This window comes from Chenopodium quinoa, unplaced genomic scaffold (genome assembly GCF_001683475.1).
Source record: "Chenopodium quinoa cultivar QQ74 unplaced genomic scaffold, ASM168347v1, whole genome shotgun sequence".
In the NCBI taxonomy this organism is placed as follows: Eukaryota; Viridiplantae; Streptophyta; class Magnoliopsida; order Caryophyllales; family Amaranthaceae; genus Chenopodium; species Chenopodium quinoa.
Window position 1 is genome coordinate 4,487,762 of NW_018742815.1, and position 72,089 is coordinate 4,559,850.

A 72,089-nucleotide genomic window follows, 5' to 3' on the forward strand; every position below is an offset into this window, starting at 1 on the left:
CCGATCGTTGCGAGCGTCTAGCACGATCGGGCGATGCTGCGGAGAAGGAATGCGAAGAAAAAGGCGGGCCCGATCGGGCGGCCCTTCGCCCGATCGGGCGCGCGTTTTTTATAGGACCTGATTAGTTTAGTTTTAATTTTTGTTTTAGAAAACGTTTAAGTACGATTTTGTACGGAATTTTAGATTACCTTCTTTCTTAGACTTTCTCTCTCTACTTAGAATATTTTCTCTCTCTTATATTCTCTCTCAACTTTTGTTCTTAATTACTTCCATTAATCCAGTTTTCTTTTGGTAACAATTTCTTCCCTTTTAATTTCAGCTATTTTACTTGCTTCTTTGATTATGCTTTTATTTAATTATTTGATTAGTTTAGTTATGATGATGTGTGAGTAGTTTCATTCTAGGGTTTATGGGGATCCATAATTAATATGAAGGGGTAATTTATTATTATTGATCATTGATATTGCATGATAATTTCTTATTGAATTGTTTTAATTCTTTGCAATTAGATTATGAATCAGGCAGATGTAATTTGATTGTGAATGTTTAGCAATATTGAATTGATGAATCGAGCAGATGTTAATTAAATATTAAAGGTTATTTTCAATAGGAACTTAGATCTAGTAAATTGCGAGAGCCTGTTAGATCTATGTTGATTAATAAATTGCGAGAGCCTGTTAATCATGTTATTTGTGCATTGTTAATTATTAATTACTTCGTTTTATCCCGGAATATTAATTATTGGTGAACCTGTGACCTTAGGCTTCCTTATTATTGTTTCTTTTCTCCCTAAACTTATTCTTCGTAGTATAGAATTTATTCCCAAAAATATTGGTTACTTAGATAATTTAGATTATAATAAATAATTAGGAGTAAAAATACTTGTTTCCCTGTGGAGTTCGACCCTACTTCCCTATCTACATTAGTTAGAGGATTTAGGTATTACTTTTGATTAGGGGATACGACTTTACCCTGTCATATACCCATCATCGCATAAAACTCGGTCGTACGAGGAGTAACCTCTCCTCCAGCTCCAGCTCCAGCACTAGCTCCAGTCTCCGCGGGAGGAAGAAATCTCAACACAGGACCCGTCCACCCAAGATCAACCTGAGGCTGAGGCTGCGGAGGCTGTTGCGATGACGAGCCGACCTCGTACATCCCACCACATCTAAGAGCCGAGGTAGCCTCTCCCTGGCCTACCGGCGCACCATGTGCACCCTCAGAGGAAAAGCCTGAGCCCTCTACCGCCTCGGTACGAGCAGCCTCAGAACGACTGCCCCTACCTCCCGAACCAGTGCGGCGACGTCTCGAGCTAGACCTCGCCGGGTCTTTCCGTGCCTCAGGTCTCGTGCGGGTACGAGAAGGAATAGGCTGACCCTGCAAAAGAAATTAAAATCAGAAACAGGCAAAATAGAAGCGGTAATGCAAAGCATATGAAGGGAAGACTACCTCCTGAACGGCGTCGTCTCGACGGAAGGTAGCCACGTTCCTCATTCGGACAAGCTGGCTCCGGAAGGCATCTATGCATCGTGCCATCGCCGAAACCATCTCGCGTGAGAACTGTCAAAGAAATAAGTCAGTAAACATGCATAACATGTATGGACAAAAAATTACAAATAAACAAGTTTACCCGAGTCTGGTTGCGAGGAACCGACCGCTCCACGAAGCGCTCGTCCTCAGGAGCCGGAAGAATCATCTCCTTAATCGGCCCATATGTCCCCTAATAATGGATAGACGTACGGGGTGGCACGAACTCAGCAGCATCGTCCTGACAAGGCAAAACAAAATCAGTGAAGCATCACTTGGGGGCTACTTAACAAAAGATAAAAGCTGAAAAATCGTACCGCCACATCCTCAGCAGGTACAGGAACTGGAGCTAACAACGGCAGTAGCTCCTCCCCATAGTGTCGCCCCTGGATCGTGTAAGATCACCAAGGGGTACCAGCTCCCTCTGACATGCTCACCAACCTCGTGGCGTTAAACATGTGACGTGGTGGAGGAATAGGAACGAAAAAAGTATCGGAGGAATGCTGAATAGCAACCCTCTCCCCAAGATATGTAATCACTCCATAGATCCCTAAGAAATAGCGACGCTCAGTAGAATACTGTGCGGCTAACCCAAGGACTGCCAGGTCGACCCACGGTCGGTACAGCACCTCAGGCTCCTGCAAAGAGCGTCAGTCAGGCAAGAATCTATCTAAGGCATCACAAAATGTCAAATAAGAAAATAATCATACTGAGATGATCCAATCTCGGACATAGGCAGTGGACATCCCCACACGGCGGCTGCCCCACGAAGCACTAACTGGAAACCAGCGCGGCGACGGTCTCGCCGGCGCAGTTGAGGGGAAGTACTCGTAGAACCAGATCTACAAGAAACTAAAGTTATCAATAAATGCTAACTAAAATATAGAGCTAAACTTCATAGAGAATAAGGTTTACCTCTATGACCCTCCAAAATCCGGACAAAGCAACATTTGACCCAAAGGATCGATGTCGACACGAGTCCCGCAACGCTCGAATGAAATCAGCATAGGCCAAGCTGGCCCAGTCATAAGTCCCGATCCGGTGTAGATCGCGGACGGCAGGAAGGTAGTAAAGCATCGCCCTACTACTCTTGTTAGGGGAGAACGTCAAAATAAGTGCACAGATGCGCACCTGCTGCTCTTGGGTAGTCGCACCATCATCGAAAGCCGCTGCTAGAGTCGAGCGGCAAATCCCCTTAGCACTGAACTGAGTCGACTCTACCTCAGCTCGAGCCCGAATAGCAATCGAACCCAACAGCTCCTCAACCTCAGGGGAAAGGACGTCGATCCCACTGTCAAACGACAGTGGCACGGAGCTAAACTCCAGTCCTATGATGAGACTGAAGTCGGTAGGAGTGACCATCATCTCACCCCAGGGAAAGTGGAAAGTGTTGGTGGTGTCCCAAAAGAACTCCACCAGAGCACAAACTACATGGTGACCCCCGCTAGAGGCAACCATCGCCTCGGAGGTCTCTAATGGCGCAGTATGACCGCAAGACTCCCATAGAAGTCTCGTCTGATCGTCTCTGGCGATGTACATCTTGTATAGAACGCCCAAGCCATCGCAGCCAGAACCATGACAGCACGTTGTAGACACCCATTTGTGTCTCCCCAAAACCAAAACCAGTGATGAGTACCTTTCACGTCGAATCATAATCGAATGAAGCGAAAGTGTGGAAAGTCTAGTGTTGTGGATAGTTTTAATTTCTTTTCTTTTCTCTCTGTTTTTGAAAACTTATTTTAAGAAAACAGCCAATCTGGTTTGGTTGGTCCATGATATGGGTCCAATAGTAGTGTAGTTGGATGGGGATTGACAAGTGTTTTCCAACGATATATTATAAGCCCAATTCCAATGAATATTGAGGAAGTTATGGCCAATTTACTAAACTGGGCTCAGTTTGAGCCTTATATGCGGCCCAATGATCTAGGGGAGGGCCTAATATAATTTATCATTCCTAATGCAATTAGGAATGGTTTTAGTCTTCTCGAAAGTTCTTTTCATTCCTAATTCAATTAGCATTGATAAATTGACTTTCGTTGACTTTTCAGAGTTTTAATTAAAATCAAAAAGCATTTTCGAGGAAAAGATACGATTTTATCCACCAGTACGGCAAATTTAACTGATTTTCGAAAACGCGTCAAAAACAGGACTAGCGCCTGGCACTAGGCCTGGTGCTTGGCGCCAGCTATTGGCGCCTAGCGCCAGCTATTTGCGCCTGGTGCCAGCTATTGGCGCCTGGCGCTAGTGTTGGCGCCTGGCGCCAATTAGCTAGTTCTAGCACCAGCTCTGTCTTAGGTGCACCAGCTCTGTTTCAGTTGCGTCAGGACTCTGTTTTGTAAATTTATCTTTTTGGCTGATTTCTTTATAAATAACGCATTAAAAACTCCGTTTTCATTCACCATTTCTCATCAACAACCATCTTTTCAATTATATTCACCTACAATCAGTTTTCAATTCTTATTCTCTTCTAATTCATTCATTCATTCATCATCTCTCTTTCTCTTTTCTAAAACTCGCTTTTCAAATACAAAATTCCGCATTCGGAAGTTCTAGAAACACCTAGCCAAATTCGAAGTTGCCTTCGCCCTAGACGTGAAAGGTTTAATTTATGAGGGTTTGGTCCCAAATCTCTATTTCAATTATTTAATTTAATTGTTTATTTATTATTTTCCTTGAAGTTACTAACGTGTGTATTTTGTTATTAGAAAGAGGTACGAGGCATCAAGGTAAGTACTTTAATGATTTTTATTAATGTTATGATGTAGAAATCATGTTTATATTGTTATTATGATATTCCTAGTATCATGTCTAGGGTAGATTTAATATTAAATATGATTGTTACGATGCTTCCTATGTTCTTCCTAATATTTATGATTATTAGTATCATGTTATGGTTAAAGATTTGATTTTTGTGGCTTAGTAACATGCTAGGGTTTGTTATTAATCTTGTTAGTATCATGCCTAGGATCTAGCTATTATTATTATGCTTTAACATGAATATTATTATAATTATTATTATGATTATTATAGTTATTATTTATTGTTATTGCTTGATCACGCCTTTTATGCATGTTTAAAGGGAATTTGGTACTTGTGATCACGCTTAATAAGATAATTAATAATCTTGTTAGGGTTAATTTGATTATAATTAAAGTGATCGCCAATAATAGTTTATTTGTGCATTAATATTCAACCAACATAAATTAAACAGGTTTAGGTTAATCTTATTGATTGCATGTTAATTAAAAAGCACACATGAATACGATCAGAATAAAGTAGAGGCCTATTATTAGGGCAGGTTCAATCTCTTTTAGGTTGGATTTGTACCTTCATCCCCGAACCCTTATTTGGTTCAAGACCTTATGGAGTTGACGATCTCTTGGATAGTTAAGGGGTGTAACCTTCACCCTGTGAATGGTTTACAAGTTCCTTAAAAAACTTGTTGGCGACTCTTTTGCTCTATCTTCTTTCCTTTTGGACGCCATCGTACTTTAGTGTATGATCACAGTGGGGTTCAAGCTAGGGGGTTAACGCTTGAAATATTCCCTACAGTTTTTGGCGACTCCACTGGGGAGGATTTCTATTTTAATTCCTGAATTTGTTTCGGCAATGATTTAGAATGAGTGGATGAGACTCGAAACGTTCTAAGTATTTCATGTGCGTAATTTTGATTAACATTATTGTCATATGCATAAAAAAAGATCTCATTTGAAAGACCATCCGTAATGAGTTAAAAACATAGGATTTTACACGTAGGAAATTTGAGAAATGTCTTTCACAACTAGGACCGAAATAACACCACGCGAAACGGAAAAATTTTATTGAGCACAGAAAGCTGCGGAGGCATGTGGGAAGTAGCGCCTATGACCAGAGCATTGGCGCCAGGCATTTAACTGTAGCGCCAGACGCCAGCATTGGCGCCATGCGCTACAGCTAAATCCTGGCGCCAGTCTCTGTTTGCTGGCGCCGATTTCCCCCAATACCGAGCCAGAAATATGCGTTCTAATTTCGACCGGTTTTTCGTATTGTTTGCTCGATCCTACTTCCTGATTGAATTTTTTCTCACTTTTTTGAAACCCATATGTGTTCTACATATGGACATAACCCTCTGGGAATTCATGCTCCATCTACCTGATTGAACGCTCTGTGCAACAAAGGGTACATCCGAGAATGTTGAATTCACCAAACCATGGAAGCGAGTTTTTTTCTAAAGCTCGCGGTGTCCCATCCACTCGCGCCAACCCTTCACGGTTAGGCTTCCGCGCGGTGCATCCGGACAATTAACCATGGACCCTCTATTGACTAAACCGTATCCCGAACTTTAGAGAACTAGAGCCATGGTTAGGTTGGAACTCATTGCATCATATTGTGCCTACTTAACTAATTGTGCATTATTTGTTGTGCATATATTCTATGTTTCTCTTAACCGTTTGTTGACTTGTGTTGAAATTAAATAAATTAATGACTCAAAGAACTTTGCCTAATTAATTAATTAATTAATTAATTTAAGTAAATAAAGTCTAATATTTAAATCGGAATTGACCTAGTACGACTTTAGGCATACCCCAATTGATTAATAACACCGAAAACAGTCCTAGACTAAAGCTCCAATATTGGCGCCAAAGTCTGAGCTGTAGCGCCACAAAGTGGAGTGTGGCGCCTGGCAACAGCTCTGTCGTTTGGCGGCAATCTACACAGTGTGACGCCAGTTCTGTCGTTTGGCTGACACTTCGGATTATTGGTCGAGTCATCACCTAGTGTCTAATTATACTAATTAATTCGGTTAATTTTTACTATCAATAACACCTTGGCGAGTCATTAAATGAGTCTAGTCACTTAGTCTAGCCACATGGTCATAACACGAGTCTTAACATGTCACCTACACTCACTAGTCTTAGTACACACTTTGAGTATATGTCACCATGACCATGTCTTAGGTTCACGCATGAGTCAGTCCTTTCCGTCATTTGAGTTGGGGGGTACCTTCTATTCCTAATTCTCCATATCCCTCCATCTACATCTAAATATTCTTCACATTCTATTCCAATCTTTCTTCATTTCCTCCATCCATTGCATGTTGAATAAAGTTTGAGTCAAATAATTAACTATGAATACCCCCAAATTCCTTTTCCACATTACTTGGTCGAGGAGAGAAGGGTGATTAATCAAGGAAAACCTCTTTATTCAAGTATCACTTTTTGATAAACCGATTCGACAAAAGAGGAAGGCTAAGAAGATAATGGCAACTCAAGAAGAAGTCAATGAGCTTAAGAACCAATTGGTTACCGTAACTGAGACACTTAAGCTACTCACACTCAAGATCGATGATCCCGTGAAGCAACAAAAAATGAACCTCATGCAAGAAAGTTTGAGCAAGCTATCTAGCGACTATAAATTTCAGGGCATGAGTTCACAAGGGGTCTCGCTGGACAAGGAACTTCTTCCGCATAAGTTCAACGCCACTGACATCCCAAAATTCAAGGCAACAGATAAACCTTACTTTCATTTAAGAGCCTTCGAAACCATAATGAACATTAAGGGTATCGATAAGAAGGTTTTCCCCTCTCTATTCTCACTATCTCTTGAGACCGTTTGCTAACAATGGTTCTTCTCCCTTGACAAGGAGAAAACCTCTGCCTGGGAATCGATAGTAAACGCTTTCATTGATAGGTACAAATGCAATATTCAAGTTGAAACCGATCATAGACAACTTGAGATGCTAAGACAAAAAGAGAATGAAGGTTTTACTTCTTTCTTTAATAAGTGGAGGGAAACTTCCGCTAAGATGATTGAGGTCCCCACCGAAAAGGAGTCTGTGAGGATGTTTATCAAGAATCTCCAAGAGAAGTATTCGAAGCATTTAAAATATCAACACAATTTGAATACTTTCAAGGCCGTTTATGACATCGGAATTGAAATCGAAGATGACCTCGCAAAGCAAAAAGCTACTAACAATAGTAACCACGGTGGCTGGAAAGGAAAGAAGAACAACAATCCTTCTTCTTCCGAAAACGCCCACTCTAGTAACAATGTTAGTACCTTTGATCTCAGTGAAGTTTTAGCCTTGGATAACCAAGGATCTAAAAAGCAACTAATGAAAGACTTCACCCCCATTGGGATGAGCTACGACACTGCCTTCGATCGACTCCATGCCAAAGGACTCATTACTCCCATTGGACCTATTCAAGATCCCGCACCTGAAAAGAGATTGCCTAGTTGGAATCCAGACGAACACTGCAAGTACCATCAAGGTAGGGGTCATACTACTGAGAGCTGTTGGAAGCTAAAGGAGGCTATCCAACATTTGATTGATAATAACAAGCTTCTCATGCCTCCGATTAACAAGAAGAACGAGTGATGATAAAGGAAACAACACAAGACAAGAGGCGAGCTTCAACGACAAGATTTCGTGACCTCTTTTTCCTATTCCTTTTTTATTTTTTCCTTTCCCCAATAAGTCTAGCATATGCACCTTTTTATTCTCCTTAGATTTATTTTGTAGGATCATTATATATTTTCTTTTAATAAAATGAGCATTTATTTCCTTATATATGATCATTTCATTATTTTGTATTAAAAAAAAAAATCCATGTCGAATTAAGCACAAGGTATACCAATGATTTGAGGCACCTCTTGTAGCCACATCATGTCACATTTCACCCTTCAATTATACATCCTTTCTTCATAAACCATTTTGAGCCTCGTCTAACGATAGACCCTTCTTTCTTCAACCTACATCTACCTAACCTTGGGATGGGATAATGTGCAACTTATGCAATTTTCAATTTCAAAAAAAAAAGAGCTTGAGTAATTTCAAAAGATTAAAATAGCAAAAAATAAATAAAAGTGTACAAAAGGGCAAGTGTTCCAATGTCTTTGATATGAAAATATCTTCGATAAGAACACGTCTCAGATTGCGTCTCTTATCGAGTGATCGGTACCGTGCCAGAGAAACATGAATGCCAAGTGAGTAATAGACCGCATGATCGGGATTGGCCACACTTACAAATAAAATAAATGCTAAAGCAAAAGATAAAAGAGAGCTAAAAAAGAGTAAAACCTCAAGCAAAAAAATATAAATATTCAAAAGCAAGATTGCACACCTTGGGGGCTTATCTAGAGTCTAGAGCCTTTATCCTCTTCTTCTATAAACTTTAGCCTAACCACGTCACGACTAGGGGTGTACACCGGTCCAAAACCGGACCGGACCTGGACCAGACCTGTTTGGACCGGGGACCTGAATTGGGTAATTATGAGGACCGGGGACCGGACCTGAATTAACAGGTCTGGTTCCGGGCCAGACCTGAAAAATCAGGTCCGGTCCAGGTTTTGACCTGAATGGACCTGTTTTGTGTTTTTTTCGTTTTTTTTTTTAATAAAAAAACCTATTGGACCTGCATATGGACCTGCATATGGACCTGTTTTGTGATTTTTAGACCTGTTGCATAATTTAATAATTACATACAAACCAAAATTATCAATCACAAAACTAAATAAAGTCTATAAAGTCCCGATTCTCAAACACCAAAAATACAATTGAATCCACCGAAAATACAAATAAGTCCACGAAAACTCATAACATTACATAAATTCTCTTAAGTCTCAACTCTCAAAGTCTCAAGTACTAGAAATACATAAATTCTCCAACGAGTTGTTTTCCCTTTGATCGCGTGATTCACACTAATGAGTCCATGAAAACAACTTCATCGTCTACATCGTTAGATTCACCACGTTGCACCTCTAAATAAAATACAATATAGAATATATTAATGATTGATAACAATGAAATAATAAATTTGGTGTAACAAAATTTCAAGTACATAAAATTATTACTACCTTTCTCTATTTCCTCTAACTCTTTCAAATTTTCTTCCACATCAACAATTGGCACTTCCTTAGCTCTAAGCCAATCTTGTGTGCAAAGTAGCGCTTGAACCATCTTCAATACAAAAATATTACACAAATTTGGCTTAAACAGAGATTCAAAGGCTGTGAATCTGTGATAGTGTGATCAATTCTAAAACCTGAACCCTAAACTCAAAAAAACCCCAAAAAAAAGAACATAAATTCGAAGACAAACCATACTTGTTATCAATTCTAAACCCTAAACCCTAAACTCAAAAAAACCAAAAAAAAAACATAAATTCGAAAAAAATTCGAAAATAAACCATACTTCTTATCAATTCTAACCCCTAAACCCTAAAACCGTAAACCCTAAACTCAAGAAAACCAAAAAAAAAAAACCATAAATTCGAAACAAATGAACTAAAAAAAAGAAATTCAACATGCAAACATCAAACAATCATTATAAGCAATTGAAACATGAATAAACATATAAATTCTAACACTTAATTCATTATTTTGAATACAAAATACCCAAACATAATTAGATAATTTAGATTTACATTAAAAAAAATAACTTACCGGAGAAATGGAGAATCGCGCGGCAGCTGTCTCATGCGGTGGGCGCCTGGGCTTCGCCTGAGAGAGTGAGGAAGGCAGGGAGGTGTCACTGTCGGCGGTGGGCGTTGGGCTGACTGGCTGAGAGATAGTGAGAGTGTGGGAGAGGGGGAGACATCCAGGGAGTTTGGAGATTTGGAGTCTTGGAGATAGCGTTAGGGACTTAGGGTTAGAAATGAAAGAGAACAGAATCGTCAGTTCGTCACTCAAGCAAAGCAGCAAGCAGCGTTAATTTGATTTTTGATTTATTTTTATTTTTATTTTATTTTTTTAAAAATACAATTTTTCCGGGTTTCAGGTCCGGACCTGAAAACCCCGGGTTTAGACCGGGTCCGGACCGGAACCGGGAACCTTGATTTTTAAGGACCGGAACCGGACCTGAATCAACAGGTCTGGGTCAGGTCCGGTCCGGATCAGGTCGGTTCAGGTCCGGTTTCAGGTCCGGTCCAGTTTTTGTACACCCCTAGTCACGACCCTTAAAAAGACCTTTTTGAGGTATACACATACTTGTGCGAGGTTCGGCTAGAGCTACGTTCGGACTGATTCCTAACGGATACGTAGGCAACTTCACATCGAGGTGCGGCCGTAATAAACATGCATTCATATTCACATTCACACACTCACATCATGATCATATCAAGGGATCTCCTGTGCTCATCCCTATCCATTTAGAGCTAGACTTGGGGGCTTGATCCCTACATCATTAGCTTATCTAGCCTAAGAGTCACCACCATTTGACTCTTTTCAATATATTTTCCCACACACTTAGCTCTTGCGGCCTAACTTTAGTATCATTTTCACACACCGCAAAGATACATGACCAAATATACTTCCCTTAGGAACCCTTTGTCATGGAATCTTAACACAACGTTGAAGCATGCTCATCACTCATAATTGTCATTTCATCGAAGTATGAAGTGCTTAGCCTCCGTGCCTAAGTTACCCAAATACTTTCATTATGGAGTCAACAATTGAGATAGCCTAGGATGAGTTAATCCTTGCACCTTGAGAGATAGTATCAAATGACATTTGACTAAGCTCATTCAACATGCACCTTCAAACTTTGATTCTTTTTTCGCGTCTTTCTTTTTCGGGAGAAAGTTGGTACCCTCCACAAAAATGACGGAAAATTTTTGCTTTTTTGCATTTTCGAGTCGCACAGTCAATATAATTCACACACGGGTCATGAGTCACACGTGTCATTTCACTTCGAGTCGAGTCAGCCTCGAGTCAGTCGATCACAGCGAGTCAATTTTATGCCTTGAGTCGTGTCAAGTCAATGAGTCAAGCAATGTTAAACCTTAGGTCAACCCTAAGATAATTTAAAGCCTTAGGTCAACCCTAAGATGATTGAAGAAATTGGCAAAGTTCTATAGTCAAAAATAAATACAGCTGCAGCAGAATAGGGAAGACCCTATCACGGCGTTCGGCGACATAGTCAATTCCTGGCGCTAGAGATATCTCAGCAATGATAGAGCTCTTAGCCTCTCAGAAAGGTGATTTCGACCTTATACAACAATTTCGGGTTCCTTGGTACGCCAGTTACCCCCTATAAGAAATTTGACATGATTGAGTAGCCATTGATTACAACCGCAAATAAGTGATCGACCTGACAGAAGATCGTCTCACTTAGCTTAAAGCGCCTAAGAATTGGCTCATCACGGAGACACCGACATACTGGTTTTAGCGGAAGCAAAGTTCAAGCGAGCTTTAGAGATCGACAAGTGTTGGTCTTCGGAAATTTTTCTTCAGAATATTATCGCAACAGCTGAGGATGACTTCAAGTAAAGTTATTTTCGACGGCATTCGCTAAGATTGTGGAGGTTGTCACCAAGATTTGAGAAGATAGCACGAGATAGGCGGTCTTCGACGGCATTCGCTAAGATTGTGGAGGTTGTCACCAAGATTTGAGAAGATAGCACGAGATGGGCAGTCTTCAACGGCATTCGCTAAGATTGTGGAGGTTGTCACCCAAGATTTGAGAAGATAGCAAGAGATGGGCGGTCTTCGACGGCGTTCGCTAAGATTGTGGAGGTTGTAACCAAGATATGAGAAGAGCGGTTCATGATGAGGCGGTCTTCGACGACCTTTTGCTATGATTGGAAAGGTTGTCACTATGATTCAAGAAAAGGCTCAAGATGTAGCAACATTGATCAACGGCGTTCCCTAGATTGCAGAAGATCGTCAAAACAAACAGCAAGATGGTGTTCCCTAGATTGTGGAGAGTTGTCACAAACAACTGAGGAGTTTGTTTCAAGAGAAGCAATCTTCGATAGTATTCCCTTGGACGCGGAATATTATCAATGCGGATCAGGATTGTTTTAAGAAAAGCAATCTTCGATAGTATTCCTTGGATGTGGAATATTATCAATGCGGATGAGGATTGTTTCGAGAGAAATAATCTTCGATGGTATTCCCTTGGACGTGGAATACTATCATAGCGGAGGAGGATCGTTTCAGGAGAAGCAATCTTCTAATTTGGAAGCAGTTACGGGCGTAGCAGTTTTCAAGCGGGATGGCATTCTCTAGCTTGCAGGAGGTCATCAAAACAATCGGTTACTTTCAGAGGCGTGTGCTCGACATTGCAAGATACGCGTTTCTTAACTCTTTTATCTGTTTAACTAACACTAGTTTGCAGGTATCGGCGTTACAAGAGTGATTTAGGATCGCAGAACGTTCTGAGTCATTCTCCGTCCCTATCGATACTTTGACTTTTGTTTTCGAAACTTGCGTTTCTCCAAACTCAGTCAAAGTGGGGGCTTCTGTAGACACCCATTTGTGTCTCCCCAAAAACAAACCCAGTGATGAGTACCTTTCGCGTCGAATCATAATCGAATGAAGCGAAAGTGTGGAAAGTCTAGTGTTGCGGATAGTTTTAATTTCTTTTCTTTTCTCTCTGTTTTTGAAAACTTATTTTAAGAAAACAGTCAATCCAGTTTGGTTGGTCCATGATATGGGTCCAATAGTAGTGTAGTTGGATGGGGCTTGACAAGAGCTTTCCAACGATATATTATAAGCCCAATTCCGATGAATATTGGGGAAGTTATGGTCAATTTACTAAACTGGGCTCTGTTTGAGCCTTATATGCGGCCCAATGATCTAGGGGAGGGCCTAATATAATTTATCATTCCTAATGCAATTAGGAATGGTTTTAGTCTACTAGATTCTTCTAGAAAGTTCTTTTCATTCCTAATTCAATTAGCATTGATAAATTAACTTTCGTTGACTTTTTAGAGTTTTAATTAAAATCAAAAAGCATTTTCGAGGAAAAGATACGATTTTATCCTCCCGTACGGCAAATTTATCTGATTTTCGAAAACGCGTCAAAAACAAGACTAGCGCCTGACGCCAGGCATTGGCGCCTGGCGGTTGGCGCCAGCTATTGGCGCCTGGCGCCAATTAGCTAGTTCTAGCGCCAGCTCTGTTTTAGGTGCGCCAGCTCTATTTCAGTTGCGCCAGTACTCTGTTTTGTAAATTTATCTTTTTGGCTGATTTCTCTATAAATAACGTATTAAAAACTCCATTTTCTTTCATCAATTCTCATCAACAACCAGCTTTTCAATTATATTCATCTACAATCAGTTTTCAATTCTCATTCTCTTCTAATTCATTCATTTATCATCTCTCTTTCTCTTTTCTAAAACTTGCTTTTCAAATACAAAATTCCGCATTCGCAAGATCTAGAAACACCTAGCCAAATTCGAAGTTGCCTTCGCCCTAGACGTGAAAGGTTTAATTTCTGAGGGTTTGGTCCCAAATCTCTATTTTAATTATTTAATTTAATTGTTTATTTATTATTTTCCTTGAAGTTACTAACGTGTGTATTTTGTTATTAGAAAGAGGTACGAGGCATCAAGGTAAGTACTTTAATGATTTGTATTAATGTTATGATCTAGAAATCATGTTTATATTGTTATTATGATATTCCTAGTATCATGTCTAGGGTAGATTTAATATTAAATATGATTGTTACGATGCTTCCTATGTTCTTCCTAATATTTATGATTGTTAGTATCATGTTATGGTTAGAGATTTGATTTTTGTGGCTTAGTAACATGCTAGGGTTTGTTATTAATCTTGTTAGTATCATGCCTAGGATCTAGCTATTATTATTATGCTTTAACATGAATATTATTATAATTATTATTATGATTATTATAGTTATTATTAATTGTTATGATTATGATTTTATGATTATAATATTTATTATAATTGTTATTGTGATGATCATTATTAATATTTATTATAATTGTTATTGTGATTATTATGATTGTTTTAATTATAATTTATTTTTATTGTGATTATAATTTTATGATGATGATTATTTATTATGTTGCTTGATACATTATATTTTATTTATTGCTTGATCACGCCTTTTATGCATGTTTAAAGGGAATTTGGTACTTGTGATCACGCTTAATAAGATAATTAATAATCTTGTTAGGGTTAATTTGATTATAATTAAAGTGATCGCCAATAATAGTTTATTTGTGCATTAATATTCAACCAACATAGATTAAACAGGTTTAGGTTAATCCTATTGATTGCATGTTAATTAAAAAGCACACATGAATACGATCAGAATAAAGTAGAGGCCTATTATTAGGGCAGGTTCAATCTCTTTTAGGTTGGATTTGTACCTTCATCCCCGAACCCTTATTTGGTTCAAGACCTTATGGAGTTGACGATCTCTTGGATAGTTAAGGGGTGTAACCTTCACCCTGTGAACGGTTTACAAGTTCCTTAAAAAACTTGTTGGCGACTCTTTTGCTCTATCTTCTTTCCTTTTGGACGCCACCGTACTTTAGTGTATGATCACAGTGGGGTTCAAGCTAGGGGGTTAGCGCTTGAAATATTCCCTACACGCGTCCTCCCAACAATGATGCCCCGTCTCACCCTCTCAGAAATGTGGTGGACGGGGGAAAAGTACAAAGTCCGCTCATCCCACTCAGGATCTCGACCAAGCGAAGTAGACGGCTCGGCATCGTCCTCTACGGCCTCGTGCTCCCGTCGAACGTCTCGGGACCGTGAACCGGAACCTCGTTGTCTAGTCATGCTACATTGTGCAGAATTATAATAAATTAAGGTTCTATAGTATCTATGGTTCACCTAGCTGCATGATACTATGTTCGCAAAAAACAGAGTACGTAGTACTAAAACAGAGCGCAAATTCAGATTGAGCATAACGGCATTTTTCAAGAAATCAAACAATTTCTTGCAATACTATGGTGGTTATTGTGACAAATTGGACAAGAATTGCTAGCAAAAACATCAAGAACAAGCCACATTGTATTCCCGACCTTAAGAGGTTCAACAATGGCAATTTGCTCATTTCTTCACCAAATTGATCAAACAAGTCTCAAATTACTCCCAAGGAAATATATAAACATAATCAAGCAATTTCATGGCATAAAATTTGACAAACAAAGAGAATTATGAATTCTAAATTTCGAATTTTTAAGAAATTCGGGAATAAACACATGCAAAATTCATTAAAGTCGGTGTCAGTTTGAAGAAAACTTATATAGATCGGGAAAATGGATGGAATAAGCTTTGATTTGCAACAAATTTGAGCGAATTTGGTTGAGAAACGAGCAAGAACGATTCAAGTGAAGTTCTGGAAATTTTCGAGCAAGAAACGCGACGAGCAGCAGCGGAAATGAAGAAGAAAAGGGTATTTAACGAAAACCCGACTCTAGCGCCAAGCGTCAGACTTTGGCGTCAGCAGATAGGCTTTAGCGCTTGGCGCTAGCTCCGGCGTCTGGCGCTACAGCCAGTTATGTGGCGCTGATGTCATTTCGGCGGCGCCAGAACATTCAGCCACTCAGTACGGCTGTTCTAACCTTATGCAATATGTTTTGGGTTCCTTGGTACACCATTTAGCCCCTCTAAGCAATTTGACGCGATTTTAAGTAATCGGCTTGATTACATAAAGTGATCGACCTGATGAAAGATCGTCTCACTTAGCTTAAAGCCCCTAAGCATTGGCTCATTGTAAAAGGCACCGACATACTGGTTCATTCGCAAAAGGCACCGACATATTGGTTCACTCATTCAGCAAAGGGCACCGACATACAGGTTCAAAGCAGTAAAAGCGCCGACGTACAGGCGTAGTGGAAGCAAAGTTCAAGCGAGCTTTTTAAAGATCGACAAGCGGAGATCTTCGGTATTTTCTTTTGGAAAATTATCGTAATAAATGAGGATAGCTTCAAGCGAGGATATCTTCGGCAGCATTCCCTAGATTGTGGAGAGTTGTCACAAACAACTGAAGGTGATTTCAAGCGAAGTTGTCTTCGATCATGTTCCCTAAGATGTGGAAGATGGTCACAAAGCGGAAGAGGATCGTTTCAAGCAAAGCAATCTTCGATATTGGAGACAGCTACAAGCGTAGTAGTTTTCAAGCGGGATGACCTTCTCATTGGCAGGAGGTCATCAAAACAATAAAGCGGCAGCAAATTGGTTACTTTCAGATATGTGTGCTCGACGGTGCAAGATACGCGTTTCTTAACTCTTTTATATGTTTAACTAACGCTAGTTTGCAGGTATCGGCGTTGTAAGAATGATTTAGGATCGCAGAACGTTCTGAATCATTCTCCGTCCCTATCGCTACTTTGACTTTTGTTTTCGAAACTTGTGTTTCTCCAAACTCAGTCAAAGTGGGGGCTTCTGTAGACACCCATTTGTGTCTCCCCAAAACCAAACCCAGTGATGAGTACCTTTCACGTCAAATCGTAATCGAATGAAGTGAAAGTGTGGAAAGTTTAGTGTTGTGGATAGCTTTAATTTCTTTTCTCTTCTCTCTGTATTTTGAAAACCTATTTTTAAAGAAAATAGCCATACCATTTTGGTTGATCCATGATATAGGTCCAATAGTAGTGTAGTTGAATGGGGTTTGAAAAGAGGTTTCCAATGATATATTATAAGCCCAATTCCGATGAATATTGAGGAAGTTATGGCCAAATTACTGAACTGGGCCTAGTTTGAGCCTTATATGCGGCCCAATGATCTAGAGGAGGGCCTAATATGGATTTATCATTCCTAATGCAATTAGGAATGGTTTTAGTCTTCTAGATTCTTCTAGAAGGTTCTTTTCATTCCTAATTTAATTAGCATTGATAAATTGACTTTTGTTGACTTTTTAGAGTTTTTATCGGAATAAAAGAACGTTTTTGAGGAAAATACGATTTTATCCTCCTGTACGGAAATTTCTATCTGATTTTAAGAAAACGCGTCAAAAACTTAGTCAGCGCCAAACGCCAGCAGTAGCGCCTGGCGCTAGCGTTAGCACCTGGCGCTAACGCCAGCGTTTGGCGCTAACCTGGTTTTGCGCGTCAGAACTCTGTTTTCGATTTTCTATCTTTTTGGCTGATTTTCTCTATAAATAGCTTCCTAAAAACTCCGTTTTGATTCACCAATTCAACTCTCATCAAGATTTTCTTGATTACTCTCTCTCTCTCTCTCTCTCTCTCTCTTTTCTAAACTAGCCTTTTCACAAATATAAAAATTCCGCACTCATTAGATTTAGAAACACCTAGCCAAATTCGAATTTGCCTTCGCCCTAGACGTGAAAGGTTTTAATTTTCTGAGGGTTTGGTCCCAAATCTCTCTTTCAATTATTTAATTTAATTGTTTTGATTATTATTTTCCTTGAAGTTACTAACGCGTGTATTTTGTTATTAGAAAGAGGTACGAGGCATCCAAGTAAGTACCTTATTGGTTTAATTGATATTATTATATAGAAATCATGCTTAAGTTGTTATTATAATATTCCTAATATCATGTCTAGGGTAACTTTAATATTAAGTATGATTGTTATGATGCTTCCTATTTTCTTTCCTAATATTTATGATTGTTAGTATCATGTTAGGGTTAAAGCTTTGATTTTTATTGCTTAGTGACATGCTAGGGTTTGTTATTAATCTTGTTAGTATCATGCCTAGGATCTTGCTATTCTTATGCTTTAACATGATTATTTTAATTATGATTATAATTTTATAATGATGATTTATTATTATTATTATTTATTATGATTATTATTATGTTGCTTGATTATATTTATTGTTATTGCTTGGTCACACCTTTTATGCATGTTTAAAGGGAATTGGTACTTGTAATCACGCTTAATAAGATAATTAATAATCTTATTTAGGGTTAATACACTACGTGAAAAAACGAATTTGGCACCGGTTCAAACCCGGCCTAAGGCACCAGTTTGAACCGGTGCCAATGTGGGGGGTGCCAAAAAGGGGTTTAAAAAGGCACCGGTTCAAACCGGTGCCAAAAAGTACCAAAAATTTTTATTTAACGGTTTTTGGCAACGGTTAACCGGTGCCAAAAGTGCCAACATATTAATTTTTTTTTTTTTTACTTAAAAATTAAATCTGTATTAATATTAATATAACAAATCTGTTCATTATAATATCAATATATATAATCAAAAAAAATTACAGTATAATCAAATCTTAATAATAACCAAAAGTGCCAAAATATTAATATAATCAAATCTGTTCATTTTATATATATAATCAAAAAAAATTACAGTATAGATCAAAATAAATTACAACAGCTAAATCAAAATAAAAAAATTACAACATATAAATAAAAAAAATACAATATAAATAAAAAAAAAAAGAAGAAAATCAGTTGATTCTTCGATTTAAGATTAATATACTTGCATGTTGATTCTTCAATTTAAGAACTAAATCCATATACCTGCACCAATTAAAACTAACATGAATCAACTCAAAAACCCAGAAAATCGAAAAAAAGAAAAGAATAACCCAGAAAATGAAAATGAAAATGAGTTCAATAAAGAAAATGAAAATGAAAATCAGTTCAAAAAAGAAAATGAATCGGAAAAAATAAAAAAATAAAAACCCAGAAAATCCAAAAAAAAAAAAAATCATTTCAAAAATCCAAAAAAAAACCCAGAAAATCGGAAAAAAAAAAAAAAGAAAGAAAGAAAGAAAGAAAGATAGAAAATCAGTTCGAAAACCCAGAACATCAATTACAACCCAGAAAATAAAACCCAGAAAATCAATTAAAACCCAGAACATCAATTAAAACCCAGAAAGTAAAAAAAAAAATCGACAAAAAAACCCAGAAATTAAAAAAAAATTCGAATTAAAATAAGTTTAAAAATTGATTAACCAAACTAGAAAATCAAAAATCACTTTAAAAAAAAATAAATTTAAATTGATTAAAATAAAAAATAAATCGATTAAAATAAAAGAAAATTCGAAAATCAGTTAACAACCCAGAAAATGAAAAAAAAAACGAATTGCGTTGGTGGTGGCGGCTTTGCGGTTGTTGTTGCATGTTGTTGTTGTTGCGGTGGTGTTGTTATTGTTGTTGTTGCCGTGGAGTTCGAAGAGAAAGAGAGAGATTAAGGGAGAGCAGAGGAGAGATCGAGAAGGTGTTGTTGCGGTGGTGTTCGAAGAGAAAGAGAAGAGATTAAGGGAGAGCAGAAGAGAGATCGAGAAGGGAGAGCAGAGGAGATAGAAGGGAGAGGAGAGAGTAAAGAGGCGGAGTGAGAGGAGAGATAAGGAGATCAGTTTTTTAGGGTTATAAAATGAGAGGAGGCGGCCGATTTTTTTTTAAATAATTAAAGGTCTGGTTCACAAAGGCACCGGTTCAAACCGGTGGCCTTTATGATTTTGGCACCGATTTGAAGTGAACCGGTGCCTTTTACTCTGGTTTAGCTTCCCACCAATTTTGTAGTCCATTTTTGGCACCGGTTTGGACTGAATCGGTGCCAATTAGGGGGTGCTTTTTTGATATTTTCTACTAGTGATATGATTATAATTCAAGTGATCGCCAATAATAGTTTTATTTGTGCATTAATATTCAACCAACATAGATAAACAGGTTTAGGATAAACCTATTGATTGCATGTTAGTCAGGAAGCGCACATGAATACGATCAGAATAAAGTAGAGGCCTATTATTAGGGCAGGTTCAATCTTTTAGGTTGGATTTGTACCTTCATCCCTGAACCCTGTTTGATTCAAGACCTTATGGAGTTGACGATCTCTTGGATCGTTAAGGGGTGTAACCTTCACCTCGTGAACGGTTTACAAGTTCTTAAAACTTGTTGGCGACTCTTTTGCTCTATCTTCTTTCCCTTTGGACGCCACCGTACTTTAGTGTATGATCACAGTGGGGTTCGAGCTAGGGGTAACGCTTGAAATATTCCCTATAGAGATTAAATCAGGCTACTACTTTGGATATTCCTTCTTCCTCAACTTCTCAAATTCCTAGAATTTGGTTTCCACCTTAGAAAGGCTACTTCAAGCTAAACACTGACGGTTCTTGGATGTGTATGGAAAATGCTGGAGGGGGGGTGTCATTAGGTGTGACAAAGGCATTTGGATCACATGATTTGCAATGAAGTTCAATGCCATGACAGCCGCTTCTGCTGAACTTTTGGCCGTATGGGAGGGCTTGCTCTCAGCTTGGGAAAAGAAGATTCGATACCTGGAACTAGAGATTGATGCTGACAGTTTGACCAAGATGTTGAAGGACCCTAAGTCTTTTGAGGATGGGGATTTGGGAAACATAATTCTTGATGTTGCTTCCTTCTTACAGAGGGACTGGAATGTTGTTGTTTTTCATGTTAGCAGGTCTGTTAATTATGTTGCAGACAGGTTAGCTATGATGGGAAGAACGAAGTTCAAGACTGGTGAGAAGGTTCCCTTCTCTCATCCTCCTCATGAAGTGTACCAGACCTATGCCATGGAAATTCCAGAATTGCAGGCTCCCTAGTTATGATGTGCATCTCGTCAATAGTCCTCCTTATCTTTTGAACTATCTTTTATTCTGCTCTTGTTTATGTTATTATCTTTTGTAGAGGGATAAGCTTAGATGACTTTGAGTGGTTTCTATTGCCCTCTTACTATCCCCATTTTGGTCTGATGAAATCATCAGATTTATCATCATTTTTTTTAAACGAGATTTATCATCATATAATATAATGATTTTTCCCTTTTGCGTTAAAAAAACTTATGTAATGCATGATTTTATTGTATTTTATTTGAAAAAAATTTAATGTGTGAGTTTAAAATTCCATTTTTTGTGTTGTAATTTTTTTTTTTTTCAACAAGTGTTTTCAATCTTTAAGGGACCATTTTCAAAATTCATGAAGGCAATGTGTCTTTAATAAGTAATCTATTCAAAAAAGGGTAATTCATATTAAAACGACAAATTTAACAGCTAATTAGATAACTTAATTATACATGTAAATAAATTGAATTCGAATCCTTAATAGTCTCTCTATTCTTGGATATATTTCATGATATTATTTTGTGGACATTTCCTTAAATGTTTATTTCATTTCTTAATATGCCAATTGTTTCTCTCTAGTATGCCAATTGTTTCTCTCTACTTTTTCCCCAAACATCGGGATCCATAAGTCCATAACTGTTGTTAGCTATTTTGCTCTGAACATTGGAAGGCGAATGAGTACAGACCTAAAAGTAGTTTATTGTTGTAAAGGAAGCCTATAGAACATGATACTTCTCATACAATGGTTAGGTTACTCCTCGTGACTATGCAACTCTGTCATGTAATGTAACATAAAATTGTTGTTGCCTGGTTAATTGATGAATAATTGATTGCGTCACATAAAATACATAATAGACAAAAGAGCACATGTTAAAGATCAAATTTGATCACAAACATTAAAAAAAAAAAAAAAAAAAAAAAAAGCACTAAAATTAAAACGTGTCAATTAAATTAATCTAAAACAAAGAAAGTACTGTAATTTGCCTTTGTAATTTAGAAATGACAACTTTCAAACGGTCTAATCCAAAACTTGGACCAACCAACCTGCCTCAATTTCCAAACATAAATGTCAACCAATTCAATACTCGTAGCGTAATACCACAGCCACATTCCAACATCCCCTGTTTTCTCACTTCGACGAATTTAAATAATGCATCATCGGTCCACCCTCGCACACGGATAGTCCACCTTACACACAGCTGTGCTTCCTTTTCCCCCATATTTTAACTATTTCTCATACTCCATAATTCTATTTCCGTATGAACTTGTGAGTACTCTGTTATCTGTATTTTGTACTGTATATACGAGCGTTACGTCCGCAATTAAATTACATTTTTAATCAAAATAAACTTGGTCTAACGGAAAAGTTTGGTTAGGGGTTCAATTCTTACTAAAAAAACACTTCAAGTTGTCATAACCTAATACAATCGATCCTAAAAGTATTCGATTTCAATTTTAATTTGCATGGACACAATAATATTGTAAACTCAAATTTGAAATAGACTTTATCCGGCCCGACCTCATCAAATCTAAACCGAACATTCATATTAACACTACTATAGCTCTAATATTACTCCCTCCGTCCCTAAATTACATTCTTGATTCTAGTATTTATTCCTCACATTGTTCTCCTCTATAAATACTAGAAACAGGAATGTAATTTAGGGACAGAGGTAGTATCTTTCATTACAAAAAAAAAGCTCTAATATTATCCTTAAGCATTAATAAATTTCCAAAATACAAAATCATGCATTAATCACCAAAACATTTTTTTTACATTTAGAGCTTAATAAAAGCTGTCATCATCAGGTTTTAAAAAACAAAAAGGTTTTTTTAAGCTATACCCCTGAGGTATTCGATTTTCTAAGGTGTACCCATGCTTTTTCAAGTTTCTAACTTGTGCCCTTCAACTCCTTATCAATACTAAAATGTACCCTTATTAGTTGTTTAAAAGTTATTTGAGAGTGTGATTTCGTGGCTTCAATTTTCATTATTAGGGTTGCGGTGACTAAGATTTCTTTCTCCTACCATTTCCTTACCTTTTATCATATTTCTATTAAATTTATAGTTAACTTTAGGTGACGTAGAAGTCTCAAGGAGGATACCATTCATTAATGGTAGTGAGTTGAGGGGCACAACTTAAAAATTTTAAAAAACATAGATACACCTTAGAAACTCGAATAACTTAGGGGTATAGCTTAGAAAAAAAAAAAAAAAAAAAAAAAAAAAAAAAAAAAAAAAAAAAAAAAAAAACTGTCATCATCAATTTTTCAAATATTTTAATCCAATCATATTCCACACGCCAATCCTTACCTTCTTAACATACCTTTCCAACTTCCCCCCTTTGACTAAACACTCTCCTAACCTCTGACCATTGACTTTTTGACTCCACCTCCTTATAAAACCCCTCCTTTCTTCCTCTTTCTCTCTCCTCAACAACCCACCATCTTTCTCTCTCCTTTCTCTGCAACTCACATTTTCTCTCTCCTCCATGAAAATGGCGAGACCTCAATCCGAGCTTTGCATCAGCATCCCAACCTACTTCCGCTGCCCAATCTCTCTCGAACTCATGAAATCCCCTGTTTCTCTCTCTACTGGCGTCACCTACGATCGCACCAGCATCCAAACATGGCTCGATGGCGGCAACACCACTTGTCCTGCTACGATGCAATCTCTCTCCTCGCCTTCCTTCGTCCCTAACCTTACGCTTCATCGTCTGATTCATCTTTGGTCGGTCTCTCACTCTCTCTCTCCTCGGATTCATCTCTCGGCGATTCTGAAGGAGGTGGAGTATGCGCGTGATGTTACTCTCTCGTTGAAGAAGATTCTCGAACGAGTGGCGAATTCTGAGGAGGATTGTAGAGTTTTGGAGAGGTATTTGGATTTGATTGTGAAATTGATTGTGAAATCTGATGAGAAAATCGAGAATCTGGAGTTGATCTTCATGATTTTGAGTTTTTGTGATGGCCAGAAGATTAACAACAAATTGATGATGAATTCTGGTTGTTTTGATAAATTCGTTGTTGTTTTGCGAAATGGAAGCGTCGAATCGAAGATCGCAGTCGCTAAAATTGTGTCGAAAATCGCCATTGATAAGAAAACAATAACCTCGTTGATCGAAACGCGGAGTTTGATTGTTGAGCTTTACAATTTGATCAAATGTGATTCAGATTCTTCAATTGAAGCTGGATTAATGGCGCTAATCGCAATCGCAACCACAAAAGCGTCGAAAATGGAGGTGGTAAGGTTAGGGGTGGTGCGTAGAGTATCCGAGATCATCTGCGACGCAGGGAGAAATGAAACCATGGTTATTCAAAAATCATTGGAGATGCTAGAGGTGATTGCCACGTGTACGGAGGGAAGAGCGGCGATCATTGAGGCGGAGAAATGTGTGGTGGAGATCGTTCGGAGGTTGATGAAGGTGTCGGCGAAGGCGACCGAGCACGGTGTCGCGGTGTTGTGGAGTGTCTGCTATCTATTTAGGGATGAGAAGGTGAAGGAAATATTGGGGAAGAACAATGGTTTAGGGAAGTGTTTGGTGTTGCTTCAAAGTGATGTTTCACCAATTGTTAAGCAAATGTGTGGTGATTTGGTGAAGATTTTGAGGGTTAATTACAAGTCTTGTTTGGGTGGTTATGATACCAAAACCACTCATATTATGCCATATTAAATGTTGTAATGAAGATTTTAGGCAAGCAAAAGAATGAAAAAAGTTGGAAGAAATGCAAATTTAAGTTAGAATTTGGGGGTAGGTTAGGGTGGAGTTAGATAGGGTTAAAGATTTCATTGTTAGTTCAATGGAAAAACTTGTAAATTTGATACAAAATTGACCAATACATCATACGTGAAAATACTTGGATTAAAGAAATTTATGTCTACAGGCAACAAGTTATGTTTCTTGACAATATATATTGTGTAATTTGAAGTAGTGTTATCCGGTAAAAATGTTGTCTAGTTCTTGATAGAAGTAATTTGTTGAAAACATTTTGTGTACGGGAAGTAATAAAGGTATTTGTTAGAAAACCAATTCAATGTTAGCTTAACGTATGGTTGTAAACAAAATAAATAAATACAATTGATATTCCATCTCCAAAATAAATAAATAAAATTGATATTTCATCTGCTTCAATTGACAGATAATGTGGCTTTAGAATCAATGGAGAACTCGTTTTCATTGCTTCATCAAGACTCAAGTTTAATTGCATTTTTCGGTTACAAAAACTTCCTACTATGGTGAAATTGTTTAGGAGCTCTTTGACACGCTAGTGCTTTTTTTTTTTTTTTTTTTTAATTATAAACGGGTTGAATAGGACTCTAATCAAATTTGGAGGATCATAAATCTTGATTAGAGTCCAACTCAAAGTCTTTAATTCAACTTATTTTAGAAATGTTTTACTTAATTTAATTAAAATCGTACCAAATCAAACCATACCAAAGAATTTATTTTCAATTTCCATTAGTAAATACCTTTAACTGCATATTAATAATAATAACAGTGTGAATATTATATATTTGTGAAGTACAAGTTGTAAACTTGTGATGAATGTTACAATACTCAGTTGATAGTAATTTTTCTTATATTTAAGGTAAGATAAAATCAAATCAAATCGAACCTTAATAAAATCAAATCAAAACATCTTATTTGGTTTATTGAAAAACATTTAATAATGGAATTAAGGAAAAGTTTTTGTTAATTTTGAAATTTATGTTAGCTAACGCCTAACGTATACGAAATACTTAATGATTGCATCTGTCACAGTTGGAAGTAATGCGTCTTTAAAGAGAATGGGAAACTTGTTTCAAGCGGCTTAGCTTTAAGAATAATGAGGAACTCGTTTTAAATTAACGCGGCTTTAGAAAGAATGGGGAAATTATTTTCATTGCTTCATCAAAACTCAAGTTGAATTGCAATTTTTAACTTGTCTTATTATATTTATACTATATCAAATCTTTTTATTTTTATTTATTAATTAGAAATATCTTTAATTTACGTGCGATTTCATAAAATAATTATGAAAATTACATTTTTGGAGGATACAATTTAAGAAAAATTTCTTTCATTATTGTAATGCGGTTAAAGTTATCTCACCACACATCTACGTCATATCAAACTTTAACTAGACTTATTTTTAATAAACTTAAATCAAAACATGAAGAGGACAAGTTCTCAAATTCCTCCATTATCTCACATAATAACTAGAGTTGTTTAAAATAAAATGGGCCGAATTAGGCCAAGAGAGCCAATACATTCTTCAAGTCGGAAAAAATTGATTATAAGGTCTGAACCTTTTACAACATGTCTTTGATCACAATTGGTTTTTAGTTGAATGTAAACCTTTGAAATTCACTCAGCTAATATTTCTAACTTTTCATAAAAGCTACTTTCATCACTAAAAGCTACCCTAATCACTACTTTGCCAAATACTTATATTTTTTTGTTAAGTAGTTATTTGACCAAGTCAAACCACTAAAAACTACCTAAAAGCTACTCAAACGCTAGTGCCGAACACGCCCTAAATTATATCATAGCTATTTAAAATTTGACTTATATCAAAAAGAAGTCGTAATCATTATCCTTTACTCTTTTTTTTTATTCCATATTATTATACGGGAAAAAAGTCATCAAAAGTACAAAATAAAATTTTAAACGGGTCTAAATCGGTAAAATCCCATTCCAATATTCTCGTTATTAGTCCATTTTTGAATTTTAAATCTACCTATTTCGCTATAGAGTTTTCAAATAGATTATGAGCATCTTATCTTCTTGGGAACGAATATTGTCTCACTCCCACAAAACCACTAGGTCCACTACCAATATTGTGCTTGTGCAAGATACTCGCACTAAGTAGCATCACCAATTCACCATTAGTCATACAAACAACGCAATGGATGTACAATATTTATTATGGCCGAGAGTTTATCATATATATTTGATAAATTATTGTCATATCCTTAACATCCAGGACACATTCTCTGCCAAAGTCAAAAGATTCACCCCTAATGCTTCATGATCCAAGATCTTTCTTTCCAAAATTCCATATTCTTCAAAGATTCATATTCATTCGTTCTTCAATGATTGACGTATTTTGTCTAGGGAGTTGATACAATTCGAATAATTGGTCAATGTGAGGCTTTCTATACTTAAAGTGCTTCTCGTTAAATTTGTCATCTTTTAACTTCTATCGTTCATATAGCGGATACCATAGCAATTTGTAACCTCTCATAAGCCAATACAATTAGATGTAAGAAAATAGTTAGAAAATTAGAATGTGGAGAATAGGGTAAAGAAATTCACACCCTCAAGTTGCCCCTAGTTGGGGATTGATTCGACACCCCCATGATATTTATTTGTGAAACACAATCCTTAGTTCCTTACCATTAAATCAAGTACTTTGAATTACTTTTTGAAAGAAAAATATATCTTGCCAAATATCGAAATCTTTTAAAAGTCAATCAAAATCAAATAAGTGAGCAAGTACTAATTGCCTTGTGAAAAGTGAACCATTGTTCTAATAATTTGATGCATTTATTTGAATTTAAGGATCCCTAATCACACAGTTAAACAATGGAATGTTCACAAAATTGAAACTCTAATCTTAATAGAGTTAATTACATAGGTTTTGGTCTACTCCTTGAATGTCAAACACCAAGTATAAATCCTTTTAAAATTAAGTGAAAACACTGTATATAGGTTTAATTCATATCAAAACACTCCCTTATCATGAGTAACACAAGGGTTAATGATCCCTAACCTTAGGAATAGTTTTAGAATATCCATTGATTTTATTAACGAGTAACGTACCTAAAAATATTTTCACCTTATATGTTATGAGTATTAACAAATCTAAAATTTTAGTTCCAATATGCACTGATTCGGGCCTACATATATACTTTTTTTTTTTTTTGTTAAGGGCCACTAAGTATATTATAGAGTATAATAAGAATATCTATTAGGTTACTTCGGGGCTTTACAGTTTATCGGTACATCTTAGGATACTTTTAAGTTATAATAGAGTAATAAACATCTTCTCATCAATACCAAAATTTGAAACTACAGCAGAAAAATCATAATAACTTGTAAAAAGCCAAATAATATTTAAAACAACAATATAAGGGAGCATAATCTAAACAAAATGTAATTTTTAAAATAGACTGTTTTCCTATAAATTAACAGAATATAGCCATACAATATAGCTCGACAAGGCTAGCCTAGAAGCATAAGAACACTAACGAGCCCTCACATTTCCTCGTGATTCTTCAAGACCTCACAGTACCAATCTCAGTGATCAAAGATATCACGGCCAGGCGAAAACTCACTAAACCAACCTCTAATAGCTCATCAAAGATTCCCTGAGTAGCACAAATTTGTGTAACTGCCACAATACGAAACGGTACCAGAAGAATTTGGAACAACACCCACAAAATCAATAATTGTCCCGTGTAGCTTTTAGTCAACTAGAAGACCTTGGTGTTCCTCACTCTATATTCAGTATCCTGCCAAAGAATTCTAGATGTGCAAAGCAACTATACTCTAAAAAAAGGGTACATCACCTTTGTCTTCATCTTCTAGAAGACGAAATATAAAGACAACCAAAAAACAACCTCCAAATAAACAATTCAGTAAACACACACAACACCCCCCCCCCAATTTGAACAAAATCATTCACAATAAAGTAGGAACACTCGCAGCCACAATAACAAAAACATCATGTTTTTAGCATGGGAGCATTAGCCTACAAATCAAATTTCAACTTTTTCTATTATTCATTAGCCAAATCACCAAAGAGTTCCTAACTAGATGTGACAATCAAAAAGGATTTTTCCCTCCAAAACTCTATTCAATACACCCGACCCAGATAATCCAATTTCAACTATTTTACAATTCGTTTTCCAGATCACCAAAGAACACTTGCTTATATAGATCTAATTCATAAAACTCGAGTCTCAGGGAGTAATTGCAGGAATATGTAATGCAACAAGAACCACACAATTACATGAAGTAACTAACTAACTACGGACTAAAGTTATTTAGAATAGGGAATGAGCTCACCATAATCAAGAAGCCCAATAAAAGATTTTGGACATCAACTTTGCATCACTATTTAGAGTTGGCATCAACAACATATCCATAAAATTGTACTAAAATGAAATTAGAGTTTCATAAATTCAGCATGATGATTTATGTATAACACAAAACCTAATAACAGATTTTTCATGAAAAACTTAACGTTGTGCATCACCTTGAGATAAGGGTAATTCATGTTCTTTATGCACCAAGCTACAGAAAGGTAAAAAAAATGGCACATAGGTGGACAGGCACAGAAGGCACACACACACACACACAGGTAGACAGGCACAGAAGGACACACACACACACAGAGTGAGAGAGAGAGAGAGAAAGCAGCTTAGCAGTATCCCAACAAAACAGCACAGAAAAGAACTCAGGAAGATGAAAATAAAAAAGCCATTAGACATACCATTCCACTCTAGCATGTGCCTATACTCTATATGACCAAAGATATCATATTATTCGACCACGCTAAAACAGCATTCATCACTTCTGCCTGAATTGATTAATTGAATTCTCAGCAGGAACAGGACAAGTAGCTCACTCCCCTAAAAACAAGAGTGTAGAACGATTCCCATGGCCATTCGTAATTCTCACTATCATATCCTTGAGCCTAATAGGAACTTAAAGTAGGGAAAAGGACCAACTTTCAAGAACTACCCCACTGGTCAGGACCTTGTTAACAAACAGGCATGCATGATAACAAGCGTATACACATGATCAAAAAAGAGCCAATCTCTGTAAATTGATCAACCTATAAGATCACGGATCTAGAAATGACCAGAGTTTCCATTCGTCTAGCAGATTACAAAAGGAACACCCTGCCTCACTGCACCCTCATATTCATCTTGCTGATGAATTCCAAAGAGCTTACAGGACCACAAATAAGGACAACATTAGCAACAATGGAACCCAACCATGTACCCAAAAACGACCACAAAAGGCAAATACAGCCTGCCAAAAGCACAAAACAATTAATGCCATAATAACATTGAAATTTGAACAAGCATCGAATTAGGATAAGAAATTACCCAGCTCAATCCTTTTCCAAAATTTGTTTTAAAATTGCATTAGGCAGGGGGGGGAGAGCAAAGGATAATGCCACAAGAACAAAAGAGCTTGCACCCTTCCAGTTACACGTTCACAGATCATAGCAACCAAAATGGATATATACTCAGGAACAAGGCGCTCACAACCCAGTCATATGTCCCATTAACCCACACCAAAACCAAACAGCAGCGAAGAAAGAGCAATGCACGTGCATGTAAACAGCCAGGTATAGCAGCGAAAACAAGATTCATATATCTAAAGAGCCAAATCAGAAGTCTCCACTAAGCAAGCATAAGATCGCATCATAACATCACTGAGCTCCTGAAACAGAAAATTTTCCCACACTGGGACAAATGGCTTTCCTGATGTAGATACAGAAAATAGTTCAACTCTAATTACGCATTCCAAGTCTGAAACCACATAAGATGTCTTCCATTAAGTACAACACAGTAAAAAGCTCCTTCTCTTCATGAAGATAATCTTGTAGAACAGACATCCTCTGCACAGCTGGAATCAAAATGATAATTGGGTAAGAATAGGATAGTAGTAAATGACAAGCCACAAGCAGAAAGACTGTTACATACCTATCGTCCTTTCAAAGCATTAGCGGTAGCCACCAGATCCTGCACGGTCATATGGGCCAGAACGGTCACGGCTGTACCTATCACTTCCATATCCTGCTCCACGACTACCAGAATCTCTGTAACGTCCACCACCACCTCCACCACCACCTCCACCACCACCTCCGCCGCTGTAGCGATCCCCACCTCGGTCAGGTCCATAGCTGCCACCACCTTTTCTTTCTCCTCTCCCACCATATCTGCCACCACCCCTACCACCATCATCAGATGGACATTCACGAGCAAAATGTCCGGGCTTACCACATTTAAAACAGTCACCACCACCACCAGATCCCCTTGAACCTCCGCCAAACCCACGGGGGCGTTCACGATCACGGTCACGATCGCGATCACGACCACCACGATCGCGGTCACGGTCATAGTCCCCATCTCGGTCCCTAGAAGAGGCTTGCGTAGGTTGAGCCCTTTCTACAGTTATGGGACGTCCATCTAAATCCACGCCATTCATTTCCTCAATAGCTTCCTCCATAGCTCTCTTGTCATCAAAAGAAACAAAACCAAATCCACGAGATCGTCCAGAAAATTTGTCTAAAACAACCTGTATTAAAAGTAGAAGCCGCTGGTCAGGATTTGATGAAACCAAGAAAAAGAACCTAAAATCAATCAAAAAGAACCTAAGAAAACTAAAATTAATAGAGCTACTGCAAATCAAAAGATACAAACACAGTTCTACAAATAAGAATTCACATTTTATAAAACACTATTGAAACTAACTCGATTCACCACTATACAACACTACACAATCACTGATTGATCAACACAATTCCATCAGTAATATTAAAATTGAAGCCAATATGAAGCTATAATTTGCAAATTTTCTTAAGAAAATAGTTACTATTAAGTCTACCAGCAATATGCAAAATTACAGTTAAAATACCAAAATAGCGCATAGGAAGACCATTTCATACTGCATAGCCAGGGTCCATCCAACATTCAGGCAATGAACCCATACACACAATGAACCCATACACAAGAAAGATAACAAATAATTCTACCCTTTTACAACCACTTACACATACCCAAAAAATAAATAAATAAATAAATAAATATAAAAAAAAATAAAATTAGTTATAGAAATGTAGAAAATAAACGTAGATCACTACAGATTCAATATAGACAGCACCAAAAATTTATCATAACCCAATATTTTATCATGTTGATCAGATTTGCACAGCCCTAATATTTTATCATGTTGATCAGATTTGCACGGCCCTTATTATTTTTATATATTACCTCCGTTTCTTATTATGTGCAACAAAAGGGTATTATTTGTGAGATATAAAATATTCCTTTGTTGCACATAATAAGAAACGGAGGTAGTATATATATATCAACATGACCTATTTCACACCACAAAGTAAATAAACTTGGTAAATAACTAAATACCACAAGGATCATACTAACATGAATGCATTAATCAATCTAGGATCTTATTAAAAAAAAACTATAACAAATGCCCAACAAAGGAATTAAAAATCTTACTTTCGCTTCAAGCAGACGACCATATTTTTCAAATGCATCTCTCAAACCTCTGTCAGTTGTAGACCAAGAAAGGCTTCCAACGAAACAGCGAAATTCATCCACGTCTCCCATGATTTTATCTACAGAATACAAATTAGGTGAACAACATTTCCATCAAAAATCTTCCAATTGAAAAAAAAGGCATCAAAAGAAGAGCAGTATTGAGGTCATGAGGTGTATATAAAATCCAAAGAAGTACACATTGTATCAAAAAATTAGAATCATGCACAAGAAGCAGATAAGTATTCAGATTATGCTTATAACCAACGCCTATCAGGACAACCATATTTTTCAAATGCATCGCAATTTTTCAGTCTTTGTAAGAAGATGGGTAAAAGTGAACCCCACATGAATTGAAACACTTATAATAAACCATCTAATAGCCCACCCTAACCCATTTCCAACCCTGCCACCTCCCTCTGCCACTGCAAAAAGCCACCACTACCACTAAATCACATCAAAATGAAAGAAACCAATCTATATGCAATTCAAAATTAATGGACAATAATCCAAATCTAAGGGAAAAAAATGGAGTGATAGACATCCAACCACCACCACACAAACAACACATCTTCCTCCACTCCTCAACCCCAACACCGCCTCCACAACCACCATCTTGCAGCCATCAATACCATCATCCATCCTGTCCCATCAACAGCATTCTTTTCTCCTTCACATCTTCCTTTTGTAACTTATTACAGAACACAATTTTCAACACACATATCTTAATAACTATTTTTAGAAGCTCAGTACTCTCAGTCTCTCAGCCTATCTCTCCACTCCCAAAAACCAATCTCTTTTATTTCAACTATCGAGTCATTGAGATCAACAATTGACCAATACTTTAAAGCAAGCTAAGGATCTGAAATACACTCCAACAAATGTGCAAGCAGTAAGTCTGCTTAAAAAAAATGGATACTCTCCCCTTCTGCCTTCGACAAGGGATTCAAATAACTACTCACATTAACCTCTAACAAGTGTATGTGTCCTCTGCGATAAATTGATATCGTAGTTTACCCCCCCCCCCTAATATGTCCAGTTAATAAGATCTAACGCAAGGCCAACCGACTTCGATTACGAGCCACGAACCCCAAAAAACTAATACTCTAACCCCTCACAAGCACCGAATATTGATTACGAACCCCAAATTCCAATACTCTAACCTCTCGCAGGCACCAAAGATTAACGCTGCCACAAAATCAAATCACATAAACAGCATCAATCTGCTTGTCTATCCAGCACAATGATATCATATTCATGAATCACAGAACTCTCAATCGAAAAGGCATGAAGTTCAACAAAATCAATGAAGAAATAAAATTAGGTTTTCAAATCAAATTTATTCAAACAAAAATAACACACAATTAAGAAATTCATGCTATTGATTAAAAAACATATTGTTCAGAACAGAATTAAGCAATTAATCAACAAAAAGGTAGAAATTTATCACAGATCTGACCTCAAAACAATGAAATTAAATCAAACAAAGAAGAGGAAATCAATCGATAAATTATGATGAGAATTCAGATCTAATTATGAAGCACCGACAAATATAATAGAGAGATTGCGTAATAGAGAGGAGAGAGAAAGGAGAACCTTGAGTGGTGAGTTTACGATAAACCCTAATTGGCCAGAGTCGAACAGCAAAACTCAGGATGAATGTTTTTAGGCTTCTGAGAAGGCCATATAAATATCTACTAGGTGTTGAGTCAATGCGTGGCGTTTAGGGATGACGTGGCTGAAATGCTAGATATTTTAGGTCCGATTCGGGTTAAATTTTGGGTCGATTTCAGACTGTTTACTTTATAGGTGATCATTGGGCGAGTCAAGGCCGAGCCGATGCTAAAAAATCAGCCCACTTCTCGGCCGGACCGGGTTGGGCCAAGCTTCGAGTTGGATATGTTATGCCCAAACCCACCCAAAATAGTTGGGTCGTGTGGGCTTTCGGGCCATACAAATTCTTCTATGGTCCCTATTCCATTTAAAATAGCTAGACCCCTATTAAAACACAACCTTATATAAATGAAACACAACTTTATTCTCTTCTTCTTCCCACCATCTTTACAAAATGTTGTTTTTTTTTTTTTTTACATAAACTCTCTCTCTCCCCCTCTTTCTTTCTTTCTCTTTTTTTTTTTTTATCTAATCTCTTTTTATTTCTTTATTAAATTTACTTCATTTTTTTTTTTCAAATTCTTATTTTCTCTCTCCTCTGTCCTTTGAATTTTTTTTCCATTAAATTTCTGCATTTAACGTGATGAAACAATTTTAAATTCCCAAAGATATCAATCCAGGTTTGTTATTATGAACTCATGGTGATCAATATTAATTTATTTTTTGATTTTGAGATGAATTTGTGGATGAAATGATTGTTTTAATATCAATTGAATTTGAGAAAGCTAATTTGATTGATTTCAATTCGTAATCAATTACCTGATTATTTTTACTGTTCTCATTAATTTGTATGTATTTTTTTTATTTTGAGATGAATTTGTAGATGAAATCATTGTTCTAATATCAATTGAATTTGTTGAAGTTAGTTCAATCGATCAATTCGTATCTATTATGATCGATTACTTGATAATTTTGAACATTTAGTAAATAAAATCTGAACAACTGCAAATTTTGAACATTTAAAAAAAATCTGAACATCTAAATTTTTGAACATTTAGTGAAGATATCTGAATAATCGCAATGTACTACGCCTATACTTTTGAACATTCGGTAAAAAGATCTGAACAATTGCAAATTTTGAACATTTAGTAAAAAGATCTGAACAATCACAATGACCACGCGTATACTTTTGAACATTTTGTAAAAAAATCTGGACAATTGCAAAATTTGAACATTAAGTAAAAAAATCTTAACCTCGAAAATTTTGAACATTTAGTAAAAATATCTGAACAATGTCAATGTATGTCTATACTTTTAAACATTTTATAAAAAAAATCTGAACAATTGCAAATTTTGAACATTTTGCACAAAAATCCGAACACTGAACCACATCCATACTTTTGAACATTTGGTAATAAAATCTGAACAATCGCCTGTGGTCCAGCTATCCTAGATGGACCAGGGTGCACAATAGAATTATTGTTTCGGGCCAAGCCAAAAAAAATCAACCAAAAATGCATAAAACACATTCCCAAACTCGTCTAAAAAAAAATTCTAAATTAATAATAAAAAAAAAACAGTCTAAATTGTAAATTTTGCCCAAAAACTTGTTAGGCAGTCGATCGGACAAACTTTGATCAGGTCTAGTTAACTTGTTTAGTTTTGATTTTCGATGTGGTTATGGTTTTTCTCATCATGTTCGGCTCGGATAAGATATCAATTTATTTGATAACTCTAACTGAATATGAACTGAAGGTGATATATTAATTGAAATTGTTAAGGTAGCGCATGGAATTAAGCTTTACTTAGGTTTTTTTTTTCGAGTACTTTAAATTTGCTAGGCGGTGAATTACCATTTATTAGTTTCAGCATTTTTATTTCATTTCCTCCCTCCATTCCCAAAACTTCGACCATTTTGGCCTAATTTTGGTCCCAAAATGATTGACCCATTTGCATTAAAATACCCACCGATTTACAACACTATTTGTGCAAAATTAGCTTCCCCATATAAATTTTTGTTTTTTCATGTTTTTTAACACTTTATCTCTCTATTTTTTTACAAATTCAATGTAAATTTATCTTTCCAATATGTTTTTATTTCTTTTGTTAAGTTCTTAATAATTGCGAAATCAACCCAAAAGGGTCGAAGTTTTGGAAACGGAGGGAATACTAGCTTATCAATTTTAGCTAGCTTATTAGTTTGAGTTTTGGTAAGGTTTCATCAAATGAAACCCAACTTCCATTTCATGTGCTCTTTGTTGACTTTAAAAAAAAAAAAAAAAAAAAAAACAACCGTGGTAACCACAAACTTTTATTTTTTCTAAGTGGTAAAATCTAAAACTTTTGATTATCAATAGCAATCACAAATTAATTTTACTAAGCAATTGGTAACATTCGTGACAATAAACACATCATTTTTATTATTAAATTTTTGGGTATCACCAGTAAACCCAAAAAAAATATTAAAAAAAAATTGTCTCTCTAGAATTAGTTCGTTAATCATTGTCAGTTTCTTTTCCCATAGAGTTGTACTTCTTAGTTAAGTTTCTTAATTTCCACGAATTTTCACCATAAGGGATGGAGGGAGTATTAGTTATGGGGCTTGTTCGACACTAGATTTTGAGTAGCTTTTAGTGGTTTGACTTATTCAAACCACTACATAGAAAAAATTATGAGTGTTTGTGAATGTAGTGGTGGGGGTAGAGTTTAGTGGTTGAAGTAGTTTTTGTGAAAAGTTAACCTAATTAACTTTTGTGAAAAGCTAGGTAGCTGTTGAATTTTCTTCTACTTTTTTTAGAATTTTATAGTTAACTGCTAGTTTACCAAACACTCATACTGAATTATTTATTTTCACAGCTAACAGTTAGTTGACTGCTAATAGCTACACATACAGCTAACAGCCACCATCACAGCTAACAGCTACCTCTACAGCTACATTTTGCCGAACACGCACATGATAAACACATTATAATATACACTTCTTGTAGATTGATTTTAAAAGAGATATTAGCAAGGTTTGTCCACGAGATTAGGGGTGAGCAAAAATTCCGGGTACCTGGAATTGGAACCGGCGGGTCCGGAACCGGAATTGGACCCGGGGGTTCCAATTTCAGGTAATAAATTAAGGACCCGGTTATAACCAATTCCAATTCTAATTCTCAACTTTTTGGAACCGGAACTAGTTGGGTACCCGGTTACCTAATATATGCTAAACGAAATATATTTTAAATAATAAAAATATGTTAAATGTATTTAATTTGTAAATTAAAAAGGAAAAATGGAAACTAAAAATCCAACCTTTGAGCGGTTTGACAATAAAAATCCAACATTTCATTAATCTCAAAAAAATCCAACCTTTACACCCCACCTTCATCTAAAGATCCATTACCTATTGATGCCTGATTTTTGGTGGAAGTAGAAATGAAGTCTTGAGATGCATTAGCAAATGCATCTTCAATAGAACGTGGGTATGGGGAAAACGGAGTAGGACCCAATTGTCAGTGTAAAGTGATGTAGCCTAAAAAAAAAGGAAAAGGTTGTATAAGGGTATATGGTATAATACAACATTGTAATACTAAATTTCTTTTTACTTTTTGTTATTTTTGACCCTTGAATTAGTTGTTTGACTCCAATGTCTTCATTTTGTTTTTTACTTTTGACAGTCAACCCAAATTTCATGGTTTACCATTTTTACTCCATTTTTTGTTTCTTGAGGAGGTAAGTTCAGAGAGGGCGGGCAAGACTTCATGATTGAAAATGGCAAGGAAGATGCTAGTGATGGAGGATCCGATCTTAACAAACCGTACGGAGGACTGTGATGAGCTCTTCGGTGGTGGTAGCGGCCGCATTTTTGGTGACGATGTCGACAACAACGCTACCATTGAAGACCAAGTGGAGAACGATAAAGGCGAGGAAGATGAATTGGAGTTTGCTTTAGACGCATTGCTAAAGGAGGTAATTGTTAACACATTAATTCGTAGCTTAGCTTAGCGTTTACTGAAAATTTATGAAAACCTAAATTATAACAACATAATTAAAATAAGAGGAATAAATTAAGGGACTTTCTTTATAGGCTTTAATCAAAAAATAAGAGTAACAGGGGAGTGAGTGAGGAGCTATTTTGAACAGGGGAGTGAGTGAGGAGCTATTTTGAAGCACGAATAAATGACAATTGTGTATATAGAATTAATTGTAGCTAAATTAATTGTAGCTTTCTCAACCCAACTAGGACATACGAGTGTTGTCAAGTGTTGGCAGATACTTATATTAGTAGAACAAACTCCATTCTCTAATATTTAACATTCATGTTGAAAGGAAAGGCTTGCATTGAATACAAAACAATGACAGTAATATTTTAATATATTAACACAAGATAGAATTGAATTATTTATTACTCTGAAAAAAGAAATTAATAAGTAGAACCTGTAATTGTTCCATATATTTGATTTATATTGGATGCAATGCTTGTTTAAAGTGTGTTATTGTTTTAAGTATGTAGCATACCAATTTTTGCAGCAGGGATTATTTATTTATTGAACAGTTTTTCTGTTAAAAGTAGAATTATACTATACTTGGTGTTAATGTATAGATTATTGATTTAGTGGAATAGGTAAATGTTGGAGAAGAGTCCTACAAGACTCCTACGAAAGGGAAGAGTACGGTGGCCATTAGTTTTGAGATCGAGGAGTTTGCAAATGTAGAGGTTTCTCTCCCCCCTCCTAAAGTTGGAATGGTTTTTGATAGTTGGAAAAAAATAGATGAATACTTTCGGAATTACGGGAAGCAAGAAGGTTTTGGGGTTGTTCGATCTAGTGGAACCTTTGTAGGAAAAGGTGTTAATGCGAAGGAGAAGAAGAGTGTCACATGGACATGTGAGTGTTTTGGTATGCCCGGTAGGAAGAGCAAGAAAACCGGTCCCGCCTTTGTCTCGGATTCACAAATAGGTGAGGAACTTTGTGTTAAAAGGAAGAGTAAAAAAGTTCAATTCCCGGTGAAATTATATGCAAAGGTGAATGAGGGTGGTGATTGGTTAATTGATAAAGCCGAGCTAGAGCATAAAGGTCACGCACCTACACCGGGGAAGTCCAAGAACATCACCAAGTTTAGGAAGAAGTTCTTGACGGACAACCCGCATATACTTCGACAAGTGTTTAATGATCGGAAGGCGGGTGTTCTGGTTGCAAAGATATACAATTGTATGGCCCGCCAACGAAATGGGAGGGAAGATATGCAATTCACCCAAAAAGATTTGCATGATGAAGTAGCGAAGCAAAGGAGAATTATTTTTGAAGAAGGAGATGCGAAGGCAATGTTTGCCTACTTGAAGAGGATGACGGATGACAACGAGAATTTTGTTTTACACTCATCGTGTCGATGAGTTGGGTAGGCTCCAAGATGTGTTATTGGTTGATGCTAGGAGCCGGGCCGCGTATGAAGAGTTTGGAGATGTTGTATGTTTTGATTCGACGTACTTGACCAACGAATATAAGCTTCCCTTTTGTAATTTCGTGGGTGTGAATCATCACGGGCAAACCATTTTGTTTGGGTGCGCTTTAGTTTCCCGCGAGACCGCGGAAACATTTGAGTGGGTGTTCTCTAATTGGTTGCGGTGTATGGGTGAAAAGCAACCAATTAGTATTCTAACGGATCAAGATCCGGCAATGAAGAAAGCTTTGAAGTTGACTATGAAAGGAACCACTCATCGATGGTGCATTTGGCACATAACCTCAAAATTTGGTAAGAAACTTGGGAAGCATTCTGATTATGCCCAACTTCATGATGATCTTGAGAATGTAATATATGATAGCCTTGATGTTGAAGAGTTTGAGGCTAATTGGCCCCAAGTTATCAAGAAACATGGTGTTGAAGAAGATGAATGGCTACAAGGTAAGTGTCGAAACACAATATTTTTCTGTCCATTCTATGGTGTGTATGCGTCAAATATGGTCCTTTATGCATAATTATGTTATACTTGCATGTAAGTCCTTTAAATAAAAAAGGTACAAAAATTCTGGTCAGTTTCTTTGTATTTTTAGGTCAGGGTATGGTTCAGCACTTGCCCTTTAATCTGTAGTGGTGCATTTGCTTATAGTTATTCACTCAAAAGTTATGAATGATATATATTTTTGTTGTTAGGGCTGTATAATGAACGTCATATGTGGGTTCCCGCTTTTGTGAAGCATTTGTTTTGGGCTGGGATGAAAACAACTCAACGGGTTGAGAGTATTCACAGGTTTTTCGATGGTTATTTAAGTATGCATACTTTATTGTCCGAGTTTGTTGAGAGGTATTGTGATGCTTTGGAGGTTAGATGCACTAGTGAGAAAAGGGCGGATGACAACAATGACAGGTTTTTGCGTCAAACATACTCTGATTTTCCGGCTGAGTTGATATTTCAAAAGATATACACGGATGCCAAATTTAAGGAGGTTCAACGTGAATGCAATCGTACTATGTATGTGAGTGAGATTCATAGGACACATGTGTCAGACAATGTAACGGAGCATTTTGTGGAGGATCGAGTTTGGTATAAGCCAAAAAAATCCAACAAAGAAATACCGTCAAAGAGAAAAAGAGAGTATAAGCTTGTGTTTGACAGGTCAACGAAGGAAGTATCTTGTGAATGCCGACATTTTGAATGTCATGGGATTATTTGCCGCCATATCATTAGGGTGTTCGAGAGGAACAACTTCTATGAAATACCAGACAAGTACATTCTTCGGAGGTGGAGGAAAGACGTGATACGAAAACACAGTCGGGTTAAGGTATGCTACCATGACCCGGATAAAACTGAAGAAGTGTATAGGTACGACAAAATGATGGTGCGGTTTGGTCCTTTGTGTTCGAAAGCATCGGCTATTTAGAAACTACTCTTGTGATGCAAGCTATGCAATTAATTGAAATGCAAGTAGAGGAAAAGATAGCCATGCTTGCAAAGAAGAAGAAAGGTGAAGGTGTCTTGGGAACACCTTCTTCTGTGTGTGCTGAAAAGCAAGCAACCCCCTCCACTCAAAGACATGGCAGTTGCGAAGGAGGTGAAGATGTTCCTGCTGTTCATGTGAGAGATCCTCCTATACCAAAGAGGCCTGCACATAGGACCACGGATTCTAGGTACAAGTCGTGCCTTGAGAAACCAAAGAAAGCAAAGACAACAAAGGACAATCAGGGGAAGAACAAGAACAAGAACAAGAACGGTTCTCAATCCCAAGTTACACCACCTCCACCAGTCCAGGTAAATATTTATTTATTTGGTTACCTAGAATGGTTAATTATGTATGTAAATTTCAGTTTATATTATATGGATTAATGCAGTAGGGGTCTTACTTGGTTTGTATAATGTCTTTATTTTACCTAATTTCCTTTTACAACTAACAGGGTGTTCCTCCGCAAAATATGCAACATATGGTTCCTGAAAATGAAAATCAGTTCAAAAAAGAAAATGAATCGGAAAAAAAATAAAATAAAAACCCAGAAAATCGAAAAAAAAAAATCAGTTCAAAAATCCAAAAAAAAACCCAGAAAAACGGAAAAAAAAAAATCAGTTCAAAAACCAAGAACATCAATTACAACCCAGAAAATCAAATAAAACCCATAACATCAATTAAAACCCAGAAAATAAAATAAAAAATCGACAAAAAAACCCAGAAATTAAAAAAAATTCGAATTAAAATAAGTTTAAAATTTGATTAACCAAACTAGAAAATCGAAAATCACTTTAAAAAAACAAATTTAAATCGATTAAAATAAAAAAAAAATCGATTAAAATAAAAGAAAATTCGAAAAATCAGTTAACAATCCAGAAAATAAAAAAAAATCTAATTAAAATCAAGAAATTATACCCTAACCTTGCTCATGCATGTGTTCGTGGTGGATTAAACAAATTTTTTTTTAAAGAAACCCATAAAAAATTTCGAAGACACTCATCAAATCAATTAAACCCAAAATCAACTTCGAACAAACCCAAATCAACTTGATGTTACGGTGGTGGCGGTGGCTTTGCGGTGTTGTTGTTGCATGTTGTTGTTGTTGCGGTGGTGTTCGAAGAGAAAGAGAAGAGATTAAGGGAGAGCAGAGGAGAGATCGAGAAGGGAGAGCAGAGGAGAGAGAAAGGAGTGAAGAGGCGGAGTGAGAGGAGAGTTAAGGAGATCGGTTTTTTAGGGTTATAAAATGAGAGGAGGCGGCCGGTTTTTTTTTAAAATAATTAAAGGTCCGGTTCACAAAGGCACCGGTTCAAACCGGTGGCCTTTATGATTTTGGCATCGGTTTGAAGTGAACTGGTGCCTTTTACTCTGGTTTAGCTTCCCACCAATTTTGTAGGCCATTTTTGGCACCGGTTTGGACTGAACCGGTGCCAATTAGGGGGTGCCTTTTTGATATTTTCTACTAGTGGTATCATGTTAGGGTTAAAGATTTGATTTTTATTGCTTAGTGACATGCTAGAGTTTGTTATTAATCTTGTTAGTATCATGCCTAGGATCTTGCTATTATTATTATGCTTTAACATGATCTATGATTATTTTTATAATTGCTTTGATTATGATTATAATTTTATTATTGTTATAATTATTATTATTATGATCAACATGATTATTATTATGATTAGTATGATTGTTATTATGATGATTATTCTTAATTATATTTGTGATGATTATAATTATTATATTGATAATTTATTATGTTGCTTGATATTTATTGTTATTGCTTAATCACACCTTTTATGCATGTTTAAAGGGAATTAGTACTTGTAATCATGCTTAATAAGATAATTAATAATCTTGTTTAGGGTTAATTTGATTATAATTCAAGTGATTGCCAATAATAGATTCGTTTGTGCATTATATTCAACCAACATAGATAAACAGGTTTAGGAATAATCCTATTGATTGCATGTTAGTCGAAAAGCGCACATGAATACGATCAGAATAAAGTAGAGGCCTATTATTAGGGCAGGTTCAATCTCTTTTAGGTTGGATTTTTACCTTCATCCTCGAACCCTTATTTGGTTCTAGACCTTATGGAGTTGACGATCTCCTAGATCGTTAAGGGGTGTAACCTTCACCTCGTGGACGGTTTACAAGTTCCTAAAACTTGTTGGCGACTCTTTTGCTCTATCTTCCTTCCCTTTGGACGCCACCGTACTTTAGTTTATGATCACAGTGGGGTTCGAGCTAGGGGTTAACGCTTGAAATTTATTCCCTACAATGAACAGTCACGAGAAACTGGAAGAAGGTTACTCTACGCAGCGTCCTCCTATGTTCAATGGGAAGTTCTATACCTATTGGAAGAACAGGATGGAAATTTTTATCAAAGCTGACAACTACCAAGTTTGGAGAGTTATTGAAGTTGGTGATTTCGAAATACCCAAAACCGTTGGTGAAAATGAGAAAATACCTATTGATGAGGAGGTCAAGAAAGTTCTAAGGAGCCTCCCTCAAGATGAAAGATGGAGAGCCAAGGTGACTGCCTTACAAGAAACTAAGGACTTCACGAAATTTAACATTGAGCAACTTGCTGGTTCCCTCATAATTCATGAGTTGCACTTAGGAACAAGCAATAGTGAAGGGAACAAAGGAAAAGGCTTAGCTCTCAAAGCTGGTGATCAAGAAGAATCTGAGGTGGATGAAGAAGAGGCGGCTATGTTGGTGAGAAGGTTTAAAAGAATGTTCAATCAAAATAATAGAACAAGGAACTTCACCAAAAAGTCCTCTAACTCAAAAGCTGATTCTGGATGTTACAAATGTGGATCCCTAGATCACTTCATTCGTGAATGCCCTTTGTGGGAAACTGAGAAAGGAAAAGGGAGGCTAAGGAACAAAATAAGAGCAACAAAACTCCTTACACCAAAGCAAACATTAGAAAGGCTATGATTGCTGCTTGGGGAGATTCCGAGAGTGATGATGAGGAGGAACAACCTAAAGAAGAAACAACCAATCTATGTCTAATGTCCAAACGTGATGAAAAGGCTTACAATGAAGAACTGGCTAAAGAGGTACGTGTTGATCCCAATCACCTTAGGACTCTTCCTAAAGAAGTACTTATTGATTTCATTTTAGAAATGGAAGATGACAGGATAATTGATTATAAAAAGCTGAATGAATGTGAAAAAGCTCTTAAAGTCTACAAGGAACACATTACCTGGATCGAGAACCAGTGTACTGATGCTCAAGGCAGGTTCTTTGATCTTTTTGACAAGAATCCTCTTCTAAAAGAAATGAATGAAAAACTCAAGTATGAAAATATTATGGTTAATGTAGAACTAACTCAATACAAGCTTGCCAGTACTGACTTTAAATTGTCAAGTTCCTCTTCTGAATCATTTCCTAAATTTAATTAAGATTTTGAAAAATTAAAACACAATCTTGATGAGTTAATAATTGAAAAGGCAAATTTAGAAAAGGAGCTTGCAATCAGAAAAGAAAGAAGCACTGGTCAGCTTGGTATACCTAAATGGATTGAGAATGCTCAAACCAAAAGAACTGAAGGACTGGAATACATTCGATCTAAGCATAAAGGTAAAAAGAAATATGTTGATTTACCTAGCTATAAAGTGTGTTCCTTTTGTGGGAAAACAGGTCACTTAGTGGATACTTGTTATAAGAAGGAACAATCTGTTAGTAAGAATGTTAAGCAAGTTTGGGTTAGAAAATCTGATATTGCTTCAACGTCCAAGGAACCCAAGGAAACCTGGGTTCCTACAACTAATCAATGAGTTCTTTTGCAGGTCCTAGTGAGGGGGAACAACACGTGGTACCTCGACAGCGGTTGTTTAAAGCATATGACAGGAGACAAATCAAAATTCCTCTCACTTGAGACCTATTCTAGAGGAACTGTGACCTTTGGAGACAACAAGAAAGGATAAGTTATTGCAAAAGGAAAAGTAGGAAGGTCAACTTCCCATTCAATTGAAAATGTACTTTTGGTCGAGGGTTTGATGCACAATTTGCTGAGCATATCACAATTTTGTGACAAAGGAAACTCCGTAAGTTTTACTTCTGATTCATGCAACATCATTAATGACAAAACAGGAAGGGTTGTTCTTGAAGGAACTAGAAAAGGGAACACATATATTGTGGATCTCAATTCTATCCCAAGGAACAACCTAACATGCACGAGTGACATTAATGATGATCCTTTATTATGGAATAAGCGTTTTGGACATGCTAGTTTCTCACTCATGGATAAACTTAGAGCGAGGAACTTGGTCATAGGGCTTCCCTCAGTCAAGTTCCTCATACAACGTATTTGTGATGCATGTGTGAGAGGAAAGCAAGTCAGGTCATCTTTTAAAAGTAAAAACTTGGTGAGCACCACAAATCCATTGGAACTCATTCACATAGATTTGTGTGGTCCTATGCGTGTTCAAAGTAGAAGTGGAAAGAAATATGTTCTAGTTATTATTGATGATTTTTCTAGATTTACCTGGATGATTTTTCTGTCTAGCAAGGATGAAAACTTCGATGAATTTGTGTCATTCGCCAAGAAAGTGCAGAAAACTAGTGGAAATCAAATTATCCACATTCGGTCAGATCATGGAACTGAGTTCGAAAATTCAAGATTTGATGAGTTCTGCAAAGAGAATGGCATGGATCATAACTTCTCAGCCCTAAAAACTCCTCAACAAAATGTAGGGCTGGAAAAAGCTGACCCGACCCGAACCCAACCTGAAAATAACGGGTTAGGGTTGAGATTTTCGACCCGAAAACTTAAATGGGTCAACACGAACCCGGCTTGAAAATTAAATGGGTTAGGTTAAGGTTGAAATTTTCAACCCGAAAACGACCCACTTAACCCGAAATTATATTTTCGACATGATAACCCAAACTAATACGGAGTATACGTTAAAACCAAAAAAAAAAAATTAAAAAAAGCTTAACAAAACCTGAAAAACGAAATAAGTGAATCAAAGCCCAAGCCCAAAGCAAGCCACCTTATAAAACTAAACCCTAAACTCCTATTGTGAATTTGTGATACCTTACATATTGCAACCGTTTCTCTCTCATCCTCATTTCTAATTTCTCAAACATACTCAATTCCTTAGATCTTCATCAAATTCCTCAAGTCATCAGTTCTTCAGCTCCTCCACCGCTCCACGAGTCTAAGAGTGACGAGTATATAGCATACACATTCCTCTATTCCTCTCCTTCAAAGCTTCAGATCCTCAGTTCCTCACATGTTCATCAATTTTTTTTTGTTGATTTCGAATTCTAATTTGTATTTCAGTGTAGACTTTATTTTGGACTTTTGGTATGTTGTATGTAATTGTTAATTAGGCTAGTTTCTTTATTTTTATGGCTTTATTATTTCGTTGTTTTGCCGTAGAATATCAGTTTGAATTTATTAGGTGGGATTAAAATATCAATTTGTTTCCCAAACAAAAAATCATGTCGAACTAGATTACTTTTGGGTTGATTTCAAGTAATTTTCAGGTCAAAACCTGATTTAAAAAAAAAAAACAGGTTACTTTCGGGTTGACCCGAACCCGTAAATATCAGGTTCAGGTTGAGGTTCTCAACCCGAAAAGTTAAATGGATCAGGTTCGGGTTGGGGGTCTGCTGACCCGAAATCAGCTGACCCGAACACGAACCCGACCCGACCTGATCCGTTTTCCAGCCCTAACAAAATGGAGTTGTGGAAAGGAAGAACAGGACCCTAGAAGACATGGCAAGAACAATGCTCATAGCTAGTGGACTACCAAGGAACTTCTGGGCTGAAGCTATCAATACTGCATGCTATATTATAAATCGAGTTATGATGAGACCAATCATCAATAAAACACTATATGAACTGTTTAAGGGCAGAAAACCCAATATTTCTCACTTTAGAGCTTTTGGATGCAGGTGCTTTGTTCATAATAATGGTAAAAGGAACATTGGATTTGATGAAAGAAGTGATGAAGCTGTGTTCCTTGGCTATGCATCAAATAGCAAGGCTTACAGAGTTTACAATAAAAATACTATGTGTGTCGAAGAAAGCATTCATGTGATATTTGATGAATCTAATATGTTTATGAATGTGCAGGAACAAGACTTTAATGATTATGAAATTGGAATGGTTAGAGACATGGAGGATGATGAAGAGGAAACTAGTCATCCCAAGGAAAAACAAATTGAACCTGAACAAGATCATCAAGAAAATGATGAAGTTCCTCCACCTGAAATTCAGGAGGAACAACGTCATGAAGAAACAGGCAACAAAGAGGAACCAGAGGAAGAAGAAGTGCCTCAAATAGGAGTTCCTGCCAGAGAGTTTCATCCAAAGCCCTTCAAATATCAAGGCTCTCATCCTACTAACCTCATCATAAGTGACATTAGTATAGGAACTCAAACCATATCACAAATGAGGAAATTTTGTGCCTTCCAAGCCTTTCTATCCACGATTGAGCCAAGAAATCATGAAGAAGCTCTCAAAGATGCTGACTGGATAATTGCCATGCAAGATGAACTCAATGAATTAAAAAGGAACAGGGTCTGGCATCTAGAAGAGAAACCCAAGAACAAAAAGGTAATAGGGCTCAAATGGGTTTTCAAAAACAAGCTGGTTGAGTATGGAACTATTTTAAGGAACAAGGCCAGACTTGTTGTGAAAGGCTATAATCAGCAAGAAGGTATTGATTTTGGAGAAACTTTTGCTCCTGTTTCTAGATTAGAATCTATTAGAATGTTAATTGCTTTTGCTTCATTTATGGGTTTTAAGGTATACCAAATGGATGTTAAATGTGCTTTCTTAAAGAAAATGTTTTTGTGGAACAGCCACCTGGTTTTGAAAACCCCCAATTTCCTAATCATGTCTTTAAACTTGATAAAGCTCTTTATGGGCTGAAGCAGGCACCTAGAGGAACTGGCACAAGATTGGATGAAGATCTACGAGGAACTAGTGTAGATCAAACCAAGTATAGAGGTATGATCGGATCCCTTCTCTATTTAACTGCTAGTAGACCTGACATTGCTTTCAGTGTTGGTTCGTGTGCTAGGTTTCAATCAAATCCTAAAGAATCTCATCTTACAGCAGTTAAAAGGATTCTACGATACCTCAAAGGAACTGACAATCTCTGTCTCTTCTATCCTAGAAGTGATACTTTTGATTTAAAAGGTTTTGCAGATGCTGATTATGTAGGAGATTTGGAGAACAGGAAAAGTACTTCCGGAATAGTCCAGTTCCTCGGACCATGTCTAGTTTCTTGGGGCTCCAAGAAACAAAATACAGTGGCCCTATCAACTGTTGAAGCTGAATATGTGGCTATTGCAGCTTGTTGTTCCCAAGTTCTTTGGATAAAACAACAATTAAGAGATTATGGTATGAAATATAATTGTATTCCTATGTATTGTGATAATACAAGTGCCATATGCATTTCAAAAGATCCAGTTCATCATTCTCGTGTGAAGCATATTCACATAAGGCATCATTTTCTTAAGGATAATGTTGAAAAAGGCTTAATTAAATTGGATTTTTGTGATACTGAAAATCAAATTGCTGACATTCTTACTAAGCCTTTGAGCAGGGATAAATTTGAAAAGATGCACATGGAACTTGGTATGATACAATTGAGTTAAGAAGACCTCAAGTTCCCCCCAAAGGTATAAGTTAATTATGTATGCAATGTATGTCTTACACAATCTGAATATGTGAAAACATAGTCCTGAGCATTAGAATGTATGGCATTGCATATGGGATTGTGGCTGTATGTGAAGAAATAAAATTTCATTAGGCATATCCGTGTTATAACAAACTATGTTGATTTGTTCCTAGTTCCTCCGAAATAATCTATAAGATTTTGCTCTATCTCTTTCTGAATTAATTAACTAGCCAGTTAATTGATTTTATCTATTTAAAATCTTATCTTTTATTTTTTATTTTGAATTATTCTACAATGTTTATCTTTTAAATTTCAAATTCATTCCTCAAAATTGTTGATTAAATACCCGTGACTCTTTGCATTCAATTCTAAGTTTCTGATCAAGCATAGTTTCTAGACTTTTCCTTGTCAAATCACTCTTAGTAAAAATTAAATCTGACCAAGTGAGAAGTATTTGTGTCATCCTTCATCAATCGACACCTACCCCATTCAATTAACCTTCTACACCATTCCACCGACCTAATTCACCTCTCTAAATTCCACCACTATATAATGAAACCAAACCCTAACCACTGTTCCTCACCACCTCACTCCGTAAAATACACACTCATCTTTAGTGACACCTCTCTAATTCCCATGGAAATCTCACCCAAAATTCAAACCTCACCTCAAAAGGAATCACCCATGGACATAGAGAATGAAACCTCAGTCAAAGCCGCTGTTGAAAAACCCCAAAATAAACCCCTGGCTCGCAGTGATTCGAAAAAGAGAAAGATCGAGGTTGAAGAAGAATTGGACTATGAGGAACTTGGTGAACCAATTCAGGGGGAAAAATTGAAGTCAACTGCTGTCAAAAGGCTTGAAGCAGCTCTAAACGATTCATTCCTGGGTTTTGTATAAACCTAAAGTGGTGTGAGTCGAGTAAGTACTCTGAACTTCTTGATATTCTTGAAGCACAAAATTGGATTAAGCCATTTAGTGAATGTTATGAAAATGCGATTTCTCATGCTCCTCTAAAGGAATTTTGTGCGAATTTTAAGAATGTGAATGGTGTGTGCACTAGCAAAGTTAAAAACAAAAATACTAGTTTTGATGCCGATGATTTGTGTGTTGTGTTTGGAACTCCTAATCAAGGGTTTGATGAGTATTTTAAAGGAGAAACTGAATTGAGTGTTGATGGTGTACCTATTGAAAAAATTGTGGAATCAATTGGGGGTAAAGCTTCCAAAGTTCGAACCAACCATAATCTGTTTTCACCTGTTCAAAAGTTGCTATTTATTTTTGTTCACCTAGCTATCATCCCAAGAACCCAGCATAGACATGAGGCTAATCACATTGATGTTGTGCTTATGTATTGCCTTGAAAATAAAATTCAGATAAATTTTCCATCTTTGATGATCCAGCACCTCACCCACTGTCTTGCCAATCATTTGAAGGTTGGGTATGCAAATTTGATTATTACTCTTCTTGAATGTTGTGGAATCTCCATGACAAACTATGAATTCCTTAAGCTTAAAACTAACCATTATGTCCAACCCAAAACTCTTAAAGCCCAAAACCTAACTGTTGTTGAAGGAACTACTCAATTCCTTTTCAAATCCCTTTCTAAGCCTAAAAAGGATGAGAGTAGTTTGAAGAAAAAGGAAGATGAAGAGTTGGATAAGTGGTTGGAGGAAGAGGACAGTGAGGGAGAAGGAGAACAGAAAAAGAAAGAGGTGATTGTGATGTCAAACAAAAAGGGTACTCAAAGCTCTGGGAAGAGAAAGAGATCTAGGTTGGCAAATAGGCCAAAAGGGAAAGACAATGCTTAGTCTGCTGCAGTTGTTGATCTGAGTGAGGAGAGAAATAGTGCACCAGGGGATCAAGGGATACTTGAAGAGAAATCTGGTTCTCAGGGGGAACAAGGCATACTTCAAACCTTTGTTGAAAAATCATTTCCTACAGGTTCAGGTTTTGCAGCCTTCAGCACAGTGAGTTCCACCTTGGAACTTAAAGCTCTCAAGTAGACAGTGCAAAAGCTAGTTGATGTCCAACCAGGTCTGGTTCAGAGGATTGAAGCTCTTGAAAAGGTAGTGTCAGACTTGGTGAAAGCTTCCACAAAGCTCACCTCAACAATGCAACATAGCACATCAACTCTCTCACAGGGGCAGGCTGATCTTTTGAAGAAACTGGAGGACTTGGTCATTGAAGAGGTGCCAATGAATGATGCTGAAGAAGAGACCTAGTCCTCCGCCCCTAAAGCTTGATATCTTTATTTCTGTCTTTGCTCTAAAACTTTCTATCTTTGAACTTGGTCCGGATTGAACTTGTTTTATTTTGCTTCTTTTAGTCTGTAAACAATTAAACAGGGTATTTTCTTTTGTTTTGATGTTCTAGAGGAACATCAGTTTGTTTATATGGATGTTGCTTGCTTGCTTTATGACTATTTGCATACTATTTCTGCCTATATGTGCTTTGTTCTATGCTTTGGACACAAACCATTATAATGGTGCTATGTTTGGATATATATGTGCATTAATTTTGATGAAAGCCAAAAGGGGGAAAAGAACAGGCAAACTCAATTGTTGACAAGCTCTCCATCTATCTTAATGTTGAGGTATATCATCCATCTTAATGTTGAGGTATATCTGTTCCTTGTAATTTCTTGTTCTGTAGATATTTCTTGTTATCTCTAGTTCGTTTTTTTGTTCTGTTTTCTCTTGATTGTTACTTCTTTATTTTACTAAGTTTGCTTAGGTTTGTCATTCATCAAAAAGGGCGAATATTGTTGACCTTATGTTTTGATGATGACTCAAGGAACCCAAGCAAACCTATATAAGTTTAACTTTTGTTTTTAGCTTTGATTTATGACAGGTTATGCTATGGAATTCTTGAGTGAGAAGGGAGCATGGAACAAGATCTAATTCAGCTATGGAAGGATAATGAAGTCAATTAAGTTGTGTTCCTTTAGTGAGGAACTGAAGCTCCAGAGTTGAAGCTTCAAAGGCAAGTTCCTTTAGTGAGGAACTGAAGCTTCAGAGTCGAAGCTTCTCAGAGTTTCAAGGAGTCTAATGTATTTTATCTTTATCTTAGGCTTCTTGTATTAATGTTAAGTACGATGATAATTTAGGATTCAAGTGGATTTAATTTTATTTGATAAAGATTTTATTTTCTATATTTTAACTAAATTAATTTCGAATATATCTTTTATGTTAAAATATCTTTTTGAAAAAGGTTTTCTGTTTTAATTTTTATCTTATTCTTTGGAAAATCTGTTTTGGAAAAATTCTCTTTAAACGTGTGTTTTAATTTGTCAAATTAAGTTGAGATAATTTAGGAAGCAGTAAAACCACTTCCTAGTATTTCGATTTACTTGCTGCCCAATATTCCACTCCTTACACTTCCTAGTTTTAAGGGAGTTGTGGTTAAGTGGTGATTGTGGCAATGATTATTTCAACTGCCTACATCTTCTATAAATAGCCTCGGTTTTCAGTTGGAAACTTACACTTGAACATTACAGTCTTTTAGTTTTCAAAAGAGTCATAATCCACTTGAGTCCTTGAGTGTCTTTGTACTTAGCAATTTAGAGGTTAACCTTGAGTTGTATTGGGCTAGAGTTTGGGGAAACTCTAAGAGTGTTTTATTGCTTTGAGTGAAGCAAGGAGAAAGAGAGAGTTAGAGAGATCGACTGATTGAGGGATCAGTTGAAGAGAGCTTAAGTTTGTGGAGGAACTTGAGTTTAGAGTCTTAATTTGTAATAGGCTGTTTGCCCTATTATTTTTAAGATTTGAGTTTAAAATCCCTTGTGGTCGTGGTTTTTCTTCTCGATTAGGGCCAAGAAGTTTTCCACGTAAAATCTCTCTTTGCACTTTTAGTTTTTATTCGAGTTCCTTAATAAATTCCACAAAAATTACCCTAATTCCTCTACAATACAATTCACCCCCCTTCTTGTATTGTTCATTTTTTCACCCCCCTCTTGTATTGTTCATTTGAGTCAACATTAAATATTAATTATAATCATTAAATTTTTAAAGTTAAATATTAATTATAACTATTATACTTCGTATTAATTATAATAATAATTATTAAAATATTATTTAATTATTATTTTTAAAAATTAATAATTAGTATTATCTTTAAATATTAGTTATTATCTTAATATTAATTTTTATTATAAAAATAAATTATTTTTATTATAATAAATATTATTAGTTATAAGTATTATTATTACTATTAGTATAATTATTATTATTATTATTAAATATTAATTATTAATAATATTATTAATATTAATTATTAATAATTAATTATTATTATTCTTATTATTAAATATTAATAATTAATTATTATTATTTTTATTTTTATTAAATATCAATAATTAATTATTTTTATTATTATTATTATTAATTATTAATTATTATTATTATTAAATATTAATTATTTATTATTATTATTAAATATTAATTATTATTATAATAATTCAATATTAAGTATTAATTTTAAGTAGAGCAGAGCAGAGGTGGGTAGAGCAGAGCAGAGCAGATTGAAGCAGAGTAGAGCAAAGCAAATTTCAGCAAAGCAGAGCAGAGCTATGCAGATTTCATCAGAGCAGAGCAGCTCTAAAGAACCGGACCTTATTCATCTTATTGTATTTGAGAAATGGACAAACTTTACGATCCCACATAATTACTATTACTAAGCTTTTTTTTTTTTTTTTTAACTTTTAAATAAACAAAAAAACACATAAACGAGCTTTAACTTTAACTTTACTATTACTAAACTTTTTTTTTTTTAACTTTACTATTACTAAACTTTTTTTTTTTTTTTTTTTAACTTTTTTTTAAAAAAAAAAACACATAAACGAGCTTTAACTTTTAAGAGAAAGAAAAGTTTCTCATAAAAGAGGAACAGTTACAAAAAAAAAATACTCCGTAAATTTTACAAAGCACACATTAAATAAACAAAGATTAAGACTTTTAATTCACCGATAAAATTCAATGATACCGGCTAGAATTTTAGGGAGAGGAAAGTGCATGCCTCTTATTTATTTAACTTGGAGTACAGTAGTTGATAACTTGATATCACGTAGTATACACTTGGTATATATATTTACTTCATTCATGCAAATTAGAATCGAATTTTTTTGCAACTAGGCAAAGTTGATTCTTCTTGTGTGTGACTAGACCAGGTAGCACATTGTTGTCAATATCTTCCCTGTTTAAACCAGTAGGTAATTCCCAATCAAAAGAGTATAACAAATTGGCAAGTGCAACTTCAAGGTTGGCTAAACCAAAAGCAGAGGCAGGGCACATTCTTCTTCCACCCCCAAAAGGAATCATTGACATACTTTCACTCCCTATCATATTCATTGAACTCCCCAAAAACCTCTCCGGCATAAATTTCTCCGAGTCCTTTCAATACTTTGGGTCTCTGCCAATAGCCCACGCGTTTATAACAATAAGATTTTTGGGTAAGATATCATATCCTTTTAAGTTACTTTTTCTTACTGTTTCACGAGGTATTAATAATGGCGCTGGTGGGTGCAACCTAAATGTTTCCTTAATCACTGCTTTGAAATATTCGAGTTTTGAGAGATCAACATTTGTTATACAACCTTTATTTAATGCGGCCTTCCTTAACTCTTCTTGTACTCTTTTCATTGGAATGGGGTTTTTAACTAACTCAGTAAGTGTCCAAATTACCCCAGCCGTAGTGGTATTTGCTCCTCCTGAAATAAGATTCTACATAAAAAAAATGATAAAAAACAATGAATTAGAAAATACTGTAAGAATTGAATTTATAAATAAAGAATTATCTTGGATCTTTTACTAAAACGATTAATTTTACAAAAGTATTTACCAAAACGGCGATTTCGTTGTAAACTTAATTCCAAAACTAGCTAAAATGTGGACTTGGAAGAAAATTACAATATTTATTATATTTTCCTTTGAACCAGTTTGGTTCACTTTTTATTTTATTTATTTTTGGGTTTATTTTAATTTATTTTTTTGGGTTTTTTTAGTTGAAATTTTTTAAAGCTATATATAGATATACGTAAAGTCGCTCATAAAAACACTAATTTCAAGATCACAATAAAAAAAATTGTCTTGATCTTATCACAAAAAATTGGAATTTGAAGTAGTATTGTTTTATCAACACAACCGCAGATTCATACAACAATAAAGGATTTTAAGGTATTTTCATATTTTTAATGTTCGCTAATTGTATGCTCATGCTAATGTTGGCTATTTTTTGTTAATTGGACGTTTGGAATAATTTTTGAGTGATTTTTTTTTTTATTTTGTGTAACTTTATAAAAGACTGAGAATTGTCGTAAATATATTATATTGAAGATTATTTCCCAAATTAATGGATATTTTAAACTATGGTTTTAAAATTTTATAAAAAAATGAAGAAATTTTTTTAAAAATCCCAAAAAATTGTAGCTATTGTAAATAGTTTTAATCTTGGCCTTATATTTTTAATGTTCAATCTTGTCCATTCATCCAATTGACTCTCATTTTTAATTAAAAAAAAATTGTTTTCTTTATCACGATTAAAAATTGTTTTAAAGTTTCTAATGCAAAAAATTTGAACTTTGCCATTGATACATATTCTAGCAATTTCTAAGTTCTAATAATTCTCCCATCTCCATTAAAAATCAATATTTGATTACAGTATATTAACAATAATTATTTACCGCATTATATATTACAAGCCCGTATTTTTTGCATAAAATTTATAAAAAAAAATAAAAATGAATCATCCTCCATTGTTAAAGAAAACCAGAAAAAGGGAGGAAAAAAGAAGAAGATGATTAAAAAAAATAGTTGCGAAATTTGTCTCTAATTTTCAAGAAACCAATCAATTGACATTAAAGATGAAAAAAATTGGAAACGTCAAGTAAGATAAATTAGAAATTAGACCAAATTTTCTGGTTAAAAAAAAATTTTGTTTTTTTTTTTTAGAAAAAAAGTCAACTAAATGGATGGATATGATGAATTTTATTAATCAAGGGTTGTGATTCACTCATCAGTTACAATAACCACAATTTTATTGTAGCCATTTGAAAAGTGTCCCTATTTTTGGGGTAAAAGTCTCTTGCAAGTTGCAAGTAGGGGAAACGACTATCTTTGTCGCGAGGAATGAAAATCAAACCCCAGTCACAGGGGTGGTAAGAACAAAGGATACAACCACGACTGGTGGAAGGAAGAACTATAACTACTATGACATGCATGCAACCTTAAATCTTGATTTTTGTTCTAGAAATATGTTAGTGGCCTAGGTTAGCCTTGATCATCATATTATACAGTACTAGATGAATCCCGTGCGATGCACGGTTTGTTTGATTTTTTTTTTTTTTTTTTTTAGCCTTAAATTTGTTATATATTTAGATAAAATTCCTAATATTAAAAGATAATATATAATATTTAATTAATCTAAACTTAAAAATCTCATTCGCCAATTTTGCTTACATGGCATTTGAATTATTTAATTCTAAACGAAATTAATAATCTTTTATTTGATTGGCTATTACTAAGATTTATAATCTTACATGGCGCGCTAAGAAAATTAGATCCTATGTGGCTCTCTATAAATTCGGGAAAAAAACTCCCCTTTATATATATATATATATATATGTATATATATATATATATATATATATATATATATATATATATATATATATATATATATATATATATATATATATATGTTCTTCCAACCTTATGGCTTGGGGTTATATATCAAGTATTGAACAAACTTTTAAAAAAATCGGATGTATTATAAAATATTGTACATCCATTATAATGTTATCCTAAAATGAACCACAGTTACCCCTAAAATGAACATTTGTTACCCCAATATGCATAAAAGTAACCTAATACAAATAAAAGTTGTCTATGCTTTATTAGTAAAGAATCACATTTTAAATGACTAAAAATCAATTATTAGTGATTGAATGTAATTAAATTACCTTTATAAATCTTTTTTTGTTGTCAATTTATATAAAAATTGTATTATGTTTAAAGTTACCCAAAAAAGGCAAAAAGTTAATCTAAAATTAGCTAAAAGTTACCCTTATACTGCATGATGTACACTAATATTAGTGTAAATCGGGTGTATACAAAAGTTTTTCCAGTATTGATCATCATATTATACTAAGTGTTGATAAATGGTAAGGAAAGAATATTCCAAACTTAAGACTTGGGGTTAAATATTCACCGGGGACACTTTAAAGATGAGAATCCCTTAAGATTTGAACCCTTAACTTAAAGTTTAATATGTATACTTGTAGTATGCAATTTATACATGAATATACGTAGTGTATTATTTCATCCATTTGTTACACATTCTGACATTATTTACAAACTCTTAATTTAATAACAAAACATAGGGACATGAGAGTATGTAAAATGTTGTTAGAATTGTCTTTATATGTACATATTTTCACATACAGCTTTTAATAATTAGATTCATTAATCATTGAACAGTTGAACTTGTGTGTAGCAAAAATAAAAATAAAAAAATACATACCAGCAAAATCGCTTTGATGTGGTTCATTGTGAGCTTAAACGGAAAGGAAGTATCTTCCATGAGGCGAAGCAAAACATCAACTATATCTTGTCGCTCAGATTTGGTCTTTACTTTCTGAAGATGGTCGTCAATGATTTTTTCATAAATTGCGTCTAACTCCGTAAATGTCTTCTCAAGCTTAGAGTGTTTCCCAATTATCTTATCTATGCAACCACCGAGATAGAAATAATCACTATAGAAGAATGCTGTGAACATGTATTCGGCTTCATGTAAAAGGGTGTAATATCTGCTTCCTAGTACTTCTTCATCATCGTACCTATGCATTCAAAGCAATATAGGGTTGTGATTGATTTTTCTTTATGTGTTTAGAAATTAAAGCAACATGAACACGTTATGAGAATTAATTTCAAATCTGGAACCAAGAGGGAAGCTCTAATCACTTGGGTTATATATCCTTCACTCTAATCTCTAAGGTATGAAAATTATGTGCTGTAATAGATGAACAATCAAACAATATAAAATTTTCATCTTATACAGCTAAGATTTTTGAAGGTTTCTAGCATCCCCCTTAGACAATTTCCGGGGGTCTCAAGCACCCCCCGGCTAGGATTTCCGGGGGTCTCCAATACCCCCCGGCTATGATTTCCTGGTGTTTCCAATACTCCCCGGCTAAGATTTCCGGGGGTCTTCACTACCCCCCGGCTAAGATTTTCGGGGGTCTCTAGTACCCCCGAAAAACAAAGACGGGGTACTTATAATGAAAAATTATAACAATTCAACAAAAAAATTAAACGAAAAAAAAAACCTAAGACCAGATGGTTTATGAGCGGTGAACAACTTCTTCGTCTCTAGGGCTCAGATTGAAGAATTTTAAGGGAAATGGTGGAATGAAATGAATTGCAAAAAAAAAAAAAATGGTGACTGAAATGAAAAATATTGACGAATATAATGAATTGCAAAATAAAAAATGTAAAAACAAAAAGCCTGGTGAAATGGCAAATCAGTTTTTTCATTTTGATAAAGGGTATTTCCGTCATTTTATATTTTCATATCATTAATTAATTTCTGCATTTAGGTTATTTTATATTGCATTTAGTGATAGAGTATAAAACATATTCCTAGGCCTCAACTATCAGCTTAATCTTTTGGTTGAATTGGTCCTCTAACATTTAGTACTTGCGATTTAAATATACGTAATATATTGTCATTGCAATATTGTGCCCACGTATTAAAAGTTTAAAACTGTTTAGTTTAGTTCACATGCATGCATTTTTTTTAATCACTTTTAATTTACAGTCTTACAGACCAATACATAAATTAAATAAAAAATATCTATAATTATCTATTGGCCAAAAAATAAAAGAAAAAGAAAAAGAAAATTAAAAAGAATATACAAACTAGTTCATACAATCATATGTAAGTACCTCTTGCCAAAAGCGATTCTGCTAGAATTGGAACTAGCATAATTGAGAATCAATTGGCTCAAGTTGATAGTTTTAGAAGCAAACGAGAGAGATGATACTTGTTGAATCAACCTTGATACTTCTTCCTGTCGAGTTAAAGCAAAGGAAGCGACATTCTTAGTGCTTAAGAGATTAGATACAAGTACCTTCTTTATTTCCTTCAAATAGTTACTATAAGGGCTTAAAGCTATATCTAAACCATTGTAACTTAGCCTTTTTCTTCCGGCCGTTTCCGGTCTATTACAGAAGTTCTTATCTTGTATTTGTAACACCTCTTTTGCCAACTCGGCTGATTGAACCACAACCATGGTTTTACCCATTAATCGGAGCGCAAAAATCGAGCCGTAGATCTTGCCTAACTTGGCAAGGTAAAGGTGAGTATTTGAGGGATCATACTGGAAGAGGTTTCCTACTAAGGGAAGCCCTCTTGGTCCAGGAGGAAGATGAAATGATGCTTGATTTTTTCCAAATTTTTGAATAAGAAACAAGAGAAATATGACTAAAAATGCTGTCAATATTAAAAGTAGCATTTTTTTTTTCTTTTTTTTTTTTCTTAATTAAGCTATGTTATCGTTCATGTATATATCATGCAACTAATTAATAAGCAACAACATTTATAGTGATTTATGAAACAATTAGATATGAAGTTTAATGTAACTAGTTACATAATTACGTACGGAATATAATATAGTTAGCATTTAATTCTATTAGCATTATGTTTGGATAGAAATTTAGGAAGGAAAAGGGAGGGAAGGTATAGGGAGGGGAGGGAAAAGAAGGGAAATTGGATAAGATGTACACATTAGAAACTCAATTCAGCATTTTATCGAACACGTTTTGTGCAAAATCTAATTCATTATCTTTAACATACACAGTGGCAGACCCACGTGTAGTCATAGTGGGTCCGCGGACAACCTATTATTTTATATAAAAAAAAAATAAGTATCAAATCTTTAGCTTGCAGCCTAGTGGTTTTTTCCCCATCCTACCACATACGAGATATGGGTTCGAATCCCATTACTCACAATTTTTTTTATTTTTTTTTGGCTTTACAACATCATTTTCATGATTTAGAAAAGTCAGAAGGCAGAACACTGAACATATCCCCAAATCCCCAATTCCCCCAAAATTGAAACCCTAAGTCTCAAAGTCACCCAAATTGAAATCCGCAGCAGCCCCGTCCCAGTGCCCCCGTCGCCGTTCACCGTATCACCGGCAGCCTTTTCGTGCTTCTCCGTCAGGCGTGAGGCGTCCGTCAATCCGTCTGTGAGGTTGTCGTAGCGTCGTGCTCGTGCAGTGGCTCCCCAAATTCGATTTTTGTAAGTTAGTTTTAAACTTTTAATTTATATAATTACATTGCAATAAGATTATAGATTGATTAGATTCTATATGAAATCATCAATTTAAATGTTTAATTATCAAAATTATCAGTATATTTAATATCAGTGTATGAGTTTTTTTTTTTTTTTGGTTGAAATTTCTTGATTTGATTAGTGCTTGATATAGTATTAGGATCTATAGCTGCATACTTCAGGGTTCTTCAGGTTTATTGCTGCAATTTCCGTGTGAGTTACTTTTCATGAAATTTGCAACAACTCTTCAATTTTTGGTTGCTCAATATCTTACTTATCATAAGATGTAAGACGGTTTTGGGGGGATTTTTGTCAACCTCCTTTGTATGAATTTTCCGTGACTAAGCTTGAACTCGATGATGCTCAGGTAGTAAGTAGTCATTCCGTCCATTCTCCCTCCAAAAAATGCTATAGAAGAGTGAGAATGTGACAAGAAGAAAGTGACCAATATTGCTTATGAGCTTCGTGTTCCCATTCTGACTCCGAATTCTAATTTCTTTGCCAATAAAACCCGAGGATAGTATTATTTCTGTTTAATTGATAAATGATAATAGTTGTCCAACTTGCTTATTAGCTATTGAGAATGGTGATTGCTAATTTGGAGATTTGGGGTTTGGTGGACTGAAATTGAGGTCAATGGGCGTTTTTTTTATGATATTATTAGTTTTAATAACCTTGAGAGAACCCTACTTGTATGATTTATCTAATTCAACCTTTAACTTCAATTTCAGAATGAAAATAAAAACAACTCGAGATATTTCAAGTTTTTTTTACTAAAAAAGTGCCTACTCTTGTCACATTATTTCAAGCATGGATGATATTGTACATCGTTATCAAAATATGAAAACTCGTCGAGAGCAATTGTAATAAAATTAGTACTTTTTTAGTTGTAATATGAATTTGAATTACTTTATGAAATTAACTTTTTTATGTATTTTTTTTGTCCATTATTCAAGCTTTGATTAGTTTTTGATATTTTATGCGGTCGGTGGACGATGATGGGATGGGACAACCTATTATTTAAATCCTGGATCCGCCACTGAACATACATATTCATAAATATTTCATACATGGAACATTATAAATCACTAGAAAAAGAAGCAATTAAAAATCTAATGAGTCAATAAAAATTATGAAACCTAAAAATCAAAAACATTTTCCATTTCACGAATTAGTTTCATCCATTAAAATTATTTTCATTTCACAATTTCCAAGAGTAGAAGAGGAGAGAGAAAATAATATGTTGAATTATTTTGGCCTTTACCTTGAAGATCAAATAGATGAAGAAGAGAAGGCAAACCTCAAGAATTTGGGGGAAAATTCTTACTGTAGAGGAGGAGAGAGAAAATAGGCCGATTATAGTGTGTACTACCTCCGTTTTTTTTAGTTGACACGTTTTGACTTTAGCACTATTCATACACTTTTCTTTGACCGTGTTTTAAAATTTATATGTAATGAAAAATATAATCATGTGGGGTCTTGTTAGATTCGTCACATTATATATTTTCAAAATATCAAATTTTTATAATTTTTGAAAATCGGTAATTAAAAATATTAATGGTTGAATTTGTGAACTGGCATACGTGACTAAAGAAACAGAGAAAGTATAATGTTAAGGAAAATAGAATGGTACAATTTTCTTTTACAATTAATTAATTAGTAGCTTGTATAATATGTTTCCTTGTACATGTTTTCAAATTTGGAAAGATTTTATTCTTTAATAATCACACAAAAATTTATTCTTTAATAATTACAAAAAGCTTTTAACTCCATCTCATTCCCTTCCATTTCACTCACCCCTTATGTTATCCAAACAATGGATTTAGTCCCCTCCCTTTCTCTTCTCTTCTTTTCCCTCTATTTCTTCTTATCCAAACCACTAGTTGAAAAATGCAAATGCCCAGGTTTTGAACCGGTAGGCATTTGAAGAATGCCAAAAATAAAAAAAAATGCCACTAGTTCAAAACCGGTGGCAATTCTTCAATTTGGCACCGGTCAACCGGTGGCAATTCGATCTTTAATTTCGGTGGCAATTCAACAATAAAAAAATTTTAAGAAAATTTGTTTTTTCATTTTTTTTTACTTAAAAATCAGGAGACAATTACATATAATCAAAATATACATAAATCACATATATATTCATCAATAAATTGTTAATTTACATTTTTTTTTGAATTGCTCTTGAATATGCAAAATGAAACCAAAATTGTAAATTAACAATAAAATTAAACTGCAAAATAAAATAATAAAAAAAAAACAGCTCACCACCCACCTAACACCAGCCCACCACCCACCAAAATGACCGAACCACCCACCACCCACCAAAAAAATAAAAACACAATTTTTTTTCTTTTCACTTTACTGTTTCTCCACCACCGAACCCACCCAACATGCCCACTTGCACTGACCCCACCACCTTTACCCACCAGACTCACCACATCAACCCACCACCTTAACCCACCTATAACAACTGAACCACCCCACCACCCACTTAAAACAAAAATTAAAAAAAAATTCAACCGTGGTGGATAACCACCCATAACACACGACCCACCACCCCCACCACCCACCTCTAACAATTGAACCACCCCACCACCCACCTAAAACCACCGCCTCCGTTAAAAACCACCTAAACATTAACAAAAATAGAAAAAATGAAGAAAAACACATACCTTCATTCGACCACACAAAACCTTAAAATTGGGTTTACGAGGCCAAATTCGACCATGAAAACTCTAGATTTAGAGTTTTCATGGTTGAATTTGACCTGAAAAGTGAAAACCTATGGTTTCATCACGAGGAGAGAGAAAGTGGGAAAATAAGGTCGGTGGTGGTGTTGTTGATGTCGGTCTTGGTGGCGGTAGTGGTTAGTGGCGGTGGTGGTGATGGACTTTGAGGGGAAAGAAGAGGAGAGAGAGGGGTGAGACGAGAAAGCAGGAGAGATGGGAGAGAGGAAAAAGAAGAGAGCCCAGAGAGAGAAGGAGGAGAGGGGAGAGAGGAGAAAGAAGGAGGAGAGCGTCTGTAAAGAGGAGAGCCGAGTTAGGGTTAGGGTTATAAAGGGGGGCGTGTTTTTTTTTTATATATGGCATGATTGCCACCGGTTTTGAACCGGTGACCTTTAAAACATATGCCACCGGTTCGGTTTGAACCGGTGGCAACTAAAAAAAGCCTAATCCCGCCCATTTTTTCCCGCCTATTTTTAAAAACCAGTGACCATGGCTCGGTGCCTTTCTGTATTTTTCTACTAGTGAACACACGTAAGGAAAAAGGCGTCTCTCCTCTCTTCCTCCCTCTACTCCATCTAAAATCCTAGCCGTTGATTTTTTTAGGGGGGGGGGCTTGTATTGATTTTTACGTGGTGGAAAACCTCAGTCTTTTTGTTTTTCACAAATTTTTATAAGCGGTGTGACCAGCCATTATAGGGGTTACCTCGTTAGTGTAATAGGAAAAACTTGGTCAGTGTTAAGGGGTTACTTTGTCAATATTATTGGGTTACTCAATCAGTGTTATAAGGGTTGCTCAATAAGTATTACAGGGGTTAGTCATTTTTATTGGGGTTACTTTGTTCTTGTATAAGTGGCAACATGGTGTGGCCAGCAGGGGCGAAGCCATGATTTTTAAGTCCTGGGTGTCGGACTTGTTAAACGACACTTCGGTTCAAAAAATTTAAATGTACTAAGCATGTATTTTATTCACCTAATTTTTACCTATTTGAACTTATTTTAACCTATCTGGACCTATTTGAACTTTTCAAAATTTATTTTAGTATTAATTATACTTGGTAGTTGGTGACCCTTATCAAACCCGTTATAATTTATACGTGAATTGGGTGATCCTTATCAAAACCTATTTCAGTTATAGTTTATACATGAATTAGGTGATCCTTATGAAAACTTTTTTTTTTAGGAACTTAACTTATCTAAATTTGTTAGACCTTACAAAAGTGAAAATAAGGTGAAAAAAATTAGTTTAATCTTACTTTACGAATTGAAGTACTAGATTTTTTTGCCCCATCAAAATTTGTGTTTTTCTCATTATCATCATTCAAATTACTTTTTGAATCTAAATTTTTGTAACTATAGAAGATTATTTAATAAAATAAACAAGTAAAACTACAAATCATAATAATCATATATAAATCACATTAAAGAATCTATTAATTTAATGAAATTACAAATTAAAAAAAAACCTAGATCCACATTAATAATCAGGTGGTTGTAAATTGTAAGAATACATGTTAAGGATTTGTCAAAAAAAAAAAAAAAGAATACATGTTAAGGAAGGACTTGATCCCGGGTTTCTTGGGTAAGAGTTTTAAATTTTAACCAATGTGACAGAAATTGGAATGTCTAATTTATTCTATTTTAATGATATATATAATTTTTTACGGGGGCCAGTCTAATAAAAATTATAAGTCACAGATTTGGGCCGGGGAGGCCTCCCGGCGGTCACTTCGCCCCTGGTGGCCAGCCACACACAAGACGAGCTGTTTGTTTTTTCTATTGTCTATTCTCTTTATTTTTATTTATTTTAATATTATAATAGTTTTCTCTTCTAGGAAGAACGTTTTGCCCTTAAAAGGATTGGCTTTTCTCTTTCTTTAGAAGGATTTTCTCTTTTGAAAGACAATTTTCTTCTTTTTTCTGAGTAAGAATTTGGTTTTTTGTTTGATGATTTGTTGTACAATTTTTTTCATAAGTAACTATTTGTGCGGGATATTTTATTCACTGTACAACAGCTTGACAAATTCCTTCACCGAAAACGAAAGTAATTCACAACAATAGCTTAGCTAAAAGGATTTTTTATTAATTCAATTGTCATGTATTGGTACAAAGATGACTTATAACTTTTTATTTATGAATATGAATATTTGTTTAAAAATAAGTCTTATATTACATATACAATAATATCACTAATACATAAAGTCGATCTCGCTGCCAGGACATGAGACATCGACACTTGACATTTCAGGTTTTCGACAAGTATCACGCAATGGAGACGACAAATAGGTATTACTGTGACATATGATGCTAAGTAAGCAATTTTTGGATAAATTTTTTAAGAAAAAAATGTTGTATAGAGTTTATTATTATTTACTTCTAATATTTAATATATACAAAAGTAATCATAACTTTTAATAAATATCATATAAGGCCCCGTTTACTTCACCTTATTTTTGCTAAATTGAAATTATTTTTATTGAATTAAAATTATATTTGCTGAATTTAAATTATTTTTACTAAACTTAAATTAATTTTACTGAACTGAAATTATTTTTGCTGAATGAAATTAGTTTTACTGATTTTCTATTATAATTTTTCTTTAATAAAATTGAATTTTACTGAACATAACTTATTTTTACAGAACTGAAATTATTTTTACTGAAATGAAATTAATTTTATTGAAATGAACTTATTTTTACTAAACTGAAATTATTTTAATTTAATATTATTTTAAGGTGAAGTGAATAGGACCTAAGATGGTTTTATTTTCATTAAAAAATTTGTTTTAAAAAATACTATAAAATAAGATTCATTTATAATATATTTAATTTAGTTAAAAAAAGTCATAGAGAATCAATAAAATAAGTTATTATCAAGAAAATTAATTTAAGTTTAGTAACAATAATTTCAAGTCAATAATAACATAGATATCTATTTAGAAACAAAAATTACAAAAAGTACATTATCCTATAAATAAGAGAAAGGATATCATATGTATAAATATCCTACATCATCGAAAGGGATTACATGACTGTATTAATGAAAATTCAAGCTAAAACGTTTATAAATAAAGTAGGTATTTTTAGGGAGCATTCGGCGCACCACATAAGCAAAGGTATTATTATATCGACCAATAAAAAAATAATATTTGTATTTTATTTTAAAATTAAAAAATTCACTCACCACCTAAGCAAAAGTGACTAAATGAGATTAAAGAATTTCGCCACATAGGTAAAAACAACGAATAGTAGTTTATTAAGAATTAAATTATTTTTTAAAAAATAAGAGCTAATAACTATCTTTAGATATTTAAATTATTTTAAAAACACAAAATTATACAAAGTGATAGGTTAAAAAAAAACTGTGCATCACACGAGCCACAAAACTATTATTTCAACCCATGAAAACGTACATTTGTAAAAAAATATTAATTGATGATTTAAATTATTAAATAAAAAGAATGATCATTTATATTAGGATTTAATTTATTTAAAAAACAATTTGCAAAAATAAATAAATATTTTTTCACATAAAAGATTCCTAAGATGAATGTAATAATAACTTTATTAAAATTTAATTACTTTCTATACATATTATCACGTAACTAACCACCAATAAATTTGTATCATAAATTCTATTAAAAAAAACTAAGACATTTTGAGTAGGCAATAACAATTAAACTATGACATTTTGAGTAGGCAATAACAATTCAGTTGAATTATTATGAAATTTTTTGTTTATTTGCCGTCTAAAACTATTAAATAGAAAAATGAATCAAATGGTTTTAGGAAAAAAAAATAAAAAACTTAGAGTCTAAGTAAGAAAATTTATAGAGTATTTTTTTTATATAAGATTTATGTATTAAAAAATCGTACATTGCACGAGATTTAATCTAATAATAATAATAAAAAATTAATAGTCCCTTCGTTTCTGAAAGTTCGACTCATTTTGCATTTGCACGATCTTCAGTGAACATCTTTGACCACTAATAACTCTAGTTGTGTATAAGTAAAATTTTAAAAAGTTGATATTTTAAAAATTTATCATAAGAGGGAATCTAATAAGATCAAACTTGTTAACTTATTTTGATTGTATCAATCATAAAATGTGGTTAAAGTTATTTTATTTTAATTTGACTATATAAATTGTAATAAGTGAGTCGAACTTTCATGAAACGAAGTAATACAATTTATCATGTAACTAAAAACTAATAAAGTAGTATCATAGTTTTCAAAAAAATAAATTCATATCATAAATTCTATTTAAAAACTTAGACTTTTTGAGTAGGCAATAACAATTTAGTTGAATTATTCTGAACTTTTTTTGTTTGTCGTATAAAACTATTAGATAGGAAAATGAATCAAATAATTAAATGAAAAAACTTAGAGTCTACGTAAGAAATTCATATGTTTTCAAAAAAAAAAAAAAAGAAAAGAAATTCATAGAGTTTCTATTTTAAGATTTATGTATTTAAAAACCGTGCATAGCGTAGAATAAATGGTTACGGAACGAGCATTGCATATGATATATGAGTATATGACCATATCCTTCCCTCAAAACATTAAAGTTAAACATCATGTTCTAACATTCCCACTTGTCAAAAATAAATAAATTAAAATATTCAAAAATTCCCTACTCGTAACTATCATTATTGTTTTTAGGAAAACTAGTCTTTTGGTCCGTTCGATGCACGGGTTCTTATCTAGGTTATTTTATATGTAGGTATGTTTTTCAATAGTTGAAACTTTTGATATGAAATACGAAGTAATTGTTTCATTGCTAAAACTTAAAAGGAAAAAAAGAATGAGGGTAGAACTGTGGAAAAAAATAAAGGAATTTAGATACGTATATATACATGAAGATTGTAGGATATGAAATGACATATTAGTTTAAGTTATATTTTAAGTCTATTAGTTGAAAAGAAAATTTTTATATAATTCAATTCATATGTTTATGTGATGTATATCAATTGGTTCAACTTTATTTTATTATGATGGAAATGAAACACTTCATTTTCTTAATTGAATTTGCAAGTTATAGAATGTATAAAGACTTAAACAAAAAGATCAAAAGGAGTGACATGTGTCATATGTGGTAGTGAGTAACTTGTGATGACATGTGTCATATGAAAAATTATGGTTTATGTTTTTAAATACTAACTAAGTATAGATAGATGTTATATGTAGCTCTAAGTGCTACATACAAGTAGAGTTGTCCATTTGGGTAAGTCGGTCGGGTTTGGATGGGATAAGTGTGTGTTGGGTCGGGTTGGTCAGGTCAACTCGGGTTAATGTCGTAACTTATACAGGTCGGGTTTAGGTCGGGTCACGTCAGGTCATATTATCGGGTTGGGTCGATTTAGGTCGGGTGAATAATAGGTTAGGTTTAATTCGGGTTAAAACGGGTTAGGGTCATTCTCGATTTCGAGTAAGGTTATAAAGAGGGTTCGGTTCAAATCAATAATTTGCGGGTTATAATGAGGTCGGGTCATTGTCGAGTTTGAGTCGGGTTCGGTTCAAGTCAATAATTTGCGAGATATAATCAGGTCGGGTCATTTTCAAGTCGGGTCATTCTAGGGTGCAAGTCGGGTTTGGTTCAAGTCAATAATTTGCGGGTTACAATCAGGTCGGTTCATGTTCGAGTTCAAGTCAATAATTTGCGGTTACAATCAGGTCGGGTCATGTTCGAGTTCAAGTAAATAATTTGCGGGTTATCTAATTATGTTCGGGTTTAATTAAGTCTCAAATATTAGATTAATCAGGGTTTTGGGTTAATTTCAAGTTGGGTCATATCGGGTTTGGGTATATTTTTTGGGTTGGTTTGTCAACAGTTCATATAATGACGTTCACGTTTAATTATTATCAATACTTCATTTATTGTAAGAGAAATAATTTCAGATAAGTTTAAATTCGAGCTAATAAGTTTAGATAAGCTCTACATAAAAAGTTCATATTAATTCCAGTAAGATAGGTTTAGCTTAGATTTTTAGAAGATTTCGGGTTGGGTCAATAACAAGTCGGGTTGAATTTGGGTCAAGTAAATAAAAAGTCGGGTTGATTTCGAGTCGAGTTTATAACAAATTAGGTTGAATTTTGAGTCGGGTTAGGAACAAGTTGGATTGAATTCGGGTTGGGTGGTCGGGTTAAATTTGGGTTTTGAAGGGTTAAAACGGGTTTGGGTCAATTTCGGTTCAGGACGAGTTTGGTTCAAGTTAATAATTTACGGGTTATATTAGGGTCGGGTCATCTCCAAATCGGTTTACATATGTTCGGGTTCGGGTCTCAAATACTCAGGTTAAATCGGGTCTAGGGTTGGTTTCAGGTCTGGTCTTATCGGGTTCGGGTCGGTTAATGTGCTTGGCGTCATTTAATGTAGGCGTCGTTTAATGTGTCACAATTTTTCCGGATCGAATTCATCAAACGTTTCGGTTAGTGTAGGTGTCGTTCGAAACGCGCCTACGTAAGCATGTGGTGAATATGCTTGGCACTAATATGAAGTGGGAATTAACATAATAAGATTAAGGACAAGGAAAGAAGGGAGCCGCCAACAAGTTTTTTTAAGGAACTTGTAAATCGTTCACGGATCATTTAAGGCAACCACTAATAAGGACAACGATAGGCAACAATGATGGACCCGTGAAGGTTACACCTCATTCATAATCCATGAGATTACTAACTCCATATGGTTTGGAATCACAAAAGTAGGATCGGGGATGATGGTACGAAGTGAGTGATGGAGTCGCATTCGCCCGTAGTGGCCTCTACTCGATTCTTATAGCGAAATGTATTTCATGCGATTTTAAAGGCATGCAAACAAATATTCAATTTGCTCCAAACGATAATTATGCTAAATTGGTTGAGTATCAATGCAACAAATAGTTCTAAAATATTGCGATCACTTAAATTAACAACAAGATTATAAAAGGAACCTAAATCGGTCGTCCAAATTATCTTATTAAACGTGATATTCAATTACATATTCTCTTTAAACATGCAATATGGTAATCAACTATCACTACTAAAATTCGGTCAAATTGCGACCGTTTTTTTACGACCGTCTTTAAAACGGTCGCAAATTATAATATTTGCGACCGTTTTTAAGGCGGTCGCAGATTTGCGACCGTTTTTAGGCCGTTTAACAGTCGCAAAGGTATTTAAAAATTTCTTTAAAATAATATACATGTTAAAAATAATTCTAAATAAAAACAATTCTATTACGACCGCCAAAACGGTCGCAATTTGCAAACATTACGACCGTTATAGAAACGGTCGCAATTTGCGACCATTTGCGACCATTCTTAAGGCGGTCGTAGATGATAATATTTGCGACCGTTTATGAGGCGATCGCAGATTATAACAATTTGCGACCGTTTTAGCGGTCGTAATTGATTATTTATTAATTTTTAAAATAAGGTATATAAGGGGCTTAAGCTTCCCAACCCAAACTAACCCTAATTTTTTTTTTGGGTTAACTGCCGCTCCCCCCCCCCCTCTCTCTCTCTCTATCTCTCTTTTCAGCCGACCCTCCTCTTTCACCCTCCATTTTCCTTTTCTCCATCTATCCTCCTCACGCCCCTCTTCTTTCACTCTCACCTCCTAATTCTCCTCTTTCACTTCCGAAAATGGAGCAAAGCACTTAAGAATTGAAGAAAAAGGAGCCGGAAATCGCTGCTCATTCAAGATTTGGCCGGAAATTGGAAGCTTCGCCGGCGATTTCCCTCTCCTCCACGCTCCTTGCCACCGTCACGACCACACACTGTAACAAGACCTCCACCGTCACAAGAACAAGCGTAAGAGAAGTCAAGGTTTTCTAGATCTGATAATTAATTTAGGTTATATTTTTTATCTAGATTTATTGTTTCTTGTTTCTGATTATGTATAATTGTTTTATTGTAATTTTAGTTTTTAATTTTGAAAGATCTATATTATTGTTTTATTTCTGATTTGTGTTGTTTACTGTAATTTTAGTTTATAATTTTTGCAAGATCTATATTATTGTTTTATTTCTGATTTTTGGGTAAATTTCTGTAATTTGTATAATTTTATTTCTGATTTTGTGGGTAATTTTGTTAATTTTTTATAATTTTTATGGGCGGCGTTGGGTTGAGGTAGTTTCGGGTGAGTGGTGTTGAGGTGGTTTCGACTAAGTGACGTTGGGTCGAGGTGGTTTTAGGTGAGCGGCGTTGGGTTGAGGTGGTTTCAGGTGAGCGGTGGTTGATTTATTGGTCAGGGTGAGGAGTTGTGGTGGGTAAAGGTGGTTTGGGTTGGCGGTGGTGGTGGGTTAGGTGGTTTCAGGTTAGCGGCGGTGGGTTTTTTGTGGTTAGGGTGGGCAAAAATGGTGGGTAAAGGTGGGGTTTGGGTTGGCAGTGGTGGTGGGTAAAGGTGGTTTCGGTGGGTGGTGAGGCTGGATGCAAAAATCAGTAGTGCGTTTTTTCTTTTTTTAATTTTAGCGACGGCTTAGGGAGGTCGCTAATTCCAAAAATTGCGACCGCTGACATAACCAGTCGCAATTTTAAATTTTTTGCGACCGTTTTCTAAACAGTCGTTGAAAATAATAAAAACGGTCGCAAAATTGATTTTCTGCGACCACGTGAATAACAACCACCATCTTACGACCGTTGACGGTCGCAATTACTAATTGCGACCGTTTTTACTATAATCTGCGATCGTCAGAGACAGTCGCAATTTGGCCGATTTTAGTAGTGTATAAACAATTGAATAACATCAATATTGGAAGCAATTTAACCATAATAACGTTAGTCAATCAAATCATAATAAACCTAATCATGATGCTAGCAATAAGAATAAAAATAAGAGTAATTGAGTTAATAAATTACTCACGTTCCGCCCTTGTTTAAATTGCTACATCATGAATAAAATGTTAGTAACTTCAATCAAAATATAAATTGAATTGAAATTAATTTTTAAAGAAGTAGAGTTGATTTGGTTCAAACCCTCAATCCGTTCTACCTTTCACGTCGTGGTTTAAGTATGGAATTTCGGGTATTGTATGTACTCTTTGGAGTGCTTAAGGAAGGAACGATGTAATTAGGAGAATAGGTTTAAGGCTTAGAATATGAGAGAGAGAGAAAGAGAGAGATGAGAACGTGTGTTGGTGCATAAGAGAGGAAGAGGGAATTATTTGGTGCCCCAAAACTGATGAAATCAGCCTCATATTTATAGAGAAAATGTGAGGGGTGAAGCACGTAACCTTAGAATTGAGAGCGGCGTGCAACAAAACAATAGAAATTTGCCGCGTCACGGTATTTTTACCGTAGCGTAGTAATTTCTAGTTTTTACGCATTTTTAAAACTTTGATGAATTTCGATATGTAACTCAGAATAAGGCATATATTGTTGGAAAGATATTCAAGTCTACTTTACAAACCAATTGGAATCAGGTCAAAATATTTTGTATATTTTACAATATGGCCGTTTAGTGAAAGGGTGTCGGTTTTGGGCAGACTTTAGTGTTTTGCTCATATCTTCTTCATTTTAAATCCGAATTGGGCTTATTATATATGTTGGAAAGATTATTGAAAGGACTATTCAACCAAATAATAATTGGATCAAAATTATAGGGCCAAAAAATTAATTTTTCTCAATTTAGTGATGTGGACACAAAAAGAAAAAAATAAGTTATGGTTTGGGGAAATGGGCTAAGAATTGGGTTGATTTGTGAAATGTATTGGATTCAATATGGATTTAAGCACTTCCAAGATTAAATATTCAACTCGACCGATAATGGCGGTGAAAGGTTGTTCAAATTTGGTTTTGGGGAGACATTTTCAGGTATCTACTG

The 72,089-nt window shown here is 35.1% G+C and overlaps 3 protein-coding genes and 1 pseudogene across 4 annotated transcripts; 2 read left to right on the top strand and 2 right to left on the bottom strand.

The window, feature by feature from the left end:
- Positions 1 to 22,976: 22,976 nt before the first annotated feature.
- Positions 22,977 to 24,801, top strand: LOC110725831 (U-box domain-containing protein 28-like). Its single transcript, XM_021905297.1, has one exon. The coding sequence runs from the start codon at positions 23,260 to 23,262 to the stop codon at positions 24,436 to 24,438; it is 1,179 nt and encodes a 392-aa protein (XP_021760989.1). The 5' UTR covers positions 22,977 to 23,259; the 3' UTR covers positions 24,439 to 24,801.
- Positions 24,802 to 27,885: 3,084 nt separating this feature from the next.
- Positions 27,886 to 33,749, bottom strand: LOC110725832 (glycine-rich RNA-binding protein RZ1A-like). 2 transcript variants are annotated; one of them, XR_002512237.1, is made up of 5 exons: positions 33,645 to 33,749; positions 32,010 to 32,128; positions 30,471 to 31,065; positions 29,868 to 30,393; positions 27,886 to 29,790 (listed from the first exon to the last, which is right to left on the bottom strand). XR_002512237.1 is itself a non-coding variant. In XM_021905298.1 (4 exons), the coding sequence occupies exons 2-3, from the start codon at positions 32,118 to 32,120 to the stop codon at positions 30,490 to 30,492; spliced, it is 687 nt and encodes a 228-aa protein (XP_021760990.1). In that variant the 5' UTR covers positions 32,121 to 32,128; positions 33,645 to 33,749; the 3' UTR covers positions 27,886 to 30,393; positions 30,471 to 30,489. The 2 variants fall into 2 exon arrangements, 1 of the variants encoding a protein (XP_021760990.1); XM_021905298.1 differs by having other exon boundaries at positions 27,886 to 30,393.
- A 5,573-nt stretch (positions 33,750 to 39,322) lies between these two features.
- On the top strand, positions 39,323 to 40,525 carry LOC110725499 (protein FAR1-RELATED SEQUENCE 6-like). Its single transcript, XM_021904967.1, has 2 exons — positions 39,323 to 39,548; positions 39,798 to 40,525. Exons 1-2 carry the CDS (start codon positions 39,323 to 39,325, stop codon positions 40,523 to 40,525), a joined length of 954 nt encoding a protein of 317 aa, XP_021760659.1.
- A 12,802-nt stretch (positions 40,526 to 53,327) lies between these two features.
- Positions 53,328 to 58,881, bottom strand: LOC110725500 (annotated as a pseudogene).
- Positions 58,882 to 72,089: the final 13,208 nt, after the last annotated feature.

Coding starts and splice junctions, on each gene's coding strand:
- LOC110725499 (XM_021904967.1), top strand. CDS start 39,323: ATGAAGAAAGCTTTGAAGTTGACTATGAAAGGAACCACTCATCGATGG. Junction 39,549..39,797: donor AGAAGATGAATGGCTACAAG/GTAAGTGTCGAA, acceptor TTTTGTTGTTAG/GGCTGTATAATGAACGTCAT.
- LOC110725831 (XM_021905297.1), top strand. CDS start 23,260: ATGAAAATGGCGAGACCTCAATCCGAGCTTTGCATCAGCATCCCAACC.
- LOC110725832 (XM_021905298.1), bottom strand. CDS start 32,120: ATGGGAGACGTGGATGAATTTCGCTGTTTCGTTGGAAGCCTTTCTTGG. Junction 31,066..32,009: donor GTCGTCTGCTTGAAGCGAAA/GTAAGATTTTTA, acceptor CTTTTAATACAG/GTTGTTTTAGACAAATTTTC.